Source organism: Equus quagga, chromosome 1, assembly GCF_021613505.1.
Source record: "Equus quagga isolate Etosha38 chromosome 1, UCLA_HA_Equagga_1.0, whole genome shotgun sequence".
Lineage (NCBI taxonomy): Eukaryota > Metazoa > Chordata > Mammalia > Perissodactyla > Equidae > Equus > Equus quagga.
In genome coordinates, this window is record NC_060267.1 from 4,542,164 (window position 1) to 4,614,252 (window position 72,089).

Consider the following 72,089-nt stretch of genomic DNA (forward strand, 5'->3'; position numbering starts at 1 on the left):
TTTCATTGGCTTCGGTACTGAAAGCCGTCACGAGAAACTACCTCCTGTCCCAGTTGATAATACCATGTTAAAAAGTCAGCACACTCACTAGGAGAGAAAGGAATAAAAACTCTACATAAGAAGCGCTTACAATAAATCAGGCTGAGACATATTACAAAAATCACATTTGCGTAAAATACATGAAAATATTTGTCAAGCATTTTCTCATAGTCAACTAATCTTAAAAACATATATTTTTGATTGCATCATGCAAAAGCTGAGCTTCTTGCATCTCACCTACAAAGCTTCAAGTTTCTTTGAAGGTTGGCTTTATTTCGTTTATTTATTTGCAAAAGTATGTAAAAAAAGTGTTGCTTTCTATCAAATGTCTGATACAAAAATAGCTGTGACCAAAGATAGCTGCGGTTTGAACTATTTCAAACATTGACAAAAATGGAGGCTGCAAGTAACAAGTTCATTCCTTTTGAAGTCTGGAGGTAGGTCTTTGCAAGTCAATTAGTCCATTTCCTTAAACAATTCATTTGAGGTACAAACTTGGAGGGTAATATTTCAACAGTACAGTCAAATTTTGTGTGACGTGTAGTGTGACCGAGGAAAATTATCCTTAAGAACCTAGGAACGACTTCTCGGTTAAAAAAAACAATATTCAAGTTAATGTAGAAATCTAGCAGAGAAGCTGAAACAAGTATTTGTAAAATTTTAATTAAAAAAAAAAAACATAGAAAAATACACAGCCATGCTGAAACACGGTAAGGAGACTGCTCTTTAACTGTAATTGAGTGTACAAAAAGGACCGCAGATGATGAGCATCTCCTGCTCATTCGGTTTTTTCTTGCATTGCTTGTGGATAGCAGCATGTAATAAGTAATAAACTGTAAATTAATGTAACATTCAGAGGTAGTATTGAGTAGTGGGGATATATTGCATCTCTGGCTAAAAGTGCAGTGTGAGTGAAGAGATGGCGGACTGAAGTCAGTCTAGCACCACAGTCCCCCATCTTATGTCAAAACGTATTACTTGAAGTAACACATAGGCTTAATTTGAGGTAAGTGGTATTTAGGTCTTTCACGGAAACTGATACACAATGAAAAGAGAGATAGACTGCTTTTCCTGTTTCTCAAACTGTAGGATAACTCTAGCAAAAGAAATTTAGATTTTGCTCCTCCCACCTCCTACTTCAGGTGAGTTCATCACGCATTATTCTGTTGTACCTTTTCATTAAATTACAAAGAGGGTGACTTGACTTGTCTGGGTTCCTGAAATGCTTGGAGGCTGACAAGTGTGATTTATTGCTAAATGGCATCTGGCTCTGTAGGAAGTGGATTCTACCCGGTTCAGTGTTTTCCTGAAAACGAGTGCTCGGAGTGAATTTATTACTCCTGCGGATCCGGGAGGTCTCCAGAAATACAGGAGCTGGCAGTGTCTGTCTGCTTCCTTCCCTTTTTGAAAAATGAACATAACCTTTTCTGGTTTGTTAGCTGAATAAAAGGATACATCAGCGTTTCGTCTCATTTAGAAATCAAAGTTAAAAAAATCATCAAGTAAGTGTCTACAAGATTATACGAAAAAGAGAGAAGTAGTATCTAGTCCTATCTTTGGTGTTCTAAACAGAAGCGTCACTACTCGAGCGGGTGGGGTGGTGGGGGTCCTGTCCTAGCGAATGCCCAGCGTCACCAGCGTGACACGTTTCCTGTTTGTATGCAGTGCAGTGGTTGACTAAACCCGGTTCAGCGTTTTTCTCACCCACCCGCTCTTGCTTATCAGGTCAACAAACTATTAGTAGGTTAAGAAAAAGAAAACAGTAATTAAAAGTTGCATTGTTAAACTGTGTCCCCTGTGTTTACAGCAGTTTTTCACTAAACCTGGGACTGTGAAGGGATTACAAAGAAGGTGATTAATATAGTCCTTTTTAAGGTTACGTGACTTCTCCCCCCACCCCCACCCCGCGCCCGCCCCGCCCCGCCCCCAGATGAAAGTGGAAAGACCATGCCGAGAGAGTAAGTGGTCACTGCAGTGTCTTCTCCCTTCAAAAGATCCAACTGCTGCTGAGGTAGAAATCGAATGTGGGCGCCCCCTAATCCTCTTCCGCAGACTCTTGTGAGGATGTCTCTTCAGTCTCCTCCTGGAACACACAAAAGGACACGGCCGTTAATGCTGGGTGGGTCACACAGCAGTGCTTACAAGCAGTTCACCTGTTTCCACAGCACATCATGCTGGCTTCAAAGCAGCATGCGGAGGATGGGCGGGCCCCTGGTCCCAGGGCTTCTTAAACTGTGACTGAGGAATCAAGCTGTCCTTTTTCCCAGATCAGTCATTAGCCACTGTTGACTTAAGGCTTGACATCATGGGGGCCGGTCAGCAAATTCAACTGTTTGCAGTCCAGAGGACGTCAGGCCCGTGTAAACTTACTCACCAATTAGAGTCTAAAAGAAATGGGTAAGTTTTTCCCAACAGCATGCCAGTCAACAGGTTTAAAAACTGGCGTACGGCTAAGAAAAATAAAGGCGTCGTTTCTTAAGGCATAAAGAGACCTGTTCTCCAGATATTGGTAGTGATAGCTGGGTCCTGTATAGTGTTGACTAGATGCTTTTAGAGATGGTCTGTTATTAGGCCCATTTTACAGATGAGAAAGTCAAGGCCCAGGAAGTAATGTGCCCCAAGTTCCAGGGGGCAGGGCCAGAATCTAGGCCGAGTTAGATAGGTGCCAGAACCTGTGTGTGACCCTGACACGGCTGCCACCGTGCAGAGGCAGCAGAAGCGAGGCCTGAAAAAGACTGCAGGAGCTGATGACTAACTTCCTTTCTAAATCGATTTCCTCGTTCTTGTATTTATTAAAGTCCATTTTGAGACAATGGCCAAAGTTTGACACAAGTGCTCAATCTCAATAGTAAATACACATCGACCAAACATTTAACGGGGGTCTGGCCAAGCAGAGAAAACCTAATATATCTGTTTTTGCAGGGCCTCCTCTTCATATAAACCTAATTCCTCCTTCTCTTTTCCTTTTTCTGATTCCCTCTGGCTCCGGAATTCACTGGAGTCTCTGCAAGCCGGCCTGAGCCGCACGGTGCTCTCTCCTTTTGCTTATTTAACAAATGTGCAGCAAGTTTCAGGACATGGGTGGTAAAGCGGAGACAATAAACATTTCTGATAAAAGCGTCGTTAGGGAGAGGATGATTTTTATCAAATGCTGCACCCTGTCTCCTCAGACGGCATGTGAAAAAGATCTGGGAAAAGAAGTAAACATTTACTCCCGCAGCAAGCCGAGCCCCTCTAAGAACGGCCAGCTTAAGACAGCTTCGAACAGTCTTCATAGTTGAAGAGATTTGATTTTCCACATGGCTTCATTTTGTCTGGGTGGCTAACTGACACAATTTATACCTCGCTTCCTTTCCCAGGTCACTACAGTACGCCATTCAGAGAGCACGCCTTGAAGCCCGTCTGAGTTCTATGACCACACTCCCATTCATTAGTGTTTGAAACACTTCAGCTGTGAAGGCGCTCCTAAACGCTCCCATGTGTGACGCTTTTGCGTAAAAGCAGCAGACGGGATGGAGGAAGCAGGCGCTTGCACACTCACATGAACGCACACACACATACGCTCACGCTCACACTCTGTCCCCGGCTTTAATCGCGGGCCGCCGCTTCCTGCAAACCCTCTGCAGAAGGTTTCAAACCTTCTCTTCCCCCCGCCCCGCCCCCCAAGACCGAGAGAGCTGTAAATCCTGGGAATAAACACACATACAAATGAATGGATTACAGCTTAGAAAATACAACCCCAGCAGCATCAAGTCATGAGATTTCACACCGGTTTTGTTTAGTCTGCTTCGGGTTATGTGGGAAATGTGGAACGTATGAAACCACCTCCCCTCTGCTCCCAACCCCCAAACTGCGGGCTTCGCATATCCAAGCGGCAGGTTTACACTGCTGGATTGGCCTCAGGCCGTGACCCTGAGATTCTCTTCGGAGTCCTGGCCACAAAGGAGGATGTAGCTCAATCAAAGGCATGGACCGACGAAAGACAGACGAGCTGAGGTTCAGCGGCCCTTTGACCTTGTCTTTTCACTTAATATTTAAATTCCAGAAAGTCGCTAAGCGCTTCGGCCGATACACTCTTCATCTGCCCCCAGATGACTCACTTCTCATCGTGACATGAGGTGTGGACCTGGGTTAGTCCCCTGAAACGGACCACAGCATAAAGGCCAGCAGGTACATTTTATTCTTTCTTCTCGTGGCTAACAAATTCACAGAACTCAGTCAAGACAGAAAACCTCCGGGATCTAGCTGGGATTCTGCCATTTCGAACTGCTCCATCTTTCTATACTATCTGGAAACCAAAGGGCTTTGAAGGAAGGAAATAGAATTTTCAGGCCATGAACTTACAAAGACCTTGCAGTAGATGGAATGTGATCGGCTTTTCAAAACATTCCCAGAAACTCTGCTTGATCTGAGCTCTTGAAGCTCCTGATATGTAAGTGGTTTATTCAAATCCCTTAGACACAACTCAGCTGAAAATGATGGTCCCTCATATTGTTTCCTTTACTTAACAGTTCTTAACTCAAGATGGATAGTTGTTTTATTACTGTATCTTTCCGCTGACCTTGAAATTCTTCTGCTTGTGGCTGTCAATTAGTACTGGGACGTAACTAGGATGTCAGAGGGTGGGAGCCTCACGCCCGTAAGCTCTTGGAGGTAATGGGGCTCTCATATGCTCAGAACGAGGGTTTTCTCGAATGTCTAGCTAGCGAAGAGCTCTTTCTTCTTGGCATATCGCTGACTGGCCACCCTCCAAAGGACGGCATGTCTGCCAAGCAGATGACGTTAGTGGGGCGTGTGGCACTTCTCATCTTTGCCAACCTCAGCTCTCACCTTTCCAGCGACTTGGCCTTTTGCTACAGGTGTGGTTGCTGTGACAAAAGTGTGTGTCATTAAGAGAACAAAAATCCTCGGTGTCAGTAACGAAGATGAAGCCGGAAAACCCACCCTCCTCTTCCCTAAGCGTCCCAGCCGCCAGCCTTCAAAGGGGTCCCATTTGTGGTGCAAAGAGTAGACAGAAACCGGTGATGGAGGGAATAAGCCACTGGCTCAGACGTCCCCAAGGAATCGATTTCTGTTGCAGAGAAGTTGGTAGGGACCCCTGAGAGTCAACCCCCTTCAGGAACTTAGAAGACACTGCCACTTACTCTTGACAGTAGCTTGCACCTTGAAATATTTGTTTAAATTGCTTCATGTTTGCAACATATGGCCAAAGCATCTTTGAGCTTGAGTGGCCCTCCTGAGCAGTTCTGAGGCAGTAAGATTGAAACCCTGTAGCCAAGAGTTACACAGACCTCATTAGGGGCTAGTGAGCGAGGTGGGAAGGCCAAATGGCAGCGAGGCGGTTTACTGTTGGAATGGGGCTTCAGGAATGCAGGATAAAAGGACTTTTGCAAGTGGAAGTGCACAGTGACATTTTTATGAGCACCAGCCACTAAGACCTCTAAACACTGAGCAGTGCCCAGCCATTCACATGGTTCCTTTACAAAGACAACCGGGGCTGCACCACGCCGGGCGGAACTGGCAAGCTTTTCTGGCAGAAAACTGATGAGAGGGAGAGAAAGTGGGCAGAGTTGGAGAACTGTATTTTTATTATGACTATTGGAAAATTGCACTCGTTTAGCTTTAGTTTTTCTTTTGTTCATGAAAAAAGGAATTTAATAAATGTAACTCTTTCATTGCTTTAGTTAAGCTTGGAAAAAACCGCAGTAAAACCTAGAAATGCAGTTTGCATGTCTCTCTTCTTTTAATTGGGTTCAGCACAGTGCATGTGGTAGACGCCTTTAGGAAGACGTCTGCTAACTGATGAAAAAGGAGGAAGAAGACAGCCCATTATCCACCTCATCCCCTACTGCCTGATGGGATTTTCAAATGTCTTCAGAGTTTCATCATGGCTCTCCCCACACAGACACGAGTGGGGGTAAGCGCTGGAGGGAATTCAGTATTTAACGCAAGCGCGGCAGCTCTGGGTTTAATTTTCAGATGCAGACTAAACAGCAGGTCTGTAGTGGAAGGGAGGCCAGGGAATTCCAAATGGAACCAGGAAATGGAAACTCTCTCCCTGCAAACGTGAGGAGTTGTGTCCCCACGATGGCCCTCTTTGTGTGTAGTAAGGAGGGCAGAATCACAGAGGTCCATGTCCGTTCTCACAAGTCCTTATTTCTTCTCCTTGATTGCAGAGAATTCTGCAACTCTTTTAATATAAAATGCTGCAGGCTAAAAATGCGTTTGTAATTTAAGCTATCTTGCCAATAAACCTACAAATACCTGGTAATCTAGAAAGAGCAATTACTGTGTAATAACATATTCTTTTTGTCATCCTAATATGTTCAATTCCTTCAGGGCTCAGAATGACACACTTAAGAGTTGTTTGTGTCCATGAATGCCTCGAGCCAGTCCTGTCAGAATAGAAATACTGGGCTCTCCTCCTGAGCAGCACTGACCAGGAACCAATTTTTCAAGTTCCATCTGCAGCTAAGCGACCCGCAAGACCACAACGCTGAGTTTTTCTATTTCTCTGTCAGATATTTTAATTTAAAATGGATCGGGGCTGTTTTACTTAATGGAAATGATTATCTCCTCCAACTAGGAAAACTTTCCATCTGATTTTTTTAAAAACATGTTTAATGGAACATATATAAACCATATAATCTGGCAAGTACAAGGGATGCTGGTGGAAATGCTAGGAGGGAAATATGTTTTTCAAAAGACTTAAGAAGTTGGGATATTTATGGCAATTGTACCCCACCTTTTCTTTATTTTAGCTTTATGCACATAAAAATATATGAGCATCAGGACTACTTTGCATGTGTTACCATCAACTTGATAAAGACAGTTTTAAGTTCTTACCCGGGGATGTTTAAAGCAAAGAAGGTGGATCCTAGATGTCACTGTCCACAGGCACCACCCTGGCATTGACAGGTTGTGTGACTTGTACCCTATTCCCACTGTGTCAGACCAGCAAGAACACCCATCCAGCTGCCCAGTAGGGTATGAGCAAAAATGTGACCACCAAGAGGGAAAACTTTGAAAAAGAGTCAAAATCCTGTAAGACTATATGCAGAACAGTGCTAGTTAATTACAGTTACTCAGCCTGTGTTTATTTCTTTACCTGCAAGTCAACGACAGATTGTTGAGAAGGAAAAAACATGATTAAACAGTGCCTCCAAAAGAAAAGAAAATACGACATCTTACATTCCTAAAACGTACTCCTGCCTGCCTCGTTCCTGCCCTCGGTCAGAGTTCCATCACTGAAAATACTGCGAACAGAGGTAACATTCATCTCCAGAATACTACGAATTTCTTTCCTGGGATGAAGGGCTATTTAAAAATATCTTCAGAAGGGAGTTACATTATTCAGGTGGGGAAAACATTTTATGTATAAAGTAATCGCAATTCTCAGGATCCTGTGAGACACGATTTCTGAGGACGGTGAGTTTGATCAGTTTTCCATGCCAGTTCTAACTCTTATTGAGGCAGCCTCATGTTTAGAAAATAACTAAATATACAACAGCAAAAGGATTTTTCTATGAAGGAAATATTCAGAAGAGGGAAATTTATTCCAGCATTTCCAAAACTGTTGAGGAATTGCAAAGTAGTTTTTAAAAATGGTTAGGTTAAAGGCTGCTTAATGATTATATTCCCGACGTGTTTATTGATGACAGAGACTAGGAGAAAACTTTCTCTTTGTTTTCTATGTGTATAAAATTTTGCATAACTGTTCTATTTGTTGCCAAGGAACAGAACATTTCTGGATTTTAATCGCTATTGCACTAAATGTTTTTCATTTTCCTGAGATAGGACATTTGAATAAGATGAAAATACCAATAATAATAGTAAGTCAACAAATAATTATTCAGTAGACATGTCCAGCAAACACTTCCTGTGTGTAAAGGAAGTGCTTGGAAAAAGCAACATATTTCTATTCACACATTAGGAATTTTCTTAGAAAGACCAGGTTTTAAAGCCAGTTACTATTTATTCATATTAATTTGGGGCAGCAGCTTTGGATAATAATAAGAAAGTCTATGCATTGAATAAATAATTGGTTTTTATCTAATTCACTTCAAAATGCAGAGGAAAAGCATTCTGCAACCTGCATAGGAAAAGGAGGCAGACACTGCCATTTTATTTTTAGCCAAATCCATAGACTTTACCACACAGTTAAAAACAATCATTCTTTTAAAAAACTTCTATAGGAAATCTGTCGAGTCCAGAAACACTGAATTTTGTCTTTTGGAGTTTTATATATTTCCCTAAATTGAGTGACGTTCTTTCACTTCTGTTAGAAGTTTAGGTCCTATCTATAAGATATTTCCTATCAAGAAAGAGCTGACTTCACCTTGCCAATATTCCCTTATTACAACTGCTGGCTAAGCTAATTACTTCATATGTTTATAGTTAATAATAATTTTGATATGGTTCCTTTGCCCTGTCCCTGTGCTGTTCTATCCTTGAGCTGCTTTATTGTAAGAGAGAGATGTTGGGTTCTCCTTTGCTCTCCTTTTCCCCTTGACCTTTGCAATATCAGAGGTCAGGGGTTAAATCAAAAAGGATTTCCCACACAACAAAGCAGTGCCACTCAGAGAGGGCTTTGATATAATTCTCCTTGTTTTGCCAGTCGGTACCAAACATTCACTGGTCCACAAAATGTTTTACCAGCTTGAAATTAATCAATCGATCAATGAATCAGTCCTCTCTATGACTTGGGCGTGCAAATCACCATGCTCCCTGAGTGAGGAGAAGAGCGACTGCTTGCAGGCCTGCTTCATTGTGAACTAGTTACTGCACTGGCCAAGGTGCCACGGAAAAGATGAGTGTTACAGGGAGAATGCTCTCCTCTCTCCCTTCTTTCTCCTCCATGCGTCTAGACTAAAAGCCCCCAGTACAAACGCCTTCTTTGAGAACAAGAAGCTGACTGCAGTTCGTCAACTTGCTTGTCCCAAAATGAAATCTCTCATTTTGCTCCAAACAATGTTTAGGTTGTCTGAAATACAAACATCCTTAAAACTGCCCTTGAAGTCTCTGTGCAAACATTCCACTTTTTTTTTAAGGGGGGAAAGTCCCATGATAACCAAGGCATACTGAGACTTCTTTGCCCTGGTGCACACCACCCACGGAAGATGTTATTCGCAAGTAACAACTCTATTTCGAAACAGAAAGCTTTGTTTCCAGTCTTTTAGAAACTGAAGACTTTCCAGTTGCCCCATTGGGAAATTGAAAAGGAGCAGGTTTATACCTGTCTTAGCCGCTCGAGGTGGAGCTTCCCAGCCCTGGACGACAATGAGGGATTGGGTTGAAAAGAAGGAGAACTGTTAGGAGTTTTAAAACCTGTTTTCCCTTTGGGCAGGGCCCAGGTGAGGAAAAAAATGCCTGAGTTATATATAAGGAGTCACTTCTCATCTCCACCTTCAAAGGGGGAATCAAGGAACAGGAAGATCTCTGAGAAACCAGCAAGATCTCGTGAGAGGTCTGAGATGGACTGAGATTTATTCTCATCAAAATAAACACTTGAGAAAGAAACTTCCCTGACAATAATAATAACTCAATGCTTTTCATAAAAACAAGTGTCCACAACAAAACCCACTACTATCTCCTACCAAAGTTAAGAATGTAATCCATATGGCTGAGAATTCAACTGCTTCAAATTACTAAAAAACTAGGAAATTAGCTAATTTCTACTTATTACTTATTTTATCACTTTAAGTGAAATTATAGTAGAGTTACTTCGTAAGCTTTGTTGTCACTGGTTTGGAAATCCAAAAAAAAAGTTAATGTGAATATTGCAGATTTTTCCCTTTAGATTTTGGAGACTTTTAATTTCCCCAGTAGGATGACGGGACAGACTTGAGGTCCGCAGCTAACGGCCCTTAGCGGACTTTCCAAACAAGCCCCTGCAGGAGGGCTTCCCTTACATCCTTATTCCTCTCTACACACATGTATTTATATACACAAACACAAATCTAGATTTTGAGATTTATTATAACTGAATTTGTCTCCTCAGAATTAATTTTGCTGCTTCATATCCCAGTTTCAAGAAGTGACATTCTGGAGGCCTTCACGAGGTTTCAGAATTCGATGGCATCAGGACACTTTACAACAGTCTTTGTAATCTCACATTCATGTGACACACGTACAAGAAGAGTGACTCTGAGTGCTTTAGGATGTAGCAATGACCATAAAATTTCCCCTTTAGTTAAAAAAAAGAATCCTTATTTTAAAAACATGCAGTGAAAACACGAGGTCCAACAAGAGAGTAGTTTTGAACTAATTAGCATTCTAGAATTTTCAAGAACTTAAATCTCTAGAAATGAAACACATAGCATCCCAAAATAAGTCAGAACATAATAATACTCCTTGGAGTTTATATGATTGTGGATCTCTCAAAAGGTTCTTGGGAATAAGGGAAGAGGCGTTGTGAGGATCCCATTTCACGAATGGATAAATAGGGTACAGAGAGATGAATCTGCCCAGCAATGGGGCTAGAAAGCACAACCTAGGTCTCCTTACACACTGTTGCACCCTTTTCTTTAGACATAAAATATTTAATTGTGCTAAAACCTTCACCACCTCAAAACGAGATCTGGATGTAACCCCTCGAGTACTGCGGATGAAGAAGGGATCGGGGCCTGAGTTAATCCAGACTGCCACATGGAGAAGCCATCTGGGAGGGTATTTGGAAAGAAACACATGGGAAAGGAAGAGATTTTTTTGAATGTAGTGTAAAATTTAACATTCTCCTCCACGAACTTCGATGGAGTCCCCATGTTTATAGAACTCATCACTGTCCTCAGACAATACAGATTAGGAAGACGAATGAGCTCATGTTCTTTTTTCTAATTCCGAGTCTGAACGCTCCTTTCAAGAGCAAATCGGGAGCAGGGTCTGCAAAACAGCCACAGTGATCAGTGAAGACCAACCCGATCCATCTGTGGCTTCTTTGACAGTCCTAATTCTCTTGGGAAAAAATTTATGATTTCACTTACATCATTTCTTGGTGTATTACTGCTCAAGTTGTAATCAGTTTCAGCCACATTGATAGTCTCTACCTATGATTTATTTGTTTCTGCCTCTCTACTTTTGAATATGCCGTTCATCTCACCTATAATATCTTCCTTTCTTTCCCCTAATTTGTGTCTTCATTTTCCCTTCTGCAACTAAACAACAACAAAATCAAAACTCTTCTGGGAAGCATTCCCTCCAGTAACACATGGCACTCTACTCACTCATATCCATATCCATCCATATCGCCTATCCCCTGTGTGCCTCACATACATTGACATTCTGTGGTCATTTGCTCAACAAATGTTCAAACCTCTCCCTGTGTGTGTTCATTGAGTATCTTCATCTCTGGCTGCGTATTACAATCACTTGGGGAGTTCACAAAAAATACTGATGCTTGGGTCTCCAGACCACATAATCACAACCACCAAAGAGTGGGGCCAGTGGTGTGTAGGTAAATGTTTAACAACTTGCTCTCCAGGAAAAAAGTCCTGATTTGTAGTATTTGTCAATTTCCGTGGTGTAAATACTCCCACCATAGTGGGTTTCAAGCTACCTACTTGACACCGCAGAATGCTGAATTTGAAGAGATGCTCACAATTGGCTCATAAGGACTGACTCCAACACATACCACTGGGTAGGGTTCAGGCACAGACATATGTGATACCTATATCTATCTATCTATGTATCAATCTATGTGGCATATATATATACATGGCATATACATGCTGAGATATATACAATAAACATATAAATATACATGGTGAGAGTATATATAATTTATTATATATATGTCATCTCTAGGTGATTCTAATATTCAGCTCAGGTTAAGAAGCCCTGAGCTAGATTACACGTTTCTCAGATGCAGTGACTATGTTTTTGTTTGCCTCATCTTCCCCACAGCACCAAGAACAGAGACTGAAGCAATGCTGTGAACAGACCACATAAGGTTATTAATTTATTGTTCACAGCCCAGGCCGTCGCAGCGAACACTGCAGTATCCTTTGACCCAAATGCACAGAATTATAAATTCACTTTCTCTTGATTTTCTTACTGATGAAGGATGAGAGGCTAAATATATTTGGGATCTCCTACTTAAAAAGTCAATTGTTCATTTATATTTCCCTTTGTTTAATATACTTACCGATACTCAAACACTGGCCCCCTACCACTCTCGGTGTCTAGGTATGGGAACAGCCATGAGAATGATTTTTTTCCTGGTAACTCTGCTTTTATTCTACCTGAAGCACACCATTTGAGATAACATGGAGGAATTTTGAGGGCATTATGCTAAGTGAAATAAATCATTCAGAGAAAGACAAATACTGTACAATATCACTTATATACGGACTCGAAAAGAGCTGAACTAACAGATACAGAAAATAGATTGCGGGTTGCCAGTAAAGCACGGTGGAGTGTGGGCAAGTGAATAATTGTTGTCAAGAGGTACAAACTTATTATAAGCTAAATAAGTTTTGGGATTAAATGTAAAACATGGCAACTATTGTTAACAATACTGTATTGTGTATTCCAAAGTGCTACGAGAGTAGATCTTAAAATTTCTTATCAAGCTTTCTTAGTAGCTTCTAAGCTTCTCTCTCAAGCAGCATTTATAAAGAGTAGTAGACACATAAGATTGCCTAGATGGTCTTTCCCAGGCAAGGCAACATTGTCCCAAGGGAACAGAGGGCAAGGTACATTTTTAGAGGCCTTAGGGAAAAGATCCCTTGGGTATTTTAAATTCTATGAAAGAGATCTACAAAGAACTGGGTAACCCATGACCCTGCTTAATAACTGACTCCAGCAGGTTCTGCACAAGACACCCAGACCTCCCAGCGTGTTGTGCAGAAGAAGGGGGCAGCAGGACATTTCTTATACTTTCATAATGGCTCACATACTTGGCAATCACGATTAATTTATTCTTCAGTTCTCTTCTCTTCAAGATATATTCCCCCAATAAACATGATTCTTACGTTTCTGCGTATGGATTATTGTTAGGACAAGGAACTCCAGGTATATGGAACAAGGGAAGCAAAGGTGGGTCCTAATTTTGATGTTGCCAAAGACTTCAGGCTTGGAATCAGCCACTGAAGCAAGACCTGAGAGTTCAGCAATCTACAAAATCAGTATAACTTAATTTCCCAGTTTCCCAGTCTTCGTGGGGTTGTTTGGGATCATCAAATGTCATGAAATGATTTAATGAACAGATATGTTTCCAGACATGAATCATGAAATATTTTGCAGCTAATAAGACTCAAATCAAGTCAATGGAATACGGATAGTCTGGTATTTGGAAAAGACAAGATTTGATGTTTAGGAGTTGGTAAAACACATGATAAAATTAAACATGGTTTATGTATGAGGAACTGAAATAAACGTTTTATTTTTTAAAGGATTTATATTTGCTTTGCACACTTAAGACCCTGGTCTTTTAGGGTTTTTAATCACACAACCACAGACTATATATTTTTGACTTGTCTGAAGGATACAACAAATTTTCAAGAATATTGCAAGGCTGATGTATCAAAACCAGAAAAATGCTAATTAAAGGTTTAATTTGGGGATTTTTTTTATCAGTTTACTTTTTATATTAATTGGGAGAAAAAAATGATAATGACCATCTCTTACCTGAGCAGGCTTCTTCTGAACGACTTGTTGTGGCTAAGAAAGAAAAGAAAAAATGTTATATTTAAAAAACCCATACATAGTGACAAAAATTAATTACGTGTTTTAAATACAGACGTGTCTGCAACATAAAGAAGAAAATGGCAAGGTTCAAATGGTTTAGCTAAGGTTAAAGGGTGTTTATACATGGTCCCTATATGTTAAGGATATACAATACAGGTTATCTCAATTAAAACAATTCCCAATTAAAGTCTGGCATACATACCAGCTACATCAAAGTAAACTTGCCACTGAATTCACTCTGTTTTTAGTCTGCATATCACAAAACTTGAAGAGTGAAAGGGCCTAATTTATTATTATTATTATTATTATTTTTTTAAAGATTTTATTTTTTTTCCTTTTTCTCCCCAAAGCCCCCCAGTACATAGTTGTATATTCTTCGTTGTGGGCCCTTCTAGTTGTGGCATGTGGGACGCTGCCTCAGCGTGGTTTGATGAGCAGTGCCATGTCCGCGCCCAGGATTCGAACCAACGAAACACTGGGCCGCCTGCAGCGGAGCGTGCGAACTTAACCACTCGGCCACGGGGCCAGCCCCTATTATTTTTTTTTTTTGAGGAAGATTAGCCCTGAGCTAACATCTGCTGCCAATCCTCCTCTTTTTGCTGAGGAAGACTGGCCCTGAGCTAACATCCGTGCCCATCTTCCTCTACTTTATATGTTGTTAATATTTTTTAGTTATTAATGTTTAACATTTTATTATTAATGTTTTTTTCAAAAACATCTTTATTGGGATTTAATTAAAAGTTTTTTAGTATATTCAGAGGGCTGTACAATCATCATCACAATCTAATTTTAGAACATTTTCATCTCTAAAAGAAACCCTGTATCTATCACTGGCACTCCCCATTCCCTCCTGCTTCCCGAGCCACCTTCCCATCCCGAACCGACCACCAATCTACTTTCGGTCTCTATAAATTTGCCTATTCTGGACATTTCATGTAAATGAAATCACACAATATTTGGTCTTTTGTGTCAGGCTTCTTTCATTTAGCATAATGTTTTCTAGGATCACCCATGTTGTAGTTCATTTCCTTTTTATTGCTAAATAATATTCCATTATGTGGATATACTACCCTCTTTTCTTTTCAGGAAGATTAGCCCTGAGCTAACATCACCCACCAATCCTCCTTTTTTTTTTTTTTTCTGAGGAAGACTGGCCCTGAGCTAACATCCATGCCCATCTTCCCCTACTTTATATGTGGGATGCCTGCCACAGCATGGCTTGATAAGCGGTGTGTAGGTCTGCACCTTGGATCTGAGCCAGCGGACTCCAGGCCGCCCAAATGGAACGTGGAAACTTAACCACGGGGCCACTGGGCCAGCCCCTATACTACATTTTTTTAATCCATCCACGATTTGATGAACATTTGGGTTGTTTCCACCTTTTGGCTATCATGAATAATGCTGCTATGAACATTCATACATAAGTTTTAGTGTGGACATGTTTTCATTTCTCTTGGGTCTATAGCTTGGAGTGGAATTTCTGGGTCATACAGGTAACTCTATGCTAAGCTTTTTGAGGAGCTGCCAGTTTTCCAAAGCAGCTGCACCATTTTACATTCCCACCGGCAATGTATGAGGGCTCCAATTTCTTCACACACATGCCAATACTTGTTATTGTGATATCCTACTGGGTGTGAAGTTGAACATCATCATTGTGGTTCTGATTTGAATTTCCCTAATGACTAACGATGCTGAGCATCTTTTCATGTGTTTGTTGGCCATTTGTATATCTTCTTTAAAAAAAATGTCTACTCAGGGGCCGGACTGGCGGCGCAGCGGTTAAGTCCGCACGCTTCACTTCAGCAGCCCAGGGTCTGCGGGCGCGGACCTATGCACGGCTTATCAGGCCAGGCTGTGGTAGGCATCCCACATATAAAATAGAGGAAGATGGGCACGGATGTTAGCTCAGGGCCAATCTTTCTCAGCAAAACGAGGAGAACTGGCGGCCGATGTTAGCTCAGGGCTAAAAAAAAGTCTATTAAAATCTTTTGCCCATTTTAAAATTTGTCTTTGGATTACTGGGTTGTAAGAGTTATTTATATAGTCTGGATACAAGTCCCTTATCAGAATATGATTTGCAAATATTTTTTCCCATTCTCATTCTCCCATTTGGTTTGCTCATTCTCTTGATGCTGATTATCATTTGCAGAATATTTTGTTATATCTATATCTATATCCATATCTATATCTATTTAATTGTGTATGCAGAGGAGACTCCTCTTTTGAGTGAAACACCTAAGGGAACTTTTTTCTACCCAGCCTAAATTAATTTTCCAATAATTACAGAATTAGAAAAATATTTAACTTATTCTTCAGTATTGCGAAAGGTGGATTTGAAGCCCAAGCTTTTTGCTGGATCCCTTCCATACTCACTCTCCAGTCTGAATGTAAGCCTTACTTATTCTATGGCTACATCACTGAGATTTGCGAATACAACTGAGCCGCTCTGACGTGGAGAGGGGCCTGCTCTCATGCTACAAATGAAAGAAATAAAATCGCTACAGTTCTTCCAAACAACAGAAGGTAGGGCAAAGCCACCACATCATGGAGGGGTAGAACTCTTATTCATTGTCCTTCCTTTCAGAATTCCTGGGATGGCGTGATGTCTTACTGCTGATGTATTAAACATGTTATATGAAAATCATCAGAGCTTTTTTTTTTTAAAAAAAAAAGGTAAAAATAAAAGAAATGACAAGATACTTCCGTTCACTGAAAAAAAGTTCTTCTCTTTGACTTTAAATCACAGTAGAGATGAGATCATAAAAGCCCAGGTTTTGAGATGATGTTTTCTCCAGGCGGAATCGAACCAAGGACGATTAGGACTTACTGCCTCTTAGGATTCAAAAGTGTGTGCTAAGAGAGTATTCATTTCAAAGAGTCATTTGTAAGAACAGACTGCTTTTCTTCCTTCTCTTTTTTCCTGCCGATTACACCTGTACACATGTTTATTCCCAAACCGTTTCAAATCCCCACACATTCTTGCAGGCTGACTGCTTCCTACTGCTCAGAAGTCCCCCTCCCTTTCTGGCCGAGGATCCCGCATTCATGTGACTCCTGCACACTGTGGGGCTCAATGAGATCCTCTGAGAGGCCTGCCAGCTCACCCAATTTTCCATGAATTAGGTCCTGACACTTCAATGAGGGGAAAGACAATGTCTGAAACTCTGCCAGCCCTGGCTCCCGGCCTAGTCCGTGTCACAGAACTTCTACCAGCTGCCCTTCCACACAGCACTTCATACTTTTCAGACCACCAAACAAACAGACCCTTGAATACTCTCAGTGCGGGTTGGGGTTACGGCCGCCAGGATGTTTTCCCAGCCGCTGGCACCCAGTGGTTCCAATCTGTGCCGGGAAAGTTTTCTGTTGTTGTTATTTTGTTTTGTTTTTATTTTTATGAATGGCTTTGGTAAAAAATGCAGACGGAAGCATAATACTACTGCCATTCATAAAAAGGGAAAGGAAACGCTGCTGTCTGGAAATCTTTTGGGAAACACCAAACAAACTGCAAGTCTTCTCTCTTCCTTGCGGCATCTCCTAGCTTAGAACTAAGTGTTGATCCCTAGAAACCAGTCGCCCGTAGGATTCTCGTCGTGAAAAACACGGATGACCACTTTATTTTTATAAGAAGAACCGAATAATATCTACTACGCATATTAATCCTTAGTGTGGTTAGCAATATATTTTCCTGCACCTTAATAAACGAGTAATATTTTGCCCATGTACTTCCCATATACAAGCGAAAATCCTTTCTACTTTTACCATCTGCCCCTCTGTGATAGGAAGGACCCAGGCCTTATTATTTCCATTTGCTCCTGGGGAAACTAAAGCAGAGGGAGCTTAAATAACTTCCCTGAGATCATTTTCTGACCCTAAAATGACTGAGTCCTCCAAGGCTCTTAATTGCCTGTATAATTCCCCGAGGAAACCTCCTCACCCTTAAAAAAAAACAAAGGAAGTCAGATCTGGATGCATCCAGGAGGAGAAGCTATACTCATGGCCTTGAGTTCTACCCGCAGAGTCACCTTCTTCGGGCTCTCTCAGGATTCCTCCCCCCCCGACCCCCACCACCACTGCAGCAGGGCCCAGGTCTGATTGTCCTCAGTTGCCAGTGAAAAGTGAACCCCAGGGGGCGAGAATGAGGCCCACAGCATCCAGCGGCCCTCCATCCCCAGGAGATTCTTCCCACCGTTTCCACTGTGGAGGGTCTGAAGAAGTCCCTTTTAAAGGCGTGGATTTCATAATGACTGTTCCATTGAACAGATGGCAAAGCCCTCCGAGTTGCTTATTTAGACAATCATGATGATTCCACTTCTCAATAGTCTGTGCCCTGGCGAGTTTATACATTGAGCACACTTTGTTGACCTGGCATGTAAACTTCTCGGGGCGCTGAGATTTTAAGTTCCTCATGTTATGAGATTGTTACACCTTTCAAATAGCTCGCAATAAAAATCTCTCATTCTACTGTTGCATTTAAACTTCTAAAATACAGTGGGTGAAAGGGAGTTTTCTCTCAGAACAAAACACACCACCACCAACAAAGGACTCTCAAGAAATGCTTTGGATTAATAGAATATTAAAATAAAACTGTGAGGGGAAGTAAAAGACCCCATCAATGGAACGTATCATGTGAAGATCAAGAAGGGACCCCTCTAACCATATGGGTTCAGCGTGTAGGTGACTTCTTATAAAAGACCAGCCCAGCAAATCAAAAGTACGATCTTTAAGCAAGTAAATATTATTGTTAAAGTTTGTAAACAGCTTGATAGCACATATAAGAAAGTACAAAGAATACAACAAAGAACATAACTTTGGATTTCTGAGATCATTCAGCAAATCACTACTTCTCCAAACGAAAGGGAAAAAGTTATTGAATTTTTAATGTCCACAGAGTATTTTGGTTTTTAAGATTTTGTAGGGGAACACATGTGTAGGAAATGGCCTGCCACTCCATCTATTTTAGAATAATGAAGGGGCTCCCCAGCCCTCCTGAGAATCCAACCTATGGTTCCAGGGAGTCTTGGTATTTTAAAGCTGATGCTTAGACAGCTAAGCCACCCCTTCTAGCAGCACTGAAAGAAAATCCTTCCTAACAAAGGGCCTAGATCTTACTAGTTTGAGTTAGTACTAATCTAAACATTAAATGAAAAGAGTCTTGAATTGGGCTTACTAATTCGATTTTTTAAAGAATGAGGCCCAGCGTACAGTAAAGTCAGGATGATCGCTACGCAAAGGGTCACAAATGGACCTTTGAAGGAAAACAGCCCTTTGTTTGGATGTCTGTGCAGATGGGTCTTTTGGTTTCATGTCGGCAGCAGAATTTTAATCTATTTATACCCTTTTGTTTTTTTGCCAGCCAGTAGTAGGTGGTTTTGCCCACTTTGTTTTAAAATCATAAGACCATTCTTCAATCCAGAGGTAATTCTGTCCCCTAGCACAATTTTTTTTCATGTAGACTGTTTTTCATACTCATAGCACTATATGGTAAGAGAGAGCTCCTAATTATTTACTAAAAAAGAATTTAAAAACCCTCAAATGAGAATTACATTTAGAGGCTTTTCACGTCTCACAAAATAACATCTCACAGGATAAGCCCGGTTATTTGAAATTTTAAGTTAAATATGGTCTCGCACTAAAAACATTTGCTAAAAGGATATTTGTTTTTAAACTTCCAAAAGAGCCCTTTATGCCAAAGTCAGCTCACTGAAATAGTGGGGTTTATGATCATGTTGGTATCCAGCTTCATGTTCCGCCTGAACTGACTGATGAAGCCATCCCCAAAACTTGGAGAAAGTTTCAACAAATAAATCAACCTATTTGCTCAACTACCTCGACTGCTTTTTGGGCCAAACTGATTACTTATTTATAGTAAAAAGTATCAAACAATTTGACTAAGTAGACACCGCTCAGATTCTAGACAAGTAATTCTCCAGTCTCTACACACCCACTCCACACCCAGCCATGAGCCATGAAGGCCAAGAGCAGTGTCGTGTTGTGTGGTGCACATTGTGACGGTTCTTTTTGACTTGTGGTTTGAACAGTATCCTTTGTGACCCTCTGTCATAAGTAGTTTAAAGGCTCAAAAGAGGACCTTTCTCTCTGTATATAACCACTCACCAAGATTCACTTTCATTTATGTGCTGAGAAGTATGCTTTTCACTCTCTGAAATCTCACAGTGCTGCTCTGAATATATTTTCTTTAAATGTGACATTAACCCAACTGGAGGGAGATTACCATCGTCAAGAATGAAAGTTCTTTCCTGCCTTTCATGAAATGATGTCATCAACACACTTGTTCATGGTGCTCTGGATTTATAGTTTTAAAACTTCAATATTCCAGAATCCAAGATTTATGTTTGGGTCCCTTAAAAAATGAACTTCATGCTCTATAGGTTTCGAAACATTTTTTGAAAAAGCAGAAGAACCTCTCCCTCATCTTTTACAAATCAGATCTTACGTGGGAAGCAGACAAAATGGTACTTCTGATAGGACTGTAGATGCCTCATTCACAGGACCTCCAACCCATTCCGGGCCCCCCCAGGGTGCCCCTGAGGCCCCTCAGTGGAACACTGAGAGCTCCAGGGAAGGTCAAGGAAAGGTCTCTGATCTCTAGATGCGAATCCTCCAACAGGCCTGTATCACCAGGATGGGTGGAGGAGAGCAACTTCACAGCATTCACTCAGTGTGACTTATACTGTTAGGCTGAACCACACGAACACGAATTTTTGTCAGTCAAAACCAGTCAACTAGTATCAATTTCAAATGGTTTAACCTAATTGAATCAAGGTAAGGTGATCCTTCTTGCTAATTCTGCTATATAATTTTTGTGATTTGTCATTAGGCTATGTCAGCCAACAGACTATTGTACTTTCTGGGCACCTAGATCCTGCACTCAATTTCCCTGCTTACTGCTCTTCCTCCTGGGTCCTGACCCTTCCACTTATCTGCCAAAGGCTGCCAGCCTCTGCGGTGGTCTGAGGGATTTGCCCGTACCAGGGGTGATGTTCCAGTTTGCTCATTTATTCTGCAGTCCTCTTCCAGAGCACCATGGCTGTCTTTGTGACCTTCTAGCTAACTTCTCATACCCACTCCAAGCCCTTCTGAATGATACGTCCTCATTGGAACCGGACGGCTGGAAGAATCTGCATATAACAATTCTGAGTGGATATTCAGAGAAGCTGCGAATGAAAACTGTGACTTCTAATTCAATTTAAAATGAATGGTCAACTCTCAGTTAGTGACACCCATAGAGGGGCTCTGAGTTCAGGGTATTCTGACTAACACCAAGCGGTTAAAAGCAACGCTTTGGGTAATTAGATAGGAAGATGTGTCTGAAGTTTGAAGAATCTATTTCAGATCAAATGTGGGGCAGCAATGTGAGGATGACACTCAGCTGTAGCTACTCAAAGCCCATCTCTATTGCACATACCGCTCTTAATGGGCTGGGAGTCTTCCTGTGTTAACGACTCCCCTAATTCAGAATGGCCCTGCCCACTCGTTGGTGGGAGGCCGAGGTAAAGAGGAGAAACCATCCACCATGAGTAGCTAGTGACAATTTTCCTTCAGCCTAGAAAAAGCCTGGGTTGGGTCATAGCCTCTATTTCTTGGGCCTCCTGCATGCACTTAGAGATGTCTGGACGATGTGTGTACACATGTAGCCCCGGATGGTTACAATTTGACAGTAACATCTAGCCCTTCTAGTGCAAAGAAGATTTTGTACCAAGTCTCCGAAGAAGTGATAAATCTATGGGGAGTTTTGGCAAATCTCTGGAATTTCTGCTTGGTACTGGGGGAAAAAAGGAGGTGTTCTTTATATTCTACTCTGCTTGGTTTTACCCTTAGACTTTAATGCAGAAGACAAAAGTAAGCATCATTTCCAAAGTATTTATTGGATTATTATAGCAAAGTCCCCTCACTGTGCCTGGCCTCGCATCATCTGCTCAAGGATCAGAATAGCCACAATCTGCTCTAGTTAGCGTGTATTCACATCAGCCTGCATGTGTGTGCCAATGAGCCACAGGAGTTCGCACGAGAAGAGATCTGAGATCCTTCTGGTTTCTTTCAGACACCTTCAGAATGGACGGGAAAGAGCAACAGCGAACCCTTTAAAAATCCCAGTGTCCTGATTAGTTTCAAAAGCCAATCTTCTATCATCTGACCCGATGAAGTCATTCATTGGCTCATCAAATTCTAATTATTTGATAAACTATATGTCAGACGGGGACTGGGTACAAAACGAATAAGAAAGGTTTCCTGGTCTTAAAGAGCCTAGAGTCTAAAAGGGGAGACAAATGAGGAAATGGATATTAGAGTACAATGTGCAATTTTAGATTAATTTTTTTCCTATGCTCAATACAACCTCTTCTGTTCAGTGTAATCTTAAGTGTGGAGAGGCGTGATCATCAAATATAGAGAAGAATAAGCGTAGGAAAGAAGAGATGACTGTTTTTCCCCTGACAGGGAAAATGAGAAAGTAGAGATAAGTTCACTGAAAAAAAAAATTGCCAGAAGAAATCTGAAGACTTGAAGTAGAGGAAAAGTATCTTTTCTTCCCCAACAAAAAAACACAAGTGGAAAAGACATTTTCTTTATTTTCACTTTGGAAAGTCAAAGATTATAACTAAGCTTTAAGAAAACCAGAAAACAAAACAGAAAAAGATGCAGCTATGGGGGTAACGCTGTCAAAACCATGGTTAGTTTTAAAGTGATACTTCAGTGGGCTCCCGAATTACAGCATTTAATAGGCATTTTTATTTCACGGAGGATGGCCGCGCCTAGGGGATAGAAAGCATTCTGAAGTGAACAGTCACACGCAGGTGGGGTAAAGGAATACATGGTCTCAGGAGTCGACTTTTCATCTCAATTTTTATGATTCTCCAAGATTTCGGGGGCGGGGGGGGGGGAATTCACCCTTAGGCAAAGAAGCTGAGCGAAAATTGTGAGATTAATGTTACTTCATAGAAAAAGAGTTAATCTGTTTCACCCCTATTTCCTTAGCCTGCAAGTATTTCAACAGAAACATTGCATATTTTTTAAAGGCTCAAATTATTTATTTATTCTCTTTCCATATTTCTTTTTCTCTGTATATCACCATTCACAAAGCTCGTTCCCTTTGCGTATGCACACATGGTTAACAGCACCCAAGTAAAATGAATAAATATTTGAAACACCATGCTGCTGGGTTTGAACAAATCAAATACATATGCATAGATGCCATGCAGCAAGTTCAAACTTTAGCTAATGTCAACTTCAGCCAGATAGAAAGACTAATGTCCCATAAGAGATGAAAGTAGCCATCTATGAGATAATGAGAATGAAATTATCTGCTATTGAAGATGAGCAATAATTAATACTTCAAATACGTTGGTGACGTACTTGGAAGTCCATTTAAGACATAACACATTCTTAACATTAGACTGATATTCAGATAGTGGTTGTATTAAATGGGATTTGGACTAGAACTATACACACCCAATTTTTCACGTAACACGTATATCTTTTCTTGTGTGCTTGTCCATATGCTTATGGTAGAAATAATGTGATTTTTAAAGTCCTTCTGCTTACTTTTATTCTAATGAAAGAGATTTAGAATCAATACTTGGAAAATTTCTTTAGTTTTAAGAACATTTGTCCAGGTCTTAGACCAAAACATTTAAAAATGGTTTCACAAAATGACTCGAGTAGCCAGTATTTCCCAGCAGCTACAACAGTTACACATGGAAACTGAATTTAAAACGCTGAATCATGATTTTAGGCATTTCCTTTCCTTAAGGAAAGAGTCAGTAAATTTATTTGTAATCTCTTATGTTCTCAAGGACTACAAAGGGATAGTTTATGGGTTGAGAGCTCTATGATACTTAACTGAGTCATATCTCTCCTACAACCCTAATTTAGTAGTATTTTCTTGGCACTAGTTTAGGGCTGACTTTAGCAATTGAGTTGTTTTCCTTGGAGGAAGTTTAATATTCAATCCGAGAAATGTTAACTATTCCCGAACATTAGCTTATGCTCTTTAACTTTTTAAACAGTTGTAGAAGTGAGTTCTCTTTCTTCCACATTCCAACACTTCCAAAGGGCACCCAGCACCCTCGTCTTTCCAGAGAATATCTTCTTCCCGGACCTTCCCTCAAGGTTTCCGTGGGATTAATGTCCCTTTCTGCAGAATCCGTAAATTAAAATGGCTCCATTCCTTCTTCAGAAAACCAAACATTTCATTTGGCTTGTCTCCAAAATCTCTATTTCAAACTCAAGTGGAGTTTCAGGCAACCCCTGAACTACCCAAGTCAGCTCAACCGCTCTATAATTGATGATTCTGGGACCAGTATCCTGTCACCTTAAAAACTATTTATCTTTGTTCAGACTTCTCCAGAAATCTCTCTCTGAACTCTGCTTCATGATCTATCGAATCAAACATTCTTTAATTATAATTCAGGATAAGATGGTATGATTCTTCATTTCATATTTATATTGATCATATAATAGGGCAATTTATCGTTTACAAAGTGACAATGTGTACTGTCATTTACCACAACAGCCACCTGAAGGACGTATTGCCATTCAGATCCACACAGGAAGAAACGGAATCCTAAAGACAGTAGATGACTTGCAAAAGATTACCAGGCCAGGACACAATGAAGCCACAACATCAACCCAGCTTGTGCGGCCCTACGGTCCTTTACTCTTTCCACTCTACCACACCGCTCCAGCAATTAGCTTATTTTGTGCCTATTTTCTTACGAAAAATCAGTGCTATATGCAACCACCTTCTCTCTTCCATAAAAACAGCATCTGCTCAAAAAAAAAAAACAAAAAAACCCCAGCTTTCTAGGATTATGATTTCACTACGAAGAAAAATGATCAAATAAGTTAGAAAAACTGCATTTTAACATAACAATTTTAAAGGATTTCGTTCAAAAGTATGTTTATAATATAACTAAAGGACAAATCAGCATTTGAAAACTATTTTCATAATAACAGCTTTGCTCTGAAAAAAGCTTTCTCATCCGAAATTTCAAGATGTCTTACAAATAGAAATAGCATTTCGTTCCTCACTAGATTTCTATAAAAGTAAAAATCCAGTCCTGTGATTCTTATCTTTATATATATATATATATATATATATATATATATACACATACTTTCCTTCCTCCTTTTATTTCTTCTATTCCCTTTGAAAAGTCTATGGAAAAAAAAATTCAGGCAAGATTGTGAAGGCTAAAATTTCTGTGATAAATGCTAATGAATTATTTTTGTTTTTTCCCTCTTGTTTATCACTTGTTCTAATGTGTGATCATGTTAAAAATGTTAGCTATAAACTCCTTGGTTTCTACAACACAAGAAATACATGGACACAGTTCCTGTATCGGTGGTGTTTATAATCGCACGAAGTCTATATTTTTGTCTGTAAGCACAATATGAGGAAGAATAAGGATGCCTGCTTCCCATCTAGACGCATGTGGGTCCTTCCCATCCAGGCTCCCCATCTACATCACCAGACTCTCCCCTTCTCATTCCCTGTGGCTCTCTACTCAAGAAGTCTATACGCCTCTTGCCTTTAGTCTCTTGTTCTGTAAAGTCTCTGCATTCACGGGCTGGTGCTTTTGTACATGTGTTCATTTCTTTGGAATGTGACCACCCATGACACTTATTTTTTACCCATGATATATATAAATACACATTGCCATACAGAGGGAGTCATTTAAAACACTCCATTTAAAGCCTGCATACATACGTGTAATATTTATATATATTTACATTAAGGCACAATTACTACTCAAAGCTATGGATGCTGACCACTTCATGCTCCAACCTCAGAGAAGCTGTTCACAAACCTGAGCAGAGTGCACCATCGATGGAAAATTCCCAGGGAGATTCCCCACAAACACGGAAATTGCCCACCCACCTGACTCAGCCATGAACACACTTCCTATCTTCTACATGGAGTAAATATTCAGAAAAGGTTTTCAACTGATTTCTAAACCCTCTCATTGCCTGGAAGAAGTTCTCTTCTTCTTCTAGCTCCCTTTCTCGGTTGGTAGTGACAACGTTTCATAGATCTTATAATGGTGCTGGTCAGAAGTCTGGATTCCTGATTCCACTCCTAGACTCAGGAGGGATCCAGTAACCCGCTTTAAAAATAAGCAACTGGGGGGCCGGCCCAATTGAGTTCGCACGCTCTGCTTCAGCAGCCTGGGGTTCATGGGTTCCCATACGGGTGCGGACCTACACATTGTTCATCAAGACATGCTGTGGTGGCATCCCACATACAAAATAGAGGAAGATTGTCACAGATGTTAGCTCAGGGACAATTATCCTCAAGCAAAAAGAGGAGGACTGGCAACAGATGTTAGCTCAGGGCCAATTTTCCTCAACAGAAAAAAAAAAGCACAACTGGTCCCATGGGTGGTACCCAAAGAAACACTCTCAAGGGAAAATGATGCTTACACAACTACAATTCTTCCCTCCAACAAGGCCAGCATTGACTTGAGACAGCTACTTTTTCAGCGATCCAAAAGTGGGGAGAGGAAAATGGGTACCTTGTAAAACATGAGAAGACATATTAAATATGACTTTCTCTCCCTATATTTCCTAGATCAGCATATGTGGGGGAGGACAATGGAAATTCAACCAATTTTGAAAAATGTGGATGATGAATTCTGATGAATCTCAAGTATCCCGCGAAAGAAAATTCCTCTTGTATGCTTTTGGGTACAATAGGGAGCCCCAACTCAAACTGACTTAATAAGGATATTATTTATCTAACATAACAAAAAGCCTGGAGATGACGCACCTCCAGAATTGGTAATTCAGTTGGTTAAATCCTTGGGGCTTCAGATTCCATCTTTCTGCTCCGCCATCTTAGATTTGTTCTCAGTCTCTCTCCCTCAGGGTCACAGAATGGGTATGGCCATTCCAGGCAGCACTTCCAGGAATGTCAACGCCCACCAGAAGGAGAGACCGTCTCTTCCTATGGTCTCAAGCAGGTTGCCTTGCCCTCCTCGACAGGCCAGACCCGCCCTGCCAGGGGAATGGGTCCACATGCCTGGTTCCGACCCATCAGATTTACCCTGGTCTTGGGAAAGGGGTCCTTTCTCTGAACAAAGGAAGATGGAGAACAGATACAGGACAGCGACCGGTTTGGGGCTGAGCATTTTTGTGTTCCCTTTGCTGCTCTGTCTTTGAGAGCTGGTAAGAAATGCCCTCAGGATTCTGAAGTCAGCTGCACAAGGTTGTCCTCCGCCTTGTTCGTCCTGTGCCAGTCTTCGTCAAGCTGTTTCAGAGGAGGCAGAGGGAGAACAGGCCCCTTTGAAGCATGTACAGGTTTCAGTTTTATTGTTATTATGGAGACGGTGTTGGTGGTTTTCGCCTTCTCGGTCTGTTTGGAATTTTCCCCTGGCAAATCCAGATTGGAGTTCATTTCATTGTGGACCGAAGGGTGTAGCTGTTCCTGACAGCTAGTTAATGAGTGTGCCATGCTGCCTAAAAACCAGCTGTAACTCATTGGTCATGTTCAAAAGGAATTCCAGAAACGGATAGTAAATAACTAACATGGCTTCTGCCCACATTCTGGAAGTGGACTGACTTTTAATGGGAGTCGATCGGAGTTCTGCTTGGCTAAACTGAAGAAGAGCAGACCTGAGCGTGTGCTTGGGGCCTTTGGCTGCCTGGTAATAGCTACTCTTTTTGTTTTATGCTGCTCTTCCGACTCCCTGTCACTTCAGGAGAGGAGTGTCCCTACTCTGGGAACGAGTTGTCCACTAAAACGAGATGCTTGTCTCTGTAGATGCAGTGGGATTCAAGTCTTGGCTCTAGATAATACGCACTTTGGTATGTCTGGGCTTACTGCCAGATACGTGTAGGTACCTCTGATCTTAGGAGGACTGTTGGCGGTAAGTTTTTTTTCAATTTTTTAAATAAAGGAAGGATGTTTGTAAGGTGCTATCTTTGATGGTAGTTGCTGTTTCCAGGATATGGAAGCTGCTCCGGAGTACTACAGGGGCAGCTCTTTGGCCTTGAGCAAATTCTCCCCCAAGGAACGCAATTTAGTTTGCAAGGGTTTGGAGGCGACATCTTGGTACCTGCAGAGCTCCACTGCCTTCACATACAGAAAGAGAAGTTTAAGACAGTGGTGAAGAACAGAGCTGAGGAGCCAGAATGGCCTCTGAAATCAGGTCTCAGCTAGTTATGCACAAACTATGTGACTTGGTATGGTTTAAACCTCAATTTCCTAATTTGCATAATATGGATAACTCATTGGGTTGCTGGGGTGATTAAAAGAGATTAATGTCTCTAAATACATGGTGCAGTTGGCTGTGGGAACTTAATAAAAATTATTTAATAGCACCGGGGAGGGTGGCAGTGTCGGTGTAGTACTAACAGTAGTAGTAATAGTAAGAGCAGCAGCAGCAGTAGTAATAGAAGCAGTAACAGCAGCAGCAGTAGTAGTAACTAGTAGTAATAGCAGCAGCAGTAGTAGTAACAGAAGCAGTAATAGCAGCAGCAGCAGTAGTAGTAACAGAAGCAGTAATAGCAGCAGCAGTAGTAGTAATAGAAGCAGTAATAGCAGCAGTAGTAGTAACAGAAGCAGTAATGGCAGCAGCAGTAGTAATAGAGGCAGTAACAGCAGCAGCAGTAGTAGTAGCAGAGGCAGTAATAGCAGCAGTAGTAGTAACAGAAGCAGTAATAGCAGCAGCAGCAGCAGTAGTAATAGAAGCAGTAATAGTAGTAGTAGTAGTAATAGCAGCAACATTCCTCATTGTTTATGATTTGCATTGTTCAATACCAAGGAACTGAGAGAATGATGACCAGACTCTCTGCATGATAAATTTAAAACCCACACTCACTGATGTGCCAACGTGTCACTGCAGCCTTGCCGTCCTGGTGGCCTTCAAGATTCCAGGATTGCGTGCACGGGAATATGCCTGACAACCAGAACAGGATTTTTCTGTGCTTTGTTCACCTAACTTGCACAGGACAATGGCAATTTCCTTTGTATTGTGCGATGCAGAGTTCATAGGCATACATTTTACAAAGATGTTATCTAGCCCGATTTCCTAAATAGCCCGGCTATTTAAAGAGCTTGATATTTGGATGGGGAAGTCCTCCCCCCGACATTCTTGTGAGGCCAAAAAAAAAAAAAAAAAGCAAGAATGGAACAAAAGATTTACAGAGAGCAAAGAACACACGCATTCATAATATTAACAAGGAACCATTACTTCATGGTAAAAGTAAAACAGCTTAATAATAGTGGCTTGCAAGCTACATCTGACCCACAGATCGCATTTGTTGAATGGACCCAGCCATGTGAACATTCAAGCTATATGTGCTGGGCATGTATGAGAATTCCCTGTAGCTTTTTTTCCTAATATTCCTGTAATATGATGCTGTATCAAGAATGCAGTGCCCAGAGCACTTAACTGCATCCCCACAAGACTCCACAGCTTCAAGTACTGCCCTTGTTCTCCAATCTTCACGACACTGCGCCGCTGGGAAAGAGAGCCAGGCTTTCAAATGCACTATTGTCAGGGATTTCTTTTGAAAGGAACCTATATTTTATTAAATTTAATTAATGACTACCAATTAGATTTGCAGGATTAAAAAAGAAAAAAACACAAAACCGAACTATTTTCTTCAAAAACTACCTCTCTGCAAAATAACTTTCAGTAAGTTATAAAGTTAAAATGTCAATAAAAGCAAATTTTATTGACAACTTCTTCAAAGTCAGGTGTTACTTGCAAACTACCTTTAGAATGGTTAGGTTGTTACAAGTCAAGAGATGTACTTTTCTTTAAGATGTCAGCAGTAAGTATTCACATTATGATGTCTGCATGCGTGTTACACAGATGGAAAAAAAAAACCAACCCAAATTCAAACAGATGCCCTTAGGCTGTAATGAGCATGTGTAACACACTGAAGTTATGCAGATATCTCTGTCAAAAAGATTTCATTTATTCAACAAATTTTCGAGCAGCTACTTTGTGCTAAAATGACTAAAAGACTATTCTTGTACAACGTTAAGCAACCATCTACTAGATGGCATTCGACTGCAAGTTTAGTGCTTAGCAACACTTCTAAAGGTTCTAATAACTGACAGTGTTCGCTGTATAATCTTAAAATCAAGCTAACTTTCCAATCTATACTTTGGCATCAATAGAATGCAGAGCTAATGTGAAAGCTTGGATATCTGAACAATTTTCCTGATGTTTCCCCCAAAAGACTCAATAACCACAGTATGTTCAGGATGCTAAACTATACATACTCTGTAAGTCCCATTCTACGGGGAGGCCAAAAAGCCAGTACTTCTGGCTCTGGTGACAGGAATAGAAGAAGCAAAGAAAGAAGAAGATAGTTTAGTTGCTATTCAGTTCAGAAGCCACCTCCCCATCACTGCTGGAACCTGGAACTCGCTCTTCTGCTTTCTCTGCTCTGACCTCGGCACTGGCCGGAGGAACCACTCCTTCCTCCCCTGCTCTCAAATCCTTCCAAGTTCTGTAGGGTAATACAGGCTTGGCTGCCAGAGACGGGGCCAAGACAGAGTCTCCTAACGCCTTGATGGATGCTGATCAGTCCTGAAGGGTCTTCAGGGAGAAGACGAGGAGACCAAGAGACAACAGCATGAAGAATGCTGGCCTCTGAGTTGAGTGTTTACATTACCAGTTCCTCAACCTATTTGCAGATGACTCTCAACTTGTGAACGTTCACTCGCACAAACGAAGCTCAGAATCGGAAGAAAAGCTCCTCAGTTCTGCTCATCAAGAGATGGTGTCCAGTGGTTTTTACAGAGAAAGGGGAGGCACGATGAGCCTTGACTCGGCAGAAAACTTAGAGGCTGAGTCTCTCATGAAGGCCAATTTCGCCTCCTCCAGTCACAGCCAAGACACATCAGGTAGCACAATCACGTGTGTGTATGCACACAAGTGGACTAGGGCTTCACAGGAACCATTCCATTGTGAATTCCAGTATTCTTCTAATGAAAGCATACAACGACGCACATGTTAGTCAAGAATATGATCATTGCCACACAACCGGAAAAAGTGAGCACAGGAGAACGCAACTGGATCCATGCAATACTGACTTATGCACCTTGTATTTTATCAATGCTTAGAAAGTGCCACTGTCGAACACCTGTATGAATCTCGATTACTCGAAGTGTGTGGAATAATATCTCACAATGTACCCATTTAAACATGAATTAGAGCACTTAGACCATATTCCCTTTAGGTACCTGTTTTGAAAAAGATGTGAGAATTCCCTTATCTCTGAACGCTACTGTCCAGAGAACACACAAGCAAATGTAAACACTCTGAGGAATTCAAACAGTTGACAGAGACTTCTGTATCTTCCAAAAGAGAGACAATGCTGTTGCAAACTGAGGCAGAAAGGAGGTAAGATACAGATGACACAGGAATTTACAAAAGATTTCTGTGGCTGCTTCTGAGAACTCATTTCTGTGCTATTCTATTCTCAGAGCCGTTTTATGACGCTGATCAAGAAGGTGTATGCTGGCATTGCTGTTCACACCCGATTCTGATGTTAGCGAATCACGTCCCCATGGGTATAAGCAGATTAAGGACAGGTTAACTCTTCTTAGAGATGGTAGGGAAAGATTTAGCAATTAAAAAATATCCTCGCTTTTGCTTATTGCTTACAGAGTACAAGCTCATATTAAAAAGGATAAAGACATTTTTGATGGGTAGTTCCCACTGTCTTTTATATATGTTCTTTCAGTGAACAATCATTTCAGAACAAGAGACTTATCTATAAATGGCCACTTAAGGAAGAAGCATAAAGTTACGTGGTCTTTTATCCCTTGGCATTAATTACCCCTGATTCACTGGATGGATCATGCAGTATATGAAATGTTATTAAAAAATGGATTTCATGAGCAAGCCAATCAATTTTTCAGACTTACAGAGCCCGTTCAGGTGGAATAAATGAAAGGGGGACTCTGTAGTATTACTCATATGTAAAGACAAGTATTAAGGATAGTTAAACAAACCCTTCTAGCCTGGCGTTGGGTCCTGTTAGGTGTATGTAATCTTCTGATACAGGTGACAATAACAGAAATAACAAGCTTTCACGGAGCTCTGCAAAGGTCTTTCCTATCCGTCACCATGTCTATGAGGACAGCCATTGGGGGGTGGCTGGGACTCCCAAGGTCACCCAAACAGCTAATAATGGATGAAGCAGACACTCAGACCTCGGCTTGCCTGTTTCAAACACCACACTTTCCCTCCCCACTACACTGAAGAGGAGTGTAACGACGATAAAGTATTTGTACGAATGCAATTCATGCCCCAAAATATCCCAGCCCCAAATTCTCAAAGTGGTGAGGAATGTTCCTCTGTGACAACCCAAGGACAAATCTGCTGTACGTGGAGCAGAGGCATGGTGAACCACCAGCAAGTCGGCGTCCGTGACATGTGCTAAGGATGCCAAAATCGTGGACGTTTTGAACGGCAGTGGCAAGCAAAAGGTCATTGACTGCAGTTGTTAAGGATAATTGTTTTTCAGAAAGTGAGGAAACCCTTTGGGGAGACGGTCGCTTTAGGTCTTGACGTGAACATGCACTTTGCAGACAGTAGCCTTGTCACAATGCCCAGAGAGTCCTGCAGCTGCACGGGTTTCTTCCAATTTCATGAGAAAGGGGTCAGTGATCGAAGGCACTCTCAAGTCTGGAGTACTTTTCAACGGGGGACAGGGCACCACTGGCGTGGTGGTGAACGCCTTCACCCCTACATGCCACACTATTTATGACATATAGCTCTACTATGGTCTCAGCCAGCACTCTGCCTGGTCCTACACCCAAAACAAGCTTTGTTGAATTGGATCTGCCCTTGTAACTACTCACTGAGGTAGTTTACTCATTTCTTCGACATACATTCACTAAGTGTCTTTTACGTGCCAAAGACCAGGATGGGCACATAGTTCCTCATCTGGCAAGCACGCAAGAAATGAGAAAGGCAGAAAGGATGAGAGAACATGATCTTTTCCACTTGACAAGTCTGGTGATGCTTATGCTAATGACCAAACATCAAGAAACACATAAAATTACACTTATTGCATTTATAAAGGTAGCCAGAGACACATATACCATATATATTAGCCATATTTTCATATACAACAACAATATCATTATATTTGACTATTTAAAGTTAAAATTTAAAGATGTTAATATTCAACCATCTGGAAAACTACTATTTTCTGAGAGTTCAATATTAGCTGAATTTTTACAGGATCTGGTTTTGACCCCAGCTCTCACTTCCCCTTTCTTCTGGGAAGAAGACATTCAATGACAATGAAACCTTAAGTGAAATGTAAGTATCTTGCTTTATACTTCTTAGGATGAAAATGTAGATTTCTTGCACTTGAAAATCTGGTTTCGAAGCCAAATCTGTGCCACAAAACAATGAAATAATAATGATAACTTTAAAATAGCCCAGTTCGAATAGTTTAAACTATTCGTTTAAACTACTCAAACCACCTCAACTTCTTGGAGTTGGTAAATATTTCAGTCCTCCATTGGAGGTGGTGATCTGGCCCCTGGCAACTAATAGGTCCACACACACAGAATTTTTAGAGAATAAAGAATACAGATGCCTAATCAGCAATTTGCATGCTAAAAATACTGTGTATACTTGGCCACTTAGAGTTTGGATACATAGTCATGCACTGCATGATGACGTTTTGGTCAATGACGGATCACATGCATGATGGTGGTCCCGTGCGATCAGTACCGTGTAGCCCAGGTGTGTAGGAGGCTGTACCATCTAGGTTTGTGTAAGTACTGTAGGGGAGGAAGAAATTTTCCTCCACCCTTCTAGGTTCTTCTGTCTGGCCTAAGAATTAAATTGATGTGAGACAGATTAACAGGAGAAAAACAAACAAAGGTTTAATAACATACATACACGGGAGGAATCCAGGAAAACCAAGTAATTGGCTAAAATGGCTGAAGCCCTCACCTTAAACACCATCCTCAGCTAAAGACAACACAAGATGCTGGGGGTGGGGAGAGTCAGCGACTTCAAAGGGAAGGAAGGCAATTCACAGGTAGGTGATAAGGAGCAAATGTTTGGAAAACAAGTGTTTGTTTGGCCACAGAAACAGGAGAACACAGAGGGAAGCCCAATGACCAGGCTTTTCTAGGTTCCTCCCTGTCCACCACCCAGTTCACGTGATGCTCAGGTGACAGCTCACTTCCTGAGACAGGTTTTTTAATCTGAATTCTTTTAGGAAGTTAAGGGAGAGGAAACAAGAAAAATTTTCTGAGTCTTTGTTTCTTAAAAATAATCAGCCTAAGATATCCTCACGTTAAAGAGAACATATTTTGGGGTGGAAAATTTTGTTCCCCTTTAGTACATTCTATGATGTTCACACAACGACAAAATCGCCTAATGATGCGTTTCTCAGAAAGTATTGCCATCGTTACGCAACATGTGACTGTATATCAATACATACACACACACCCCCACACACACCCCCAACACACACACCCCCCCACACACCCCCCCCCACACCCTCCACACACCCCCACACACCCCCCCCACACACCCACACCCCCCCACACACACCCCCCCTCCCCCCCACACACCCACACCCACCCACCCACACACACACCCACCCACACCCACCCACACACACACACACCCCTATAAACTTTGTTAGCTCCTGGGTTCCATTCTGTTGCCCTTGATAAACAGAGGAGTTATAATCATATAAAGAATATTTATAGGAGCGAGAATCTCTTAAGTCTTTCAATGTTGGATCGCTTTACACGGTTGTGAGATGATGGTTTTGGGATGGAGTAAAAAAGGAAATTCCAAAATGTGAATAGTATTTAAACCTCTTAAATTTTTTCTTCAAAGAAAGAGAAAAAGAATAAAATTATGTTTTCCTTATTCAACAAGATGGCACACAGCAGGGCTGTTGGGCAGAAAAGTAACTTAAAAGAAAATAAAGACCCAGCGACTTCGGTCCCTTTCATGAAATATGTGAGTTAAAAAAATCCAATAACCATAAAACAACTTTTTCTTTGATGCTGAACAAAAAACAAGCTTGAAATTTAGTGCTGCAGAGCAAATGAATGAAAAATACAGATGTCTCTACCTTCAGCTCAACTCAGATTTGCCATCTGAACAGTCCCATGCTTAACTCTTTGTACGACTGACAATGTATCAAAGCATTAGTTAACAGCAAAGGTTTAAAGTAAAACTTCAAAATGCATTTTTTCCTCCTTTTTTTGCTCTCTTCATGAATTAGGAAATTCACCTGTGCCATATCCCTTTTTTCTTGTCCTTCGCGAATTACAAATCTTAACACATTAAAAGTGAAATACATCGTCTATTCCTGGTGTAGTACTCTAGTCCAATTTTTTCAAATTAACTAAGATATTGATTGTTTTATTTATTTATTTTGAGGAAGATTAGGCCTGAGCTAACTACTGCCGATCCTCCTCTTCTTGCTGAGGAAGACTGGCCCTGAGCTAACATCCGCGCCCATCCTCCTCTACTTTCTATGTGGGACGCCTACCACAGCATGGCGTGCCAAGCGGTGCCATGTCCGCACCTGGGATCCGAACCGGCGAACCCTGGGCCACGGGGAAGCGGAATGGGCGAACTTAACTGCTGCGCCACTGGGCCGGCCCCAATTGTTTTATTTAAAATGTAGGACCTTGATGCTATTTTAATTTTCCGAAGTCAGCTCATAATACCAATTTCCCCAAAGGTCAAAAACAATATATTAAGGAAATACCACCTGCTACTTAGAGCTTCCACAGGAAATTTGCATTTCCACTTTGTAATGTATTATTTGGGGGAGGAAATGACAACCTACTTCATCATCCCAAAGCACAGTCTCCCAATAGCTGCAGAGCAGCAGACACAAAGAAGGAAGGCCAGTGTCCACTTTCCTACTGCCATTTCATGGAAATTAAAAATTCAGGAGGAGAAGGCAAGAAGCGAGTGTTGAGAGAGATGCCAGGCTCCCTCAGCCTTGCTCTTCTGTTTCAACTAAAGCCAGGGGTGCTTGCCAGCTCACTGGAGTGGGGCTAGTTCCACAGAGGGGCAGGTATGAGCCCTGGGCACATTTTTCAATCTTCTGTAAACAATCCCTGAAGGATGAAGGTGCTGGTCATGGCCATGCCCTTTAACCGGCCTCCAAGAGTGAGAGAGAGCACATGGAGGCCACCTTTCCAACGTTCAACAGACCTTCCCACAGTGTTATTTACAAACCAAACAAGGTGGAAGATAGATTACTTCCTACTGTCCAGCTCACGGCAGAGGCCTTTGCTCAGGTAGAATATATACATTAGGAAACAAAGGAGTTGCTGAAAGCACCTCCCCTTATAAGTACTCAACCAGCCCAGGGTTTACAATATATTTTACTCTGAAAATAGCCTCTGTTGACTCAGCTTTTCTGGAGAGTATCATCTCCCCCCTCTTCCCCCTCCTCCTTTTCCATGTTTCATGGTTTCCTTCCGTCCACAGTTCTGATTATTATTCCCTGCCATCTACCCCATTTTTAATGTGTAAGGTAGTTAAAGCAACCTATATCTTGACACATTAGAAAAAAATCATTCAAGCAATCAGTGATTTTACCTGAGTAAGGGCAATAGACTAGTTTTAATCAATTATTTTTCCCCACTGAGTTGACTGATTATCCTCTTTACAGAGATCTTTTCAGTTGAATTTAATTTAAAATTGAGTAGAAATGGGCATTCATTGAAGTACTTGAAGAACTGATGTAAGGTTTATGTTGTTATCTACCTGTGTAAATTAGCTACTTAAATATGCATCTCCTTAAGAAATATCAAGTTGACAAGTTTTTTTCAAATTTTTTAAACAAAGTTGAGTCGATACAGTTCTTTAAAATTAGCAATTGCTTCCTTTTGTCTTCAGAGATGAAAATTATTTAAATTTTATGGGCATGATGCATGATAGCTAGCAAAACAATATTGCTTGAAAGTCAAATGTGTTAGAGAAGCAACACTGAAATCAAAAATGGAACACATAAGGCAGTTTTGCTATTGAGAGAAATGGCTCAAGAAACCTGCCCGAGAACACCCAGCATTTATCTAGGAAGCAGCTTTGAGAGCAGAGCAATGTACAACTTGTCTACACAAGATTCAAATACCTATATAAAAACTTGACCAATTCCCTGGATATTTTGGTTCAGATTCTAAAGTTTGCTGTGCACACAATAGTTTAAAATGGGGGAAAAGATTAGAAAGTGGAAATCCCAAAGTAAAGAAAAAAGAGTTGGCTTGTTTACCTTGAAGAAGGTGAGCATGCTGGTGACATAAGAGCTGTCTGGGATATATAGAGAGAGGATAGAGACCAACAACAAGCCTTTATCTTCCAAGAAGGCCAATTGGGAAACATTTGTATTAACTCAGTAAAGGCATGTGGAAAGCCGAAAGCACAATGAACTGTATGTCAAGAGTCTGGCTCCAACCCGCTTTCTGCTTCCAACTCGCCATGAGATCTTGGGCGAGTCTCTTGAACTCTAGGTTTCCATTTCTCCATTGCAAACAGAGATCACATCCAATTTTGCAATTCCATAAAACACAAAGAACTGTCTGTCCTTGCCTTCTTCAAGACGGAAATAATTCCCAATTTTGTCTATAACCTAGCCACTTAAAAGTGAAGGATTGTCTTTTCCAGTGTGGTTTATATATTTGGCAGTGAAAATGAACGCCCAACAGAGGTAGAATACGAACTCAAAAGGCACACACAGTGTGTGGTAAAGCAGCAATTCATCTTTTCAGAAGCTTGTGATCCCTTCCTCGGGCCTGGCGTGACCACGGAGTGGAACTCAGAGAATTAAGTTTCAGAAAACACTCTTGGTTTTCTTTCCATGGAGGGAATGAATTTGATTCCTACAAGGATAGCAATTAATAGGCACCTGTGACCATTCCACTCGGAGGAGAAAGGGGCCATTTTGTGAAAAGAATCCAGGGTTGGAACTCAGGCTGGTTTGAAAATGGCGTAAATGGTTGTACTTCTAAAATGAGTGATAAAACTCCAATGTGCTGAAAGAAGGCCATAAAACACTGCAACTCCTCCTCCCTTTACAGAAAAGGAACATCCAGGCCTTCGCCCAGGAGTCTGCAGTGACATACCCTCCCAGTTACACTTCGGCAGCAAGAAGACCCCACTTCTTCCACAGTTAACGACGAGCAGCAGGGCCATGCAGAAGATTAAATGCAAGAACACTTTTTTCTTCTTTCCTTGGATGAACACAGGGCTGCTTCTGGAATTAGAGGTTGCATTTTTCTCGCCACATACCTCCCTCAGAGTCTTGCGTGTGTTGGGAGACAGCTGAAGGAGCGTCTAGCTGAATGTTTCATGTGACAATGGGGGCGTTTCAGAGCTTCCTGCTGCTGGCGGCGATCCTGCTAACCTTTCCTTTGAGATCTTTGCAGTTAACAAGACTGTAAACCAGCATCTGAGCTGATTGAATGCAGGTTTAAAGGGCAGAAGAAAACGGTGGTTGTTTAATGATTAAACGACTTTTTTTTATTGCTAAACACTGAAGTTGTTTTATTTTAATGTTTAAATCAATGTACACACAGGATGCGAACTGCATTCTGCAAACAGGACGCCGCCACACTGCCGTGCTGAGCGGGAGGACGGCTGCGATTACTTTAAAGACTCAAATTTGTAAACCAGCCTTGAAACCCTCTGCCCCACCCCTCTCTCACGAATTAATTCTATAGAGACAAAGTTAAACACATAATTTGTAAAACTATGGAGAAGTAAACTTCTCGTTCCACAGTAACCAGAGGAGTTGCCAAATGCAGATAAATCTTCACCCGGGGAGGAAGCCCCACACTGTTTTGAAAACAATTCCTAGACTTTGCCACTGTTGAAACTGACTGGATGCTCAAACCACAGACACCAAATTGCTCTCAGTTATTGTTTTTAGGGGCAGAGTTAACACTTTTTAAAAAATCCGCGGCGTCCCTAATAAATACAGTGATTTAGTGGAGATTTTGATTGTCTTGGGTTGGTGTCCCTGAGAACAAAAGGTTTAATTTATTTTGCTCCAAGCAGGTGTGTAATGAGAATAGAGGCTGTGTTGATAAGAGATCCCTGGGAGTTGGTAATATATTATCCTCTGTAATTTCTTCCCAAAATAGACTTAATGGAAAGAGGATGCATAATATACCCCCTCTCAAAGGAAGCGCTCCCCGATACAACAGAAGCAGTCATTCTAAAAACAGCTTTATGGCTCTTCAGTCAATAGCTCTATTTTCTCCCCTTTCCCAACTTCCTTCCTTCTACTATGTAAGAACGTATGTGTGGACACACACACATTCACATCTCAGCGCACGCAACTGAAAAAGCCCCCCAAGATCTGCCTCCTCCCGCTCGTTGAAAAGTGCAGTCATTATTCTGACGCAATCTAACCTGAGGACTTTATAATGCTTTTCATCTAATTTCATTTTTACTCCAAATCCGACGGCGAAGAACCATTAATTAGCCTCGGGTTAAATTCAGTTCAGGGAGCAATTACTAAGTGCCCTACCATGAAGCCCTGTTTTAGACACAAAGATGAATAAGAGACAATGCTCATGAAATACGATGAGCTGCAAGCAGACACTTCCCGAAAGATAAAGATGGCCGCGGGAGCGGAATCAGGACTCTGGCATCTGAGTATCGAGCCTAATCACACACTAATCTACAAGCAGATTACTTGCTAAGGTCTCAAAAATAAATTTCCTTGCTATCCCTATGATGTTTTCCTTAGCTGTATTTCACAAGCTGGAAGAACGTTTCCTCCTGCTCTGGGCCAACCAAATCCTCGTGAGAATAGAAGGAGTCCAAAAGTTGAGTTGGGTGTCAGTTTTTTCAAATTTGGAAGATGTTTTCCCTTGAGTGAAAAAAGGTTTAAATGGTGGTTAGAGTCTCAGGCTGGGAGACAAACGCTGCTAACCTAAAATGTAGCACATTTATAAAAGAAATTATAGAAACAGTACTTTTAAGTTATTCATAACTAATTAAAAGAGTTAAACAAAAGTTTGTAAGAAATATCTGTGAAATTCCTCTGGGAATTTGACATTTGAGGAATACCAGGGTTTAATAAAAGACAGTGGATGGAAACTTTTAAGGAGGGTCTGAATGGGAGCTTCTGGGCATTTTCAAGGGCTGGAGATTAATGGCATTCTTTCTTTATTCTATTAAATTTTACCTCAAAACATATGGTTTCTCTCTTCTCCAATACGTGTACTGCCAGGGCCATTCTAGCAATATGACAAAATGGTGGAAGAGGCGTGGAAGAAAATGGGAAGACATGTTCTGAAAGAACTGGAAAGAGTTGGAAGACAGAAGGAAAGGGACAGGAGGTCGAATACCTGTATGTACGAAAACAGACGTGAGAACGTTATCTTGAGGAGAGAGAAAGACAGGAAGAATCTCCAAGCCCCACAGCACTCTATTCTAGTCCACAGCAAAGTACTCTCTGCCAAAGATCTCACAGCTCCTGCCATCTAGAATCACTTCTGAGGACGTGTGTGTGTGTGTGCGCGCGCGTGTGCGTGTGTGTTTTGTGGAGTCTGAGCCAGAATGGACAGGAAATGTGATTCGTAACCCCAGGGCATTTACAAAATTTGAGTGCCTGCCCTATATCTGATTTGCGGCCCAGAAATTAACATATTAGAGAAACTGGAGGCTATCCGCAGACATAGCCAAAAGAACAATGGGATTAGAAGCAGGTCAGATGAAGCTACATTAAAATAATTTTATACTTTAATCTGAAGTGGGTTCATTTGAACACTAGCTTCTATAATAGGAAGCAGAGTAGGAAGTGGGTAAAGCTTCCACTGCCCCAAATAAACCAAGACAAAAGAAACTTTAATTACAGCAAGAGGAATTGGAGTTAGTATTAACTAATATCCTTCCCAAGGTGGGCTGGGGTTGGGGAAAGCTTTCTTAGGGGCGTAAAATTGGGTCATCTCTCATCAGACAAACGCTAGAGCTCCCATTTGAAGCCATAAAATGGCACTGAGATTGCTGTCCTAACACACAACCCTGGGGTCCCACAGGAATCCACAGGAGCTTAAGTTATTCACTAAGCAAGTCAGGGAGTTGTCCTCTGCTTGACTGGTCGAGCACTAGAGCTGGCAAGGGCAGCCCCACTACTGCACCAGCTGATTCCCTGAAAGCCGGGATCTGACAGTGACCCGTGTATAACAGGGGAAGCCCATCCCGGGTGACTGAGTGCTCCTTCCCCAGAGCCCTTCTACTTTCCCTTCCTCACACACACACTCTCCAGAACATCAATTTCTATAAATGATAAAAACAGAGCTGCTCCGGTTTGGGAGTGAATCTTGTCCTCTTATTCCCTGAGGAGCCCTCTTAAAAGTATCGGGATTTTTTGGCTTCTCTTTTCCTTGACTGGGCCCAAATTTACCAATTAAATCAGTCGAAGGAGCAAGCTACTCTTCTCTGGAGCCACACCAATTAGTGACACCAAAGAAACGGTCAGACCTGTCCCCAGGCCATGTGGTTGGAAGTAGGAGAATTGGATCTAAAAATACACATTTTAAACAAAACTTTTACATTTTCCTTGTCTTTTTTCTTTTCTCTATAATTTCCTATTATATTTTAGTAGACCCTTGATGTTTTTGAGGACTTGGCAAACCTCCAAATTCACAGTCGATAAATTTGGGAATCCAGGAAATATTTTGCTCAGGTTTGGAGATTTCTCCTCAAACTGTATGACTATCTAGAGGCAACTGTTTCCTGTGCATATCCTCATACCACAGGGTAACTCCCTCTCCAACTTTTAACAAGGATTCATCTCTCACTTGATGGCTATTTTCACAAAGAAACGAAAAAAATTCTTTAGTCTCTTAAAGAGAGTTACTGTGTAAACTCAAACTGGGAGACAACCAGGTGGCATGGGATGTGACCGTTGGCAATGTGTGGGCCCACTTCATCCACAAACTGAAAGATTTCTTCCCAAGCATCAGCTTTCAGGAGCCAGAATTCAACTTTCTGCCCAAGAAAAATGACAAACTGCCAAATGTGATGGACCTCAGAGTCCATCTTTGGTCACTGAAAACTCGGGATGCCTGAAGTCCCTAGTTTTCTTTTTACGCAGCGTTGAATCCTTTATGGGTTGAGGTAAAACAGGATAATGTTAAATAAGGCCACAAATAAGCAGACAGCAGATCTGACCACCACCTGGTGAAATGTTTGCGTTAAATTTTGTTGTTTATTTACATATCCTACCACCTATTTGACTCTATGGCATGTATTTCAGTGGCGTCATGGACTCATAGACATTTAAATTCTCATCAAATTAATGGCAAGTAATGGAACATGCCACAGCTTCCCACATTATCCTCTTTCTTTCCAGAGTTGGGAAAATAGCAGATTTACATAAATGGTTAAAAATTACTGTATTAGCTTTTGAAATGATGTTTAGTTTCTGTTTCTTAAATTCTATTTCCTCTGCAAAGATCTATGCTAGAAACACCTGCCCTTATTAACTAAAGCATCTCCTAGGCTGCCAACTTAATTACTCATGCTTCTAAAGCTTGGAATTAGCTAACTATAGGTACCCACCTTCTGCAACCAAGCTCAAGGATCCTCGACAGTCACCCATTCTTACGAAAACCAGAGAGAAGCGGAAATAGAAAAGGAGATCAGCATATACTTGGTTTTCCATTAGGACCACTCCTGTCCTTTTCTTAGATATCATGCCTAATTAACTTTAGCTTTCTTTTGAGCCAGGAGCTCATGGGCTACAGCTGTATTTTCATTAGAGATACTGTCTTATGCATCATTTAACACACACACCCAAATGCCTAACACATACATTGGTGTGAATGAGAAGGCTGGCTGGGGTTCTTCTCAGGGTGCCAGTCAATACTTTTACAGTGCTATCTGTCTTCTGCGTTTGGGATTCAGCAAGTCTATGCTGCATAATGTTCCCAAAGAGATGTGGCTGTGAAATCTGTGAGGTCTGATAAACCTCACCTGATACTTTCTGTGGGAAAGTTCTGTCAGATGAAACAAGGATGCCTAGACCTCCCTTTGCTTTTTCATCCTGTTCAGAGATGTACCCCGTCCTTCCTGAAGAAACATTGTTTTACGTCTCAAGGCAATTTGAAAGTGACAGTCCATGCACTGGTATCTTGCTCTGCAGTATCAGTGACATCACTAAAAACAGGAATTACTGCCAGGAAATGGATGCAAACAGTCCTTATATATTTAATAAAAATAAGTAAGCCTGTTGCCCTTTCCAACTGTCTCTCCATTGTCCTTACAGGAGCGTTTGTAGGAGAACATTGTAAAGTTACAGACACACGTCCTTCACAAGATTATTTGCGGTCTCCAGCCTCCTTACCAACCCTTTCATCTTGATCTCCACCAAAAGGTGAATTTTATTTCTTTTCTTAAAAGTTTGAGAAAAGCGTGTTCAGATGTTTTTAAATTAAGAAGGTGAAAATTACATTTTTGATGCGTTCAGAGCCATTTTTCTTATTCAAATCATTACTGCATACAAATCAGTTGAAAATGAAAAAGTTGAAGTTTTCCAGGTGCTCAAGATTCTTTAAAGGAGATCTCGTAGCCTAACTATTGAGGCCTTTCCCAGGGTCAGAATGAACTACCCGCCTCCACCAAATTTCCTCAGCAGCCCCGCTAATGTTTCCCAGGTGGACATGCCACCTTACTAGGGAAGCTTGACTTCTCTTTATAAGCCCTTCTATCACCAACTGGGGTGCACATCTGATTTCCCTCCAGAACAGCACTGCCTTTAATTCATCCGCAAATACTCACAGGTATTTTTATGAAAATGGAACCAAAATGGAGTGAGAGAAGAGAGAGAAGCATATTTCAAATCTTTTAGGCCTGTTTCTTCATTTTGCTAAGATCAGGAAGGATGTTTGTATAGCTGGCTCTGACCGACATTTCACAAAGCAATGCTCCGAGACACTCTTTTAGAGGCAGGAGTTTGCGTAAATCATTTAGAAAATCCAAGTTAAAAAGCCTCCTCTTGAGTGGAGAAGGGATGTTTTTAGTTTGATTTATCAAAACTGGATGTTTTCCCTGACTAAATTTCTGGATAATTATACACTTTTAGAAATTACTGAAAACTTGCCTTTCTTTCGCTCAATCTGTCATTAAGTGTAGAGTAAACGCTTGGAGGACTGCATTAGGTACTAAAAGATACGCAGAAGCAGTTCTTGTCTTTGCCAAGAAGTTTAGAGTTTCATCAAGAGACAAGATGAATGTTTGAGAAACAGCTAGAGATACAAACAAATTAAAGGCCAAATCTATAAATTTAGATTGTTTCCCTCCCTGACTTCACAGTCCAGGAGACCCTTGGCCTTCTTCGCTTCCCACTCCTATCTTCTCCTCTCCTCCTGGCTATGCCTTCTCCTTTCTTTGCTCAACTCCTTTTCTCCCTTCTGCCTGTTTTACGTGTTGGGCCTGTAAGTGACACTTACAGGCACCGTTAAGTTCTATGCTGTGATCCTCTTTTACGGAAAAAAATTGTGATTGCCTCTAACTGCTCATTTGACTGATTGACTCACTCATTCATTCATGAAACAAATGCTCTCCTACAAAGCACCGTGGGAGACAATGTGGAGGGAACCAGATGATCAGAGCCAGATTCTGCCCCAGTTTTGTCTCTCTCTGCAATCCCAGCTTTTGTTTGTCCTTTCCTGAGAGGCATCAAACACCGTGGCAATTTACTGAACTTCTTAGCGGATTCCCAGTTCTAGGGATCCGGGTGCCTTCCACATTGGGATGGGATTCCCAACATCCTCATGGCCTCAGTGACATGGGACTTAGGCCACCGGAATTCTCAAATATCTCCGCCTGCTTTTTCTTTCTTTGACTCCTCCCTCATCCCTCCTGTGCCCCCAGGCGCCCCCAGGGCTCAGCCTGGGGCTCCTGCTCTTCTCCTCCACCTCACCCCACTCCCTTAGCGCATCCACATGGATTCAATTAGCACTCGTACTCCAGGAGCCCCAGATTCCTATCTCCAGCTCTGACCTTTCACCCTCTCTCCAGTCCCATATTTCTCAAAGTCTACAAAATATATAGACTGGATATTTCACTGCCATCTAAAACAAACATGTCAAAACCAGATTTTATTATCTCTCCCTTTAAAGCTGCCTCTGCTGGCTACCTCCTCATAAGCAGCAAAGGCACCAGTGCCTGGTCCCCACGTGCACTGCCCACCAGCCTCCTCTGTCCATTCACTGTCCCCTTTGCCGACACCCTTCCTTCAAGCCTTCCACTGAGCCCTACTCACTCCTGTTCTGTGTTATTTCCTCAGATCCAACCTTCCCACACTATTTCCCCAGCCAAAGAACTATTCCAGATATTGTTAACTACCTCAAAATACTATATATATATATGTATATTAATACACTCAAAGAAGTGACACACAGGAAAACTTTCTTGGGGCATCCTGCACATCCTAACACAGATCAGGAGTGGTTCCTGGCTCGTGTTTTCTAGTGATTTATAGAGCATAACAGAAATGCTTCAAGCTGGAGCTATATGGATATTTATTAGGTTTTTCTATTTACTTAACTCGAGTTGTTTTATCGTTATGTTCCCAGGGAGGCACTGGCCTTGAGGCACATTAGAAAGAGATGAAGAAAAATGGAGACCAGGGAAATCGAATAATGGCATTCCAAGGGCATCCATCACAGGACTCATCTGCCATCCAGTGCATCATGCTGTCAGGAAATTTTGCCTCTGGTTTATCTTCAAGTTTCTCATTTTTTAATTTTATCCCTTTTATACTGTTTTTTCACATTAAAGTACTCTTCTACCTCCTTGAGATGAATTTAAGAATAACTGTCAGTTACTGGAGATGAGAACAGACTGGCTGAGACTTGTAACTTCACTGACCACCAGGGCTGACCGGGCTGAGCTTTGGAAAATTTAATTGTTCACTGCACCCCCTTATCATTCTACGTGGGGTTTGTCCAAAGTCATGAGCTTCGTATAAAAGGGTCTTCCTCCCTGGGAAGGACGAGAGCATCCTGCTCCTCTTAGAACTGCTGACCTCTCCATTCTCATGAAAGTCAGCGTGCCAATTATCTGTCTCTTGGCAACCCTGCTCCCTTTATCCCCCTATACCTCGTTTTAGGCCCTTGAGATGCTCATTAATGTCAACTCCAGAGGAAGAGTTGAGAAGAGGGGAAGTAACACTGAAATGAATGAATTAGATAGATTTTGCCAATTTGCTTTTAATAAGAAGGATCTGTTAATAGAATGTTGAAATTTTTAGGAAAATTGTTTGGCTTAATCCCAAACTGCCCGAAGTTTAAACACAAAGAATAACTCCCCCCAAAATATAATTCAAGGCAAGTATTCAAAAGTGCATGTAAAGAAACAGCTAGAATCAGTAGGAGCAATTGCAGTCAACCTGAAGCAGGGAACGAAATGTTACTACAAACTGTCCAGGGGATGACAGAGGCTGGAAAAGGAGAAGGCCAATGGAATGGGAGAGGAAGGGTGACATTAGGTGACACCAAAGAGACAAAGGCAGCAAGTACTTTCAAAGCATCTGTTTTAGGAAATCAAACCATACCAGCGCCAACACTGTGGTTTCTACAGAAAGGTTAATCCCGTGCAAGGGTGCCTGAGGTCCACCCACCCTCTACACCCCAAGCTCTCCTCCCAGGTACGGAGCTGCATCTGCTGAGAGCGGCTGCCTTTTCTCACTCGCACAAGGGTGCCACGTGAGGCAGCAGTGAAACGGCAGCCAGGATTCATCTGGACCTGAGGTGGAAATGATCTTTGAGTATCAGTTATACACCAGAAACATTACATGCATCATCGGTTCTGACAAGGACCCCCCTAACCCCATGTGACAGATGAGGAACCTGCAGTTTATAGAAGTTAGGTACTATGACTGGGATCAAACAGCCAGAGAGTTCCATGGCTCAGATTTAAACTCAGGTCTAACTACAAAGCCCATATTCTTTCAATTACACCACGCTGCTTATTAAAAGGCTGAAAAATATGCCTGATGAGAAAAAGTTAAAGGGTTCTATAACTCATGCTTGACAAAAAAGACTGAAAAGTGATATAATGTTTTTGAAGTACTGTCTAGGCAGGATGAACCTAAAGGATGGTAACCAGCTGTTTTGAAACTTGTTCTGAAGAAATAAGAATAGGAAATGCGCTTCAAGAGCAGCATGAAGGAAAGCTTCCTTAGCAGAAGGGTTGCATGTATCGCAGTTGGTGCCTGAGGAACAGCGTGGAATCTTCTTCCTGTGCAGAAGTCAGGATGATTGACCCGATAAGGGGACAGAAAGTGGAATTTGTTTCAAATGGAAGAAACCACTGAGGGAGCTGCCCAGAGAGAAGGAAGAGAAGGAACACGGCCACAGAATGGCGGGCTACAAAATGGCGGAAGGAATGGAGGAATAGAAGAAATGTTGGGTGGAGAAATACATAGAAAACAAGAGAATCATGATGATAAATAATTAGTGAAAACACTTCTGTTTTCACAACGTCTGGTGTAATTATCTTTGTGGAGCAAAGTCTTACAGAATCTCCTTCTCTGAAGGTATTTTCAAGCAATTTTTACAACAGATTTTTATCTGAATGGAAGAATTTAAGCGTGGTCCTGCCTCCCAACGGGAATACATCAGTGCTAAATGACCACTTTAGGGGCTTCTGTAATCCTTGAAGCAGCTTATTTTTTAACTTTATATTTATATAGGTTTAATGGTGATCTCCTTAAAGAAATATAATGCCCCACTGAATTCTCATATTCCCCTCTATACTGGGCATCATCACCCTACGACAATTTTCATTTTAGACTTACGAAAGCTGTGGCCCAGAGAGGCTAAGGGACTCACCCAGTTAATAACTGACAGAGCTAAGACCTGGCATTAAGTCTTTGAATGGATCCCCAATATAGGGTTCTTTCCAGAATCTTAACCTGCATTTTCAAACACGTTCTAAGGGCTGGCTATCTGTCAACCATATCACCTCAGTTTGCTCCCTTACCTTAGATGTGAATCATGCGTACACTCTCGAGACTGCTTGCAAGAGTGGCAGAAGAATTGTTAAAAACAATTGTTAAAGAAAAATTGTTAAAAGAAAACTAATAATTCAGCATAATGGAACAATAAGAAAGACCCGAGTATCTGGATACCCATGTCCCTCTCCAGGCATGTTGATGAGACTAGTTTCATAATGGCTGTAGACAGTGAGAGGCGGTGTCTAAAAGCTTTTCTTCTTGATGTTGCTCAAGCCCGCTATGAAGAGCGCATTTTAAAAATTTTAAAGTAGTGTATCCTATGGAGAAACAAAAGTCAGAATATAAAAAGCATGTCAAGTTCACTTTAATATTTTAAGTTTTAATTGTTTCACTTACCAAAATAATGTGCAGAAATTTAAAGAAACGTTTTAAAGAAATGTTTAAACATTTATCATTTACCTTAAGAATCATTCTGGGAAATGTGGTGAGGATTGCAACTATTGGGTGTTTTAGGATTGCAAAGAGAACATAAACAGAAAAACGAATGGGAAGAAAGTACAGTCATAGATAATACATTTTAAAGAAATTACAGTATCTAAGTCAGGGAGCACCAGCCAGAAGCCCCGATTTAGACACTAGAGATTCCCTATAATGTATTATCTACAAGGGTAGATATGCCCAGACAGCAGAGTTTAATATAAAGAAGCCAACTTAATAGTCTCAGTCCGGTTTGGCTGTGCTTATAAAATAATTCCAAGCATGAAACTGTTGATAAACATATAGCTCAATGTGGTGAATCCAAAATCTTGGAAATTCGACAATACTAAATCTTTGCCATGGCATGTTATAATTTCTACACAGACGCCCTGATCTTTAAGAGAGAGGGGAGGCTACAGTGTAAGGGATGCCATCATCAAAAGTATGACAAGGAAGATGGAGAGGGGTCTCAAATGAAATTAATATGATGGGAATTCAGATAACCAACTGCTCATTAGGAAGCGTGGCTTTAGGGACAATCCTTGTTAGTGGAATGGACCACGCTGAGGGAATAGGAGAAATAGACAATTTGGAGCATATGACCCAGCCCTGCTTCCTGCATCCTAATCTTGCTATCATCACACAGCTTTCCTTGGAGCTCTGCCAAGCAATGTGCCAGCAGAGAAGCTGCTCTGTTGAGCAGAGGATGTGGATGCTAACTACCCCGTCACCTGCTTCCGGGGAAGGTTGAAAGCATATTAAGGTTTTTAGAAGCCTGATCCTCCCAAATACCCAGCCCCATTATTAAGCTATCCTTTTATCTAAAACTAACTTTAAAGTCAAGAGATAGAGATAGCATGCCTGCTATTCCAACCTTTGAATATCTGTTTTTCTAACAACAAACCCAGCTCTTTCGCAGACCCAACACTTGAGTACAGTGGCATCTTCTAAACTTGTTTATGCCTTAAGCTTGCTTTTTAACATGTTGTCAAAGTATTCCAATGACTCGGATACACAGAGTCTTGTTTTGAAATACAGAGTTAAGTTTCTATTAGACATATATCAGTTTTGAGGACTAGAAAAGGTCTGTCATACTTCTGAAGCCTTATTTCCTAATGCTATTCCTCACCAGGATCTTGATCACCGGTGCAGAGTCTGTGGGGGCTCCCATGCTGAAAGGAGTACACTTAAGTGGGGAGTGGGGTCGAGGGATGGCTGAAAATCAGGTCTCTTAACTACTGACTGCTACTGCATTCTGTGACTACTGACTGCTACTCTTCGTCTACACAGTTCAAAACTTAAGAGCTGAATTTGGTCCTTGGAATTCAGTCAACTCTTGGAACAAACGGTACTTAGCCTTTTTTAAGGAAAAGAGAATCATGTAAGAAACCAATAGAAAATCATGGAGGTGTGCATTTCAGTTTAAGTTGGAGAGTGTTCCAAGAACTAATAAGGAGCTATTTTAAAAAGGAGAAAAGGAGGAAACTGTAAAAAGTGTCCAAGGATCCAGTACCCAAAGTTCCTATCTGAAGCTATCCATGGAAAATCAGAGACCACAGAAGGCGGACAGACAGAAATGCATGCAGGAGCAAAGTCTTATGCAGGATTATCAACCACATGTGTTTACATTCACAGCTAAAGCTACATAACATCTTATGCAATAATCCATAAGATTGGGACGATGTTATCTATTTTAGGGGAGTGAGGATTGAGTCAGATGTCAAGATTTTAAAGCAAGAGATAAAAGATTTAACACAGTTCTGCAATAAGTTGTAACTATTGTTCATGATTGTAATATTTGTCTTCTAGAGAATATTTGGATTATTGGACAAAAAAGAAAAAGACTCAGAGGAAGTATCTGTTTCTGGTGTTGGGGACCTGTCTTGTAAGAATGGTAAGACAATGACTGAATTAAAAGTTTGAGCAGGGGCCCCTTCCTCCTGTTGGGAGCAGGGAAAGGAGCATTTTTTTTCAGCTGTGGTGTCTGATGGGTAAGCGCTCATGGTCAGGCAGCGTGACTGAATGTAGGAGTCATGGGAGCACAATGAGGGGCAGTGGATAGGAGCCTGCTTTTATTGCTTTGGTCTTACCTCCTCCAGTCCCTTTCCCTCCATCCCTCCCTCTCTCTGCTTCTCTCTGTCTCTCTCTTTCCTTCCTCTCTACCCCTTTTTTTTTTTAAAGATTGGCACCTGAACTAACAATTGTTGCCAATCTTCTGGGTTTTTTTTCTTTCCTTCTCTTCTCCCCAAAGCCCCCCAGTACATAGTTGTATATTCTACTTGTGAGTGCCTCTGCTTGTGGCACGTGGGACGAAGCCTCAGTGTAGCCTGACGAGCGGTGCCATGTTGGCACCAGAGATCAGAATCGGCGAAACCCCTGGCTGCTGAAGCGGAGTGCGCAAACTTGACCGCTCGGCCACAGGGCTGGCCCCTCTACCTCTTTTTAATATATCCTCTTTTGTACTATTGAGGGGTATCTACCTCTTTATTTGCCCTAGCGACAGTGTTTCTTCTACACATTCAACACTTGAGATGATATATATGCAGCAGTCTCATATCTGAGGACCATATGGGCCAAATGGGCTGATGACAGGGCATCAGGGATGTCAGTCCGGAGAACTGAGTCACTGAGGTGTGAATGCATGTGGAAGGCTGGAGCTCTCCATCTGAAGAGCTAGGGTGGCATGTGTTCCTGCCACACACTTAAAGTCTAATATTTTGATCCTGTAAGTAGGGTATAAAGTTACATTCAGTGGATTTGGGACCATGAGGCTTGTTTCTGCCTATGGGTGTTCCACTCCTACATTCATGTCTATGTAGGCAAAACAAAGGCAAGACATCAGGTTTAAAGCATGATGATTTGGTTAAATCAGTTCAAAGGCCCCTATTTTCTTCATAATTCATTTGTTTTTGCGGGGGAGTCTGCTTCTACATAGACATTCAGATAATAACGCTTCTTTTCCACATCACCACAGTTAGGTACAGCCTTAATACCACTAGCTTTATGTATTTTTCATTCTCAAATTAGCCTGAGAGAATAACAGGATTTTTGAACTTGTCTTCCATATATATACAAAATTCAAAATATGCCTGTAAAAAGATTAAACAGAAATTAGGGATGCTAAACATCCCACATTACAGGAATAAACGAGAGTTTAAAAAAAAAAGCCATCCATAGTTTAAATTTCCTGCCTGCAGGGCATGCTACACCTTACATCCTCTTAAATTCCACAGGTAATATAATTTATATTAAATGGACAGGTCTCAGCAGAAATTTGTACTGGCGCCAGGCAAAACAATTACTTTGATGTGCTCTTTTGAAAGTATTGTGGCTCCCAGGTACAGGGTTTACACACAGACAAACAGTAGAAAGTTTAGATGTACTTTCTGCTATTAAAATTATTAAATTGCTAACATGTAATTATTGAGTATAATATACATACAAAACTAATCTATTTGTTTTTTTAAATTAATCAACAGTTAAAAAGTAAGAAAAATTAAAGTCAGACAGTCTGATAGTTCGCTAAGCTACAGTTTCCTAGAAAAGAAAGCAAAACAAAGACTCTGCCAGCGGATGTGTTCAGAACTAAATCTTTTCAAGGTGATGGCAGGATATATGTTGTAAAGGCAATTACAGTGGAATTCAGGTGAGGCCCAAAGTGCATCAGGATTCCAGTTCTGTAACAAGAAGTCTTTTGCTGGGTTTTGACCGCATTGCAGGAAGTCCTCAACCTACACAGGAATTGGGTTCCAAAAGCCTGTTTGTAAATTGACTGTCTGGAAAGCACAATAAACTTTCATATTGAAATTGTGATGGTTAAAAACAGGAGCATTTGTTGAGTCCCCATTAGCTGCCAGGTGAGTGGCCAAAGATGACAGTTCCTTCAAGGCAGAGATGATGTAATCGAATGGTTCAGCGCAGGGACCCTGTGCTGGAAGAGAGAGGCTGTGGACAAGCCAAGGGGAACAGCCCAGCAACAACTGGGGTCAGAGTTACCTCACCCCGAGAATGCAAAGAGGGAAAGAATAAAAAGACAAAGGAAGAAAAAAGAAGGGATCGGGGGAAGGGAATACGGAGAAGGAAAGCGAACAAGACTCTAATGAGACGGAAGAAGGGTGACGACACTGGAACACATGAGTAAGAAACTGCACAGAACAGGAGAATAGACAAAGACCAGAACTACAGGGTGTCTGAAAAGTGTCCCAGGCTGGGGCGAGCAGCTCGTGGCGCACGCCAAAGCGTCCCTGAGCGTGTTCCTGAGGGCAAACGAAATTCCTGAGGGCGGAGAGGAAGCCCAGCGCCTGTTATAGGCCGCATTTGTCGGTAATGGCCGTCTCAAAGTCAGGCAAGGGTAGTCCAGAGCCTTTTATAGCATACCACAGCTCACCATAAATATAAGGTGAGCTCCTACAACTTTATATCAGATCTCAGGCAAATTCTTGCTCCCCTTGATTGTCTAATTTGGCCTTTTTCCTCCACAAGGATTTAGTTTCCTTTAAACGCTTACTTGGCGGATTCTATATATGTTGTTATGGTCTATATGTGATCCCCCTAAACCCACACCCTTGAAATACCCTAGAGAGACGGTATTAGGAGGTGGGGCCCTTGAGAGGTGATTAGGTCATGAATGGGATTAGTGCCCTTATGACAGAGGCCCCTGAGAGCCTGGGGTGCCCCTTCTACCATGGGAAGATACAGCAAGAAGTCTGCACCGTGGAATAAGACCCTCGCTTGACCATGCTGGCACCCTGGCCTCGGACTTCCAGCCTCTGGAATTGTGAGCAATGGATTTCTGTTGTTTAGAAGCCACCCAGTCTGCCGCATTGTGTAATAGCAGCACTAAGATAGATATGGTGTCCATTTTATTGAAAGGAGTAAAACTTGAGTGATTTAGTGTAATAAGGCAGTCAAGCTACATTTGTAAAGACTGGAAAGCAGTGGCAGAAACTGAAATGTAGTGCCAAAACGGAACTTAGGTCACAGTAGTAGCTGATACCACCCAGAAGCAGGAGAAGGACAGGAAATCATGTTGGAAACCCAATGACATCATTACTCGCCAGTGCAGCTGCTTAATCCCACGTCTACCACATCCCAGAACCACACGGCCACAACAGGATCGTTACCTAGAAACATCCTTACTGGAAAAATTAAGTACTTGTCCAATAATTTCCCGTTAATGACCAATTTCCCTAAATGTTGGCTTGTGTGCCTCCTAAGTGGCCACTCCATCTTTCTGTTCCCTAGTCCCAAATTGCTGTCATTAATGAAGAACTCCCCAAAGAATAGGCCTTCCAGGTGCTTCCAAAGAGGGGCACAGACTCCTGTTTTAATTTCTCCATCATTTTCCCCCCATGCCTGTTAATCGTTGAGTGATCTCCTAACTTCGGACAAATGCTGCGGGGCCAGAACTCTCAGCACAGGACTCCAGCAGAGCACTTACCTCTTTTCACTGCAGTTAACAGTTCACATGCCTGACTTCCACTCATCTTCAACCACAGGGACTGCCCATTCACCTTTGGAACAAGGTGCTAACCTTGCATAGATCCTGGCACGTTGTAGATGATCAGTAATGGTGAATGGAACCCAATTTAACATGGCTTGATCTTTAATCTTGGTAGCAATTATGACACTATATTTGATATTGAGCCACCAGAATGACTACTACGACTCTAAAGGTCAGCTCCTAAGCTTGTAAAACCATATGACTATGGTTTTCTGCCCTCAAAGAGCTGACAATCTAAACAAAGAATAATAAAACTCAAAATCCTTCCTCGATAGGACTTAACGTTCAGCATAATTTATTTTAACCTCTTTCTTTCTGATCCTCTTCTCTAATGCCTTTTTCTCTTCCACCCATCTAGCCAGTACCACCAACTCTAACCAGCATCAAACAAAAACTCCCCAAGAAGCGTTTTGTGAGCTGAACCAACTCACAATCCAAATTCTAAGCGTTGATGGTAGGGAAGACCATAGCGTCACTTCCTTGCTCTAGTATGGGAAACAAAACCACACACCACTGAGACCTCTGCTTAGGTTTTCCCTTCTGAAGCCACAGAGCCCACGAACAAACACAAAGATGTATATAAACACTTATTAATGAAAGTTGCTGGGCTACTGTGGATCCACTTCTATAGGAATCAACCTTCAAAAGTCAAATGACAACAAATCTGTATGCCTATAAGATGGTATCACCAGAGGCACTGACCCCCTGGGTGACCCCTCACCTCTCTCACAAGACTTCCAAAGGAACTCCCACTCCGGCCATTGTTACATGTGACCTCACAGCAACTTCCCGACGTGAGTCTAGCTGCCGGCTGATGTCTCGAAGTTCAGGCACTATAAAAACTGGTTTATTGGATGCAAAAGAGAATTAGGACTTCAAAGACTCTTACTCTGTCAAATTAAATTAACATATGGAACAGCAACTAAGCTATGATTGGTATTCATAGCATCAGCTCTTTGGGAAGGCTCTGGCTGGCTGTTAATGCAGCTTGCTCACTGTTTTAAGCAAGCTGTTGCTGATCTATTCTGGTTACTTAGAATATTTAATGACGTGGGAAATACTCACAATAAACGGTGAAATGTAAAAAGCCAAATACAAATTATATGTAAAGAATAATCCAAATTTTTTACATAAAATGAGCACTACATTACATTTAGTTTTTAAAAAAATTCTTTACTTCATATATAAAAGAATTATACCAAAATGTTAACACTGACCTTCCTCTGGATAGCAGGAATAAGGGAACAATTTTATTTATTTCTTGTACTTTTGCGAACTATTCAAAATTTCTAAAGAGAAGGTCTTCCTTTAATAATCGGAAAAAAGAATACAGGTGTTTTTAAAGAAAAAATGTTCCTTATGTAAGCAGAAAAATGTGCAAAAACGTGTGTATAAACAGAGAAGCGTTTACATGCAGATTACTGGCACCGTACAGCTCTTCTGGGGACAAGCGTGGTCCAGTGCTCCTACGCCTGTGTAACAGAGTTTATTTACCTTTTTGCTTATTTTTCTTTCTATCTGCAATCTAGAAAACTGTACTAATGAACAAAGTAATAGAATAGTGGAAAGATTTTTTTCTTTTTCTGGAAGAGAAATCAGTTTCAAAATATAGTGGAATGCTATTGAAGAAGCTTGATTAAGATTTAAACGAAATTCCGTAGGCTGAAGCATAAGGAATAGACAATATTCAATCATTTTTGTCTTACAAAAACAGTAATTTCATTTGGTTTAACTGAATGCATCCATATCACTAATTATATACAATAAATACCTATTTTAGTATTTATCCTTTTTCCCCCGTCATATATATATGTATTTAGCGTACAGCCAATTTCTTATAACCTACTCCCAAAATACTCAGAAAGCCAAACCCCTAAGAGAAAAAAAGTTAGCGCAAGTATTTCAAAGTCTGATAGAAATGATTTTCTGTTTATCTGCAAGTTTTTGATATCTTAAAACACTGTTTCACTCCACAATTTACCTAACCAAAAGCTGACTTGGCTAAAGCGTCACATATATATACAAGATGCTTAAGAGTCTTAAAATATATAGTCAAACTAGCAGGCAGTTTAATCTCCAAAACATCAAAATAATTGAATCAATTAATGGATCGCATCATTCAGATTCATCAGACAAACCAACTGGGCATCTCAGAACCATTCTATGTCAACTTGCTTTATCCATTTATGAAGTAGCAATACTTTATCTGCAAGGTTGTGACAAGAAATTGTTTAAAGAACAATTGCTAAGGAATTGGGGAATGGGGTGGCTTGCACTGTTATCTTGACTCTGGGTCCTTTTTACTGTGGAAAAATAGGATATGCCACAATTACATGTTGAAAGTGATTACCTGATGATTGTACAGTGCTTGATACTAGACGTAATTTTAAAACGAATTGTTCTGCAACTCGCAATTGTTAGATGAGTTCATAATGTAGAAGCAGATACAGTGACTGCAATGGTTTGATCATTCAGCAGACGGCTTGAGCCAAAAGATAGCATTGGGCGGAAGCAGTAAATCCAAATTCTAGTCCTAGCCTCTCAACCCGTGAGTTCTATGACCTTGGACCAATCTCCCAATCCTCCCTAGCACAGGGTCTTGTGCAAAACGAAGCTAATGATTTATCTGTCGGATTAGGTGGTGCTTTGCAAATTACTGTACAAATTCAACATATTATAGTTACCATTCATGATAATCACTACGCGATGTGTTTGCTTTTGCTATTTACCATTACTGGCAAATATAACCACCTCCCCCAAATAAAACATTTCCTCTTTATTTGCACTAGGATATCAAGCTGCGCTGGGCAGTTAGCATGAGAGTAAATTTGTCTGTGATGAGTCTTGTTTCATTCTAGCAACAAAAATGCACGTTATCTGTTATCTGCTAATTATCTACAGAAGCCCACATCTCCCCAATCCAGAAGCTAGTAGACCTGACACAACTATGGGTTCAGATAGTCTGTGATTTGATCCATACTCATTTTCAAGACGAAGGAACACTGCCCTTGGAACACAAACAGCCTCTCCAGGCCAACGGATGCAGTGTTTGACAGGGCTGTCAGAAACATTTTGCTAACATTTGACCTAAATAAATATTCACTGTGACACTTTGAACCTGTTCTATGGGATCCTTTTTACAATGGCTCCTGTTAACCAGGGACCCCTGCTCTGCCCCGGCCACGGTGTCCTGTCTGCCTGGCCGACAGTCTCTGCAGCTCTCCCCAGAACGTTTTCCCTGCTTTAAGAGCAAGCCCACGTTACTGTGTACTTCGGCATTTCTCCAAAGTGTCCCAATAGACGGCAATTTATGTTGCCTCAAACTGATGACTTACAATAAACCAATTAATAAAGAAACCCCTAGGTTTGCCTTCGTTTTCTAGCACACATTGACCATTTATATATTTAACTTTACAGCACGGTTTTTCAGGCACTACTTTAGTGAAGTATCCTAAGTTTCTGTCTTTTTCACTGGCAAAGCCACTAGTTCCAAATCGCGTGTTTTGTGGAAAAGCTATAAATAAATAAGTCCTAGGTTGAGAAACAACAAAATATAAAGCCACTAAAGAGAGATGATATTTCCAGTGACACCTCATGTCCTGGTCTTTTTTTTTTTTTTTTATAATATAGATATATGCTTGGACCAATATTTACAAATAATGTATTCTCTCTTCCTTCTTTATGTCACACTTCAGCTTGCTTTATTTTATGATTCACCCTACTCTATGCAACTGAGATGTGAAATTTTGAATTAACACTGGCAAGTAGCACATTGCCATTTTGCATGGGACAAGAGGAGAGTGAGGACGGTGGTATTACGTTAGGCCACACTGCACTAAATCCTGTGGCCTGAGCCGTCAACAATATGCTTGTGTCAGAGATGACCAGCAAGATCCGAATATGGTTCTCTACCTTCCATTGAATGTAAAAGATACCAGAATACTCTGTCGTCTGTTTCATTCCCTCATTTCTGGGCAGCTGCCTTCTCATCCTGTGCTATCTACTGATGAAAATGGAGCTGGTCCACCAGAAGTCACTTAGTTTTGTTCTCACACTTGTTGAAAGCATTTCCCCAGGCTCAGCGTGGGTTCAGGAATGTTACACAAAATAATAAAATTTTTGTTTATTTTATTTTTTAGGGGCTCTTGGGGGTAAAAAATCTTTTCAGGAAAGACAGAGAATTTTTGAATCAGAAAGGCCTGAACTCAAACCCCACCTCCATCATTTATTACCAGTATGATCTTTAATTTTGTGTAAAATGTCTCATTTTTCTGTAAATGGAGACATTAGAACCTAGTTCACAGAGTTCTTTAAAAGGTTAGCTTTGAGGAATGTGCCTGGTACGGAATGTAGCACACAACAGATGCTGAATATCGCTGGTTTACTGCTGCCATTCCATGGGAACAAATTCAGATCATTGGCCTTCACAAATTCATACCAATTCTCCTTAAGAAATTGAGATTGACTCTTTAGTTTTACTATTTATCTCGAATAGAAAAAAACATCTTTAAAGTGAGGTGATCCATATTGTGAGCACAGACACTTGATTCAACTTGGGGAACAGGGACCAAGTCTTACCCATCTCTGAGTGGAGCCAGGAACAAAGGCTGGCACACAGCTGGTTCCCAAAAAATAAACTGAGTTTTTAAAAAGTAAGTTAATAAACACCATCACTTTTTACTTTACCTGAAACACAAATCCATGGGCCTAACACAAAAAACTTAGTTTTCTGACATACTTTAGTATATTTCACATATATGCACTTGGATTAGATTTTCAAAGACAAAGTAGGTTAGTTTCCAAGGCTTTTCTTTCGTAGGCGTACACACGTGTGCGTGTGTATGTGACTTTTAATTCTGTTTGAAAAGTTCTGCTGGTGTCCTTGGAATAACAAAGGCCTAAAAATACGACTCAACAGAAATTTACGAAGAATTTATAGATTCAGTTCATAAGGCTTCCATTGTCTTCTTTATCCTAGTAAATGATTAACACCGGGCTCTCTGGGAGAAAAAATACGTGCATATATACACTTACATAAGTTTATTATAAATTTTTTGATATAAAGAATGTATAGCAAACAATCTCAAATAATAATAAGACATACAATACTCTATTTGTAAATTCCAAACACCTGTAACTTCAGTTTGACTTGCTATTTCTTGCAAAATTCACTATCAGTTTTTATAATTCTATCACCAAATACAGCGTCACAAAATGAGACTACAAATCAATGCTTGATTACTATTCAATTCAGCAAAGAAATAGCCTTGTCATTAACAAATGAGTGCATCGCCACATAAATACAGGTTGAGATTTTCGTTTACATTAATAGGTAAAACCAAAGTGAAACAATGAAGGCAGAACTTTACTCGTTCACCAATAATGGGAATGAGTTTGTTGCTGATTGAATAGTAGTTTTTGAATAATTGAAGAATTTTTCCTCAAATTTTTTTGTGCTATTCACAACGTAAAGGCTACAGGGACAACACTCAAGTTTAACCTGCATTGTTAAAATGTTCTCAATAACGTAAGTCTAGATAATCATCAAAATGATCTATCAAGCCCTATTTGTAGCATCTGCTCCTTTCTGCGGCATAAATGCTCCCACGGTGGTCGGTTTCAAGCTACCAGTGTGTCATCAGTGAACACAGAGTTGGAAAGAATTGCACAGTGGTACACATTACATACTATTTTCTCCATACAGATACACTAAACATAACCTCAAGAACATAAATAATAGTAACATCTAATAAAATAATCTGAAAATGATGAGCTTGGTGTATTAACTTTGTTTTTGACATAATTTATTTAATTGTAAGTTTATATGTTAATTTTTAATAATTGCTATGTTTAACAACCAGCCCACAAAATTCCTGAAAATTTAATAATCCGTTCCAAGCTGGCTCCTGTACACCACAAAATCTCCCTTTGTAACTCAGGCTAGTTTGGGTCTGTCTACCTTTACTTGTAAACAGGAGAATTTAGTGAATCTTCAGAAATGACTGGAGCTCCTACTACAAAAATTGGGCTAATTTTGTTCTTAGTGGTCTTTTTGAGAACAGGGAACCATAAAATTGTTCCTACGGCCTCCGTCCCCTGCTCCAAGCATTGATGACAGTTCACAGAGTTGGTCCTTGAGCAGCGGCTAATGTGAACTCACTGTGAGCCCTAAGAGGAAAAGTTGATGCCACTTGCCTGGTTCCCACCTGAATCACGCACAAGATTCCAGACTGATAAGCTCTGATCTCTGGCACTCAGCTGCGCTCTGCACTAGGAGCAGACTCTACCTAGCTTGATAACACCCTTGAAAAATATCTTGGGGAGAAGAGCTTGACCATATCCTGGGGGTGAGAACAAAAATGAGTCCTCAGAATAGTAGCGTGGGAAACGCTAAGCCATTTGGTAACTTAAGATCTAGTACAAAGTCTCATCATCTACAAATTTGGAGTGTAGTAAGGCCCTCCTAGCTAACGTAGAGACTGATAATGACCGTCCTTTCTCTCTAACTGAGAGGTGGCAATGACTGAAATAATCCAAGGGGACCTCAATTCAAACTAATTACTTTCATTGTCAACAGGGTAAACATGACCTAAGTTGCTACTAGTAATCAGCAAAATAATCTAAAATAATGAAGTAATTATCCTAATAAGTCAAAGAGTTTTGGAAACACAAAATATTCAGATGACAAAGATAAAAAGCTTTCCCCCTCGTTGGATTTTATTATTTATTTATTATTTTCTTAAATTCCCCCAAATAGCTGCCTCAATGTCTGACTGTGAGAAGTTGAAAAACCCAAGTGTGAAGAAAGTGGTTACTTAGGCGGCAAAAGTGTTGAGAGGTAAAGCGTGATAGTTCATGATGGAACTGCAAATGTCAGCTTGCCTAAGATGCAGTGGGATATTTGTAAATTCAATGAAAACTATCCAGGGATGAAAAGTCTTTAATTCTCATCATAAAAATAACACAGTCTGAAAAATAATCACTTTCTTCCTCAGAATGTAAAATCCTAAAGGGTACAGACCAAGGTAAAATGTCTAGCATGCGGAGAATGGTCTAGAGTGAAGTAGGCTTTTCCTCAATAAGCATCTAGAAACTTGGCCAGAAAGTGTCCACTTAATTCCCTCGGCCAATTCTTCTTGTCCAGAGATAAGCTTGATCCAAACCCTGTCTCCCTCTACTCAAACCGTCTGCAATTCAGAAAATATCTTGCAATTATCACATCATAGGGCAGATTTTCCCAAGTGTACAGGTCCTGTGATGACAGAGAAGGCCAATGAAGTAATGGAGTGAATTCTGAAGCAGGGGAAAGTAGGACCTGAAGCCATTATGGTGGGGTGGTGGGGGGGAGTTCATGTAGGTACTACAGGGAATAAATAAATATTGAAAAGGACTTGCTCCCCAACATGTCATAAACTACAAGCTATGAAACAGAAGTACATTTGGAAACATTTGGATATTTGACTAAACCTTTAAGTTTTCATCTGTTTGGAGGCATGAGTTATAATCAGACAAGGGGCAAAACAGGAAGACCAGAGCTGTTGCAGTTTGCCACACATAGTTGGAATCCGGCTCCATTATCCTCTAACAATGTAACTTCCCTGACCCTCAGTTTCCTCATCTGTGAGATGGGAATAATCATAGCACGATTCTGCAGGGTTGCCAGGAGGATTAAGGACGATGTGAGTCAAGTGCTTGACGTAGTTGGTACACAAAACATAGTTGCTATCACTCGGGTCATAACAGATAAAAACGAAATTTCAGCCCTTAAAGGATGTCAAATATATGCAATAATAATACGTATGGAACACCAGAATATTTAATAACATCGATATTTAAAAACTCACAAAGCTTTCTTAAAGGAAAAAAACAATGCCTTGCTGGCACCTTTTCGGGACTGGCGTCCTGGGCTGTGCAGGAAACATCAGCCACTGCAGGCTTCTGCTGAGACTGGGACGCTCCACTCTGCGAGAGCTGCAAAAGTCATCGCAAGGACTGGAACACTGGTTCATGATTTACCATAGATTATACCGAACTGATGACAACAAATAGCATCAATCAAAAAACAAAACCTCAAAGAAAATGACTACAACACGGCTCAGCTGAAGAGAATGATTTTTTACCCAGTTGTGCTAGCTGTCAAACTTCCCCTGCCTGACCGACAGCACATGTATATTGAAACCTGACTGTGGAAGGGATCTTTGGGGGCTATGAAACAGCATCACCACATCTGAGCTGGAAAGCAGGCTGGTATCATGTTTGTTACCTAATGGGATCTGAACCTCACACTGAAACATCTTCACTAAACCAGCTCACATCAGAAGTAAAATGCAGATGCAAACGTGGTAGCTTGTGCAAATGTGAAACCATTGTGCCACTCTTTCCTACGGATGAATCAGTTAACTTTCTTATTTCTCCAGAAGAAAAGATAAGCATTGCTCCTTATCCAGCATCACTCACCCTAACATCCCTTTTGAATTTTAAAACTCTGTTTTAAAAGATTCTTCCTCCCTTTGTGCTCTCGCTGACCAATCCTTTCTTGTCCTTTTTCCTGGACTCTCCCCTTTAAGATGGAGCATAAGAAAACGCGTCAGAAGTAAACAGAATACCTCCATTAGGATGCCTGAAACTCTACTTGTTAATCACAAAGACTTCCAGTTAAAATAAGATTTGTTTTCTTTGAAACTCATAAAATGATACAGATAACACGACTGCCTGTCTCTAGTTCGTGATGTCAGGTTTTTTTCCATCAACAACTAGTGTGATCATTCTGACCATACTTGTCACTCCTTTGCAGGAATCAGGTTTCCGTGAACCACATCTCCATTCTTCTTAGGAGGAGTTAGTGAGCGACAGAGACTGAGGCTGCCCTGTGAAGTCTGGCACTGACAACATAGCTAAGGATGCACCAGGCAGAGCAGCCGATGGAAGTGTTTGCTTCCACACTCATTCATCCCAACGACCAGATATTTTGGGCAATTAAATGCCAGCATGTAAGAAAGATCTCTAAATCAGATTCTTCATGCAGTGTTCCTCCAATGTTTAATCAATTAGGAAAACACAGACCTCCCCACAGGCTGCAGAGCTACTGTAGATCCGTTTATAGAACCATCTTTTGTCCAAGAAAGGCCTGCAATTGGCCAGTGACTTACGCGCCACAGCAAAGGTCAGGAGATCTGCTTCTAGAAACGGGAGTGCTACACACACACTGAAACGTACAGTCACAAAAAGAAAGGAGAGGCAAGACTAAGAGGAAGCAGGGAAAAACAGACAGAGAAAGAGAAGGAGAGAGAAAGCACTACACCTCGGACCACAGCAGCTTTGTGACCCCTCTGGTAACGTTACCCAGTTTTGTTTATCATGAAAAGATCCCATTAATGCCTCAGCCCCATCAAACAGCAGACCAAGTCCATGAATGGCACCTATCAGAGCCCAGGGTAAATCCAATGATTAGAGGGAATTCGCCAAAGGGCCTTTGTAGCTGAGAAAAATGCCTACTCCAGAGAGGAATGCAGAAAATTCCTGGGAGCACAGGCCCTCCTTTGTTGGCAGTCTGGCGGTATTCTGGAGCAAATAAAGGGACACAAATGGGATCTTAGATGCAATGAACATTTGAAGAAAATGTTTTTCAAAGACCTCCTTGAAACATTCCTTTTAAAAGCCCCAAAACTATTACTCCGATAAAGATGAACTACAGAACTTCTCCCCAAACCAACACTTTATGGTACTGCATAACCTTGGGGATTCTCCACAGGAACATAGTTTTCGTTAGAACCCCTTTGTCCCGCTGAGTTTCTTTCCTGGTTAAACAGTAAACCAAAGTTAAGGCTTTACAGATAAGAAAACACACACGTGTGTACACACATTCACTCACGCACCTCAAATTTACTGGCAGAATAAACGGAGATTTATCATAACATAAAGGCATCCGCAAGGAAACAGGATAGCACAGAATACTGAATTGAATGCATTAACCAAACTAGGCCAGAACAAAGCGTACAGAATATGCTGAGCTGTCACCATTATCAAAACACGCTACAGCCAACCAGAAGGAAAATCCGCTGGGCAGACCGAATAGGACGAAGAAGGGAAAGGAAGGTGTGAGGACTCCAGACATCAGTGAGCTTTGCTCTCGTTTATTTTGCGCACAAGAGCAATGTCTGTTTCCTGAAACCCCCTCGATGAAGTACTTACAGCACAAGCACCAGGCCTTATGCTGTTTTTACCATTCAGCAGCCTGGGTCTACCAGAGCATACAAAAGGAATGTCAGGCCTATTAGACATCTTTTAGTGTGTTTTCCTGGAGAAAACAGCATCTTTCAGTTTTGTTTGGTGAGGAGAAGCTGCGACAACAGAAAGTGAATCAGAATGCTAAGGTACAGTGGCGTTTTAAACCTTAAGCCTCAGCCAGTTGTCAGGAAGGCATTTGGCACATCTGAATTTCTCATTTCTCTAAAGAGGTTTTCCCCCCTCTTCCTAAGGCCCAAACAATTTTAATGACTTTTCTGTACAATGTGCCCCTAAGTGTAATACCTTTCCTCATAAATCTTGTTATAGACTTATTTTATGCTCCATTTTAATGTTTGCTGGGTTGAGGGAGGAGCAGAGTAATAATCATGTAATTCTAGTTGAAGGCTTTCCTCCCCTTTCTCTTGGACTGAAATCTAATAAAATATTATTTATTTGCATCTTTGGAGAGCTATTCACTAACATTTTTCAAAACTGTAGTAAAGTGGTTGCAAAGGTGGTGTCTTTATTGCTTTGCAAATGTTGTTCCTTTTATTATTTGTTTTAAATGGCATTTTACTGGTACCAGTGGATTTACATTATGAAGCGGTATTAGGATGCTATTTGGGGTATACACAACAAGTCCAAACCTTGGGATTGTGCTTCTCACACTCCCTTCTGTTTGCCCAGGCAACCATATAAAACACTTTCCCCAGACTTCCCTTCCCAATAATTGAGCGTACATAATTGTGGGGTTATTGCATCACTGTTTATGACCAGCCTTGCCCTTTCTGAGAGCTACTCCAATAAGTCTCTACCTTGGGGTGTACTCCCATAAAGTGTATACATCTGTGCTCCAAAATGGAGAGGTCAATTTTACTTTTGCATCATTAAATAAATAGTTTTGCAAACACTAATGAATACAATACTTTCTCAACATACATGATGGCTTGAAAAACAACTGGCATACTTTCCTGATGCATTTTGCAAATTTCCTCTGTGTCTGGACTGAAAAAGCTGTAGTATTAGAGTTCTTATGGATAAAATGCTTACTTTTGCCAATGTGAAAAAAAAAAAAAACCCATTGGAAAGAAATGTCCAGAGCAGAAATAAATTTAAGCACAAGACAAAGTAAGTGCTCTCAGCAACCCCGATTCAGGGTTCCCTATAAATGGAGTGTACCTCTCCACCACTGCAGAGTGCTCTGAAATCTTGCCAAATGCATAAATCCTGGAAACATCTTCTAAAAGATAAGAATGAGCTTGGAAAATAGATCATCAAAGAAATATGCAGTGCCTATAAAACAAACCACACACATACACACACAATTTTCATTTACCAGATCCTCTTTCACAAATCTAGCAGATGGTAGAGTTTTAAAACTGAGTTCTTCAAACTGCAATCTGATTTTCTATTTAAACCAGAATCCTCAGCATGTTAAAAAAAATATGCAGTGGATATAATACAAACACCAGAGGCACATAACCCTGCTCATGTTAAGTTGGCCAATAGAAGAGAAGAAAAATTAATAAGAGATATGAATTCAAAACCATAACAGTAATTGTTGGGTATATAATTTTTCACTCCTCTATATCATTTCTCTATAGTACTACAATCTCAAAAAAAAAAGCAAATTAAAAAATACCATCACAAACATTCTCCTTCAGCTAGTGACATTTTTGGGTGCTCTGAGCAAAAACAAACATGATGATAAGGAACAGCTTATCCTGTGCAGACTGGACTCTAACTAGAGCTGGAAAGTCAGACATCAGTCTTGCTTTTGCTCCTCCTGGAAGTCTCAAACCATTCCAATATTTTTCCCTTTTGATCCCTATCCCCCAAAACTGGACCAATTAAACTTTTTGTCACTTCGTTGCTTAATTCTTGGAACTACAGCTCTGATTTAGCCCTTTGTCACTAGTCACTCTCAGGCCAGCTGTAAACCATGACGGTGGGGTCAAATAGAAGAGGGTTCTAAGCAGCCAGTTCTGGAACCCTACACTGTTCACATACGGATGAACATCTTGAATAAGGAGGTGGTTGCAAAAACAAGTTTTGTTCAGCATCCATTTACAAATACCAAAATGCAAAACCTCTAAGTGGACTCAACGCTACCTTTTTTTTTTTTTTTTTCACATTTTAAACTTGCGCTCTCTGGAAGAAAAACAAATCATGTTAAAGATATAAAAACTGTAACCAAAGACGTGATTTGTTCTTTTCAAGTGGATCTGATTGGCCTGTATTCAGACAATGCTGAATTCTGGAGTGCCCTGTTGTGGCAGATCTGGTCGTGAGGCTGAGTGCCTCAGTTCTTAGCTGTGACCACACCGACAGGGAGACACAGCAGACATTGCAATGAACAAACGGGTCTTGCAGTGGCCCTTAAAGGTCCTCCTGTACTAACAGCAATTAGAGAGCCGAGCTGTAATTTCACCCCTCCTTCACGCCGGACCTTGTCTCCACTTCTACAGGAAATGGGGGCTGAGTTAGTGGGGCATGACTCTAATAGGAATCTGTGACTGTGGAGCAGTGCAACCATCAGTATAAATCTGTCATAGACACACTCGCAGAGGAAGAAGGACTTCCATACACTGCAGCCTTTACACTTTTTGATGCAGATACAGATTTATGGCACATGGGAAGCAGAGAGCCTTTGAGCCAAAGGGGCCCTGTGAATCAAGGCCATTTTGTAGGTTTCCGCCGCTCCAAAGAGCTATACATTTATAATTGTGCTTCAAGTCAGCCTCCTTCCAGCCCCAGGAGGCAGCACCATTTGCTTGAAATAAAACTGAGGACTTTTCCCAACAGCTGGTCAGCTCGAGTTTTAAGTTTTAACAACAGGATGAATGGATCGAGGCCGGGTGAAGGGATCAAAAAGCATTATGCCAGACTTCCAGAGACTCTTCCCCAACGACCCCGTTCCCATGTACCGGCGTCATTCAGAGATGATGAACTCCGCTTTGAGGAGTCCCCTTGCATTGTTCACTCAACACAGATGACTCTTTCACCAAGATCCTTACAAACAATCCAATTGAGACCTTGAGGAAACGTCTAAAAAAGTTCCAGACAAGAAAAGAAAAAAGGAGTCAGCTAGAAGTAAACTAAAAGGCAAGCCAGAGTTGGTGTTAATTAATTAAAAACACAATTTCAAAGCATCTCTAATAGAAGGCTTCCTCCATGCAGCCAGTGTCTGATTCAGGGAGTGACTGAAGTAACAAAATCACAGTTGGGACGACTCTCGTGGTGCTGGCAGGCCAAGTTCAATATTTTCCCTATGAGGCATGCCTGTACTATAAAAAGAATGTGATGTTTGAAAATGAGTGTCTCTGCTCTCTGTGTGCTGGCATTAAAAGCCTTTCCTAGCCCTCCTGCTACATTTCGAGAGTACAGTATGAATCACAATCATGTGGCGAGCACCTCTTTGCCAAATTCTTTCATGCTGCTACCACGGTGCGTTCCCTCTCAGGCTTCTGCCAGCAGCCTCTGTCCCCCAGCCAAGATCATCAGCGTGAGCGTCGGTGGAGGGGCAGAGCACTGCGCTCCACATTCACCAACGAGGAGGCAAGCAGGCACGTTATTGTAAAAACCATAATCGCTGAATTGACCGAGTGCACAGGAGGGGGCAGGAGTCAGCCGAGGGATGAAGCAAAGAGGCTGGAGAGAAAGGACGAGGCACACAAAAGGGAGTGACATTTTTGGAGTGTAGCCTCTGAGTCAGGCATGGGATTGGGCTCTTTAAATTCTCGCTCTCATGTAATCCTCCTGAGAAATGACCACCGATACTATGGCCGAGGAAGGCGAGGCCCACAGGTATTAGGGAAGGGGTTTGCTGCGTCCCAGAGCAACGGGCGGCCCAGCTTAGACTGGAACCCAACCTTGTGTCTCTGTCTGCACTTCTGATTCCGCATCTCAGACTTGGAGATGCCAGAAACTGCTCCTCTGCCGTCTTGATCTTTTTAATATTTAAGCTACTCTCACAACTCCCACTGTCCTCTAAATGCACATAATGCCATTCTCAACCATACATGTTTATTAAAATATCTGTCAGCCAGATTAACAACCGTAGGACCCATCTTCAACAGCCATGACCACAGAACCCACCTCAAGCCTAACAGTCATCCCCAAATGCTTCTCCAGCGTCACAAAGGGAACTGGGAGGGTGTATGGAGGAAAATATTATTCCAGTTCAACATCATGAATCACTACTGATGGAACCACTCAGAGTTTATCCCCTACTTACATCTGCATTTCCTTTGTGTTCATTTATTGCTGTGATTAACTACAGATTAATCGACTTGCCAGTTTTCTGGCCAAGTCTTGAGGAAGCCTAACACCATTTGGCCCCTAAGAGGCAGAAACGGATCACGAAACCAGGAGGCTCTCGGGAGTTAACAAAGCTTGTTTATCCCACTGTTCTAAGTGGTCTGTTAGGTACAAGGGTTTGGAATCAAAAACAGTGCTGGAGGGAGCTGAGTCACAATGCTTCACATGAAAAAGACAACCTGTTCCAACAGCTGGGAAGAGGAAGAGATGGAAGAGAAGGAGAGAAGGGCTCAATTCACATGCAAGAGTGTACAGAGATGCAGTAAAGTGGAGCTCTCAATCTCAGCCCAATTCAAGGACTTAGCCCTTCATGGAGTTCCAGTCTACCCGAAAGCAGAGTAGGGGCAGGGGTTGGGGATGTGGATTTTTGTGGCACATGTAGCCAGCTTGAGTCAGTAGCGTAATATGGCTGCCAAAAAAAAAAAAAAAAAGATTTACATCTTAGGCAGCATTATAGAAATATAATATTTAGAATAATACTAGGTGGTGCTCTCACTCTGCATTGATCAAATCAAAAGAATCTACTTATTAACGAAAGAATGGGATTCAAAACCAAGATCTATTACTTTCTTCAGTCTGTCATTCATTTAACAGGCATGAATTGTACAACTCTTATGTCTCAGGCACTGTTAAAGGCTGGACAGACAAGATACACAACACAAGGTCTCTGCCCTATTGGAGCTGAATACAGTGAAACACTATGATGTTTTAAGTGCTACACTTAAATAGTGGCTTGTACTTGGTAACTACAAACTTTATAGCATAATAATTTTCAAGATTTGGGCAACCCTCACCTTGCTTAGTGTTTCTGCTGATAAATTAGTCCAGAGGAATCTGTAAGATTCTTTGCTACTTAACTACTCTATGAGTTGGTGATGTTGTTGCTGTACGGATCCATATTTGTAGCAATTATGGAAGAAATAAAGTGGGTAAGCAGTTGTGGGAAGACAGTCTGGATATTCTTTAGTGAAGAAAACAGAAGAAGTTTGCAGACTGATGCGCCATATAAGTGGGGTTAGGGTGTAGAAAGAAACAGGTAGTCAGACAGGACAGCTTTGAAGCCGACCTGCCTTGCCTGGCTCTATCACTTACTTACTAGCTGCTGAATTCCCCAGAAGATTATTTTACCAATCCATGCCTTGGTTTCTTCATCAGTAAACTCGGGATGATGATAGTACTACCTCACTGAGTTACTGTGAGAAAGAAATGAGGTAATCCTCACAACGGCCCTGATATGTACTTTCCCATGACCTAACCCACTTTCAAACTAAGATTTGTCAACAACTACCCACCTCCCTCTTTAAAGTCATACCCCGATCCATTCACCATTCTGCAACACTAGAATATTCCGTCCTACACCTTGTGGGCCTCTTGTACTGGGTTTCAGTTGGCATTCCAGGAATGGAAACCCTCTAGAGTGCTCATCTGTTTTTGTCTGTGTGTATATAGTTATTTACCATATATTTACTGTAACAGGTTGTCTGGACATCTACAGTGCATCTGAGCTCTCGGTTCAGCGCTGAGATCATTTTTCTGGGAAAGAGAAGGAACAAAGGCCAGATAACACTGGCAGTTCATGGCACGCTGAGGATTGTTTCATTTGTAGAAAAAAAGCCCTTTTTATTTCCTGGAACTTGAGAAAAAAAATGGTGATACTATATTAATTACAACAATAAGTCTTATCAAAGCCCAGATGAAAGAAGTCTTAAGTAGCTAGTTGGATACTAGAGTTGATGTAATGAGAATAATATAAAAGTTTAGGAGGTTAAAATAGGCCCAATTAATATTTTTTTTTGTTTTTTTTTAAAGATTGGCACCTGAGCTAACAACTGTTGCCAATCTTTTTTTTTTTTTTTTTTCTGTTTTATCTCTTCAAACGCCCCCGTACATAGTTGTATATCTTAGTTGCAGGTCCTTCTAGTTGTGGGATGTGGGACGCCACCTCAACGTGGCCTGACGAGCGGTGCCACGTCTGCACCCGGGATCCGAACCCTGGGCCGCCGCAACGGAGTGCGCGAACTTAACCACTCGGCCACGGAGCCGACCCCTCCAATTAATATTTATTTTAAGAAATGTTTAATACCTTAATATTTTGGTGTAGATAGGAGTAGGGTGACAGTAAAATTCAAAAATATAATAAAACAAGACATCAACAGTCTAGTCCTTCTTAAGTATAAGCTGAACAGGAGCGCACCTCTAAAAGGGGATGGTGGTCCCCGGGTCCCTGAGTCATCTTTGTTACAAATGTCATGTGAGACAGTCTGATCAAAATGCCTAGTGTGGGGCCAGCCTGGTGGCGGAGCGGTTAAGTTCGCACCTTCTGCTTCTCGGCGGCCCGGGGTTCGCCGGTTCGGATCCCGGGTGTGGACATGGCACAGCTTGGCACGCCATACTGTGGTAGGCGTCCCACGTATAAAATAGAGGAAGATGGGCACGATGTTAGCTCAGGGCCAGGCTTCCTCAGCAAAAAAGAGGAGGACTGGCAGTAGTTAGCTCAGGGCTAATCTTGCTCAAAAAAAAAAAAAAAAAAAAAAAAGCCTAGTGCGCTGCAGGCACTCTATACACACTGCTGAATGAACCAGTGAGTTAAAGGCACAAACAGAGTTTTATTCAATAGTTTCTTTTTAAGAAAATATCTGTGCCTCCCTAATTCACAAACTACATCCTATGCTCCTAAACTGCTACAGAAAAGGGCATTAACCACCTCAGAAAAACCAACTGCTTTTTCTCGTAGTCTTTGTGATGGTGTGTGTGTGTGTCTCTGTGTGTGTGTGTTGTGTGTGTGTAAGTGAGAAAGATCAAGAGGAAGCTCTAAAACCTAATGGGTGACCCAAAAGACACAATACTTTTCGGTCAAACCCAAAGACGACATGATGGCATGACTAGAACAATAAACTCAAAAGCTGTTTTTTTAAAAAAAAAGCTTGTCTATGACAGGCTATACTGACTACAGACATCTTCCTATTGAAGTCCTAGTGATCAAATTCCAAGGAATCTTTACTGTTTAATTATTTTAATTATAAAAGTAAAGATCTGACTACTGTTCTCTAAGACTTTTAGAATTTCACAGGTTCTAAGTTTAAAATATTTTTCTTAATATTCTTCCATATGGTGATTAGCCGGAAGGCCAACTTTAAAAGCATAGTCAAGATAAGATTTTCATTGCTTTCATCGAACTGGTTTTAAAGCAAGTCATCAAACTTCCGTCTTTGAAATTCCCCACTAAAATAACATTGATTGCACAGGGGGCCATTTGTGTAATGAGCTCTTTATAGAAAAGGCATCACTTAAATTGCCAAATAAATAGAGTGAGGTAATTGGCCTTCTACGATTCTGGGCCGTGAGGAACATGCATTACTTTCTAAATGAGCTCAAAGTCATTAAAAATCCCAAGCATTTCATAATCCAACCTATAGTTCAAGGGAGTCTGGCTTACTTATTAAGGGGCACTGGAGGAAGGCAATGAGTAACACAGGAAATGAGGAATTCAATGGACTGTGCCTTCAACTAGCAAGAGTGTGTTCAAGATAAGGCAGAGAGGGAAAGTGACCACTGCCAGCTGGCTTGTTAGTTGGCAAACTGAGAAGTTTTGTCTGGAAATGTCTCTCGAATTCAGTGGCATGCCTGGTTGGATTAACGCCTCTTCCCCAAACACTTCCGTGTTGTCTTTTAGTCAATGTCCGTCTCAGTGATTCCCTGCAAGAATGATGAATCAAGATGCAGCTCCTCACCAGGAGGAGGAGACAGGGACCAAGGATGCTAGTCTTTATCCCTAAGTGAAATGGCAGCTTGGAAGCGGTTTGCGAACAGTCCAGTTTAAATTCGCCCAGCAGGCTTACATCTTAACACTGGGCACTCTTTTTAGTCA